Below are 60,948 nucleotides of genomic sequence, written 5' to 3'. Positions count from 1 at the left end.
AAGACTTCCTTTCTTCCCAGTGTTTGTTAGCAATTTAAGTTGTTTAAAAAATTAACTACAGGCTTTAAAGATCCTGATTAAAAGGCCCTTTCCCATCTCCCCTCAGCTTTTTCTCTCTTGCCTCCTGGGATGTCAGTTTCACTAGTTCTCCATGCACCATAAGGTGTTTCAGACTAGATGTGATCAGAAATTCTCATTTAAAAAACCAAACACATGTTCCTCTCAAGATTTCACAATGAAAGGAAAAAGGACACAGGCCCAATTCTTTTCTCCCTTTGCAGGTCACCTTTCAGTGTAAAGCCAGAGGTCCTGACCTGTTATTTTCCTCTGTCACTTTCCCCCCGAAAGGTTCAATACAGGGAGGATATGGGAGGAGACTCTGCTTTTGTCTTTATGATAACCAGCACCATGGCCAAGTTCAAGCAGAGATCAGACTGGGCAGAGACAGATCCTGGATGGGTTCAGTTGACCACCACCCTGTACTTGTGTTGTCAGTCATAGCAGAGTGTTGAATGCCACTGTTCTGAGGGTGCTGCGCTGGTGCAGGGAACATGGCCTGCACCCCCTGCTGGGGGAACACTGAGAGTTGATTCACCCATATGAGTATGCAACATCCTGGTCAAAGGTGAATCATAGAAAATTAGAGTTGGAAGGGACCTCAGGAGGTCATCTAGTCCAACCCCCTGCTCAAAGCAGGATCAGCCCCAAATAAATCATGTCAAGCTGGGCCTTAAAAACCTCTAAGGATGGAGATCCCACCACCTCCCTAGGTAATCCATTCTAGTGTTTCACCACCCTCCTAGCGAAAAAGCTTTTTCCTAATATCAGGCCCTGTTGCCAGGACAGTGAATACTGCTTTAGGGGGACAGGGCGGCCTCCTATATAGCACAGGGGAGGAGGACTGGGGAGACCTCGGATCTAGCCCCAGTCCTGCTGCTGCTGGGCGATGGTGCCTCAGTTTCCCCACCTCTAAAATGGGGGTAATGATCATGAGCTCCTGTGTAAGGTGCTGTGTGACCTACAAAGGACAAGTGCTAGCTAAGAGATGTGCCTTGTTATGTCTACCAGGGCTGTCTAAACCTTTTCCATTCAACGGGGCGGTTTTGGATCAAACCAGGGGGGGGCTGGGCTCTTCGGAGAATCCAGCCAGCCCAGCAGCTGCCGCTAGCACGACGCTGGCTCCCTTGCATCGCTCCCCGGCGCACGTGTGTGGCCCTTTGCAGGCTTAGCATGTTAGCAGCGCCCCTGTCACCCCCTCTCCGCCCTTCTCGGCCAGCAGGCGGCGGCTCTCGGCAAAGCAGCTAAAAAGGATGGAGCGTCCGAGAGGATGCAACCCGGGCCACCCCGGCGGGGCTCGGGGAGGCAGCGGAGGGAGGGATGCTGCCCGGGAGCTGGGGGAGGCCGGTGGGGAGAGGCCGGGAGCTCCAGCTCCCCCAGCCACACACCCAGAGCAGCCCCTGGCTGCCCCAGCAGCCCGCGGCGGGGAGAGGGAGGGAGGCAGCGCAGCGAGGACGAGTGGCGAGACCTCCTGACCCGCTTTTCCGGCCGGGCCGAGGAGGTAACTCTCGGTCACCGGCGGCTCGGCAACGTGCGAGGGGGCGGGCTCCAGCGAGGGCGCCCCCGGGCCGGGCCGGGCGGGACGCGCAGCAGCTGCAGCCCCAGCCGCCGGGCCCGGGACACACGCGCGCGGCGCGGCTGCGGTCCAACAGCGAGCGAGCGAGCGAACAGCAGATTGCGGGCAGCCAATGGCGAGGGCAGCCTTAGGTGGCACCAAATTTCCGCCAGCCAATAGGATCCCCGCTCACGGCAAGTCTAAAGGCAGCATCGTTAGCGTGTCTCCCGTCATCACCGGGCCAGTCCTCAGCAACGCAGCAGCAGCAGCAGCATCCTCATCCTTATCCTCATCCTCACCCTCACCCTCACCGCCGGCGCAGCGCCGGGCCAGCCCCAGCCGCAAACTAGAGCAGCAGCCCCGGGTCCGTGGCAAGCACCAGGCCCCGAGACCCGTAGATCCCCCGGCCCTGGCAGCGGAGGGGGCGTGGTGCGGCTCCCGGGCTCCCCAGCGCACAGCCAGCCTCGTCGCCTCCCGGGAGAGGAGGAGGGAGGTGGGACGACATCAGCACGTTACACACCGGCACCAGCAGAGGCGGTGCGTGCGCTGAAGAGCTGAGCAGATCTGCCCAGCAGCAGCGGCGCAGCACGCAGCAGATCTCCCTGAAGAGAGAGACCAGAGCTGATCGCCGCCGAGGAGGCTGCAGGCAACACACACACACACACACACACACGCAGGCGGACAGTGCCCAGATGCCAGCCAACGTACTTGGAGAGGAGGTAAGCGCTCCCGTCTCGGTGCATCGCAAGACCGAGCCTAGGCTCGTAACTCCTAGATACCTACGTCACTGCGTGCGGGGGGCGGCGGGGGGTAATTTTGGCTCTGCAGCATAAGATCCGCGATGTTTTAATGGTTTCTCTCTCTCTTTTTTTAAATGGGTGGTTAACTACGGCTGGTAAATTCTGTCGGTGTTAAAATCTCATTGTTTTTGTGCTGCTTTTAAGGCATTTAAACCAAAGCCATTTGATGCTAACCGGAGACACACTGAACCCCCAGAGGTGGGTGAAAGGAGCGAGATCTGAACTAGTTAAGTGTGCCTCTGAAATCTCCTGAAGGAAGTGGGGGGCGGGGGAGGGGCGAAGAGACAGAGCGAGAGGAGAGAATAATAAGCCTAGGGATAAACTGCAGGTTTTCTGGGGATTTTTTTTTAACGAAAAATCAGACCCATAGACACGGTTCCAGGAGAGTCTCTTTTGTGCAGATGGTCGATGGTTTTTATTAAAACTCCCAGCGGAAATATTTTCCTTTCTTTAAAGCCAGCTTTCTCCTGCAGTGTTTGTAACCTAAACATTGCAGCAGGGCTAGCCTAGGACAGACTCAAGGTGAAATTGACTAGAAACCAAAGTGAAATTGATTATGCTGAACTGTCACTGTCCACGCTGAGAAAAACGCATGAGTAAATGAGAGGTTGCAAATGCCTAATGTTCAGTCATCCGAAGCTCTTAGTAATAACTTCGGGTGGGGGAAAATTGGCCTATTAAAATGATTTTTCTTCTGGCAGTTTCCCTTCTACTTGGATGAGAAGATATTCAGCTGATTTCCCCCATCTCAGAACCTCCTGTCCACAGTCACATCTGTGCGAAGTGGGTGTGAAATGCTATCCGATCAGAATGGCAGGGTGTTCCAGCCCCTTTGTAGGGGTGGTGCAAAGTGCACAGCTGTAGAAAAGCCTGCCCTCTCGCAAGCAGAAATGGATGCTAGGGCTATTTTCATTTTGGTTTAATATTTTTTAGGGAAGAGATTTAAACTGACACAGCTCCTGCCTTCTTGCTTCATCTCAAGGTTGTGAATGACCCTGCGCGAGGTTGCTAATGGGGTGCTGACATATGCTAGCCTGAGATTATCTGACCAGGGCCTAGTTCTGAGTCCAGTGTGTGCTTCTCTATTGGGCACGTAAACCCTAGTAGGCTGTCTGCACTGGCTGAATACCAGGCTAACCTACTGGGTGCTTAATGGAGGCAGGGAGTGGGATGAAACAGCTGTTCTGCAGGTGGAAGCTCAGGGTCATTCAGGAATGACCAGGGCACTCATGTAAATGATCTAGCAGCTCCCCCGTCTCTGGAGCCTAAAGCAGCCCTATTCAATCCTATCCTTCTCTCAGGGCAGAGGCAATAGAAGACCATATAGCCCTTACAGGATAACTCCTCTCCTCTCTTTTCCCCACTCCCTTCATCTCCAGCCACATGAGTCCCCCGTCATATCTCCCAGATGAATTTTAGAGTGGGTTTTGGGCCATATGGCCTCTCTATGGCCTATGTGGGGAAGATGACCAGCATAGCTACGCAGGTATAATTATATCTATGTCAATAAAATTCCCCATGTGGACAATCTGGGATAAGAGCATCAACATGGGGAGTTTTACAGGTATAATTATACAGGCATAGCTATTATGCAGGTGATTTTTCCCATGTAGACAAGCCCTGAGCCTCCTGGGCCAACGTATCATTCAGCCAGAGAAGTATATACGATCTCCTGATGGGAGGTCAGATGGGTGTTTCTGACATTTGGGCTGGGCAGAGCCCTAACTGGCGTAATAGCTGGATTATAAGCCATTTCTCAGGCACTTTAAGGCTGTCTCCAAAACTTCTGGAAATTCAGATGGGTCATTTACCATGAAAATGACATTGACTAGAAGAGAGTTGTGAGGAGACAGAGCCTCCAAGTTGGGATGCAAAGACAACAGCTGTCCAGCAACAAAGCTGTCTGGCAGCATAGATTTGCTCAGGTTCTTCCTTTTAAATGGAAATGGGTTTGATTCCAAATGGCTGCAGGAGAATTTGTAAGATACATGGGGATCCTCTAAGCAGAATTTCTCAGCCTCTACCACAGTCAGTGTAAGAAGGTATTGCTGAGCATCTGGATTCTGCCCAGGGGAAGGGGAGGAAGCGGGTGGCCACATAAACTGCATAGACTGCTTTTAATGTTTCCCTCAATAAACTGGGTCATACTGGAGTCATGGCCCCAGAGGGTGCCCTACTGACAGGAAGAATGTGTGTGGCATCTGTGGTGACAGAGCATTACAAATAGCCCCGGAGATGCCGAACCACCTGGCCAGGCTTCCTCAATGTCCCCAGAGATATCAGGCCTGATTCTGCCATTCCGATTTGGGGCTGATTCTCAAGGGTCATGAAAGCCCACAAATGCTCAGCCCCTCTCCAAATCAAGCCCATCGTGTCCAGCTTTGGACCTCAGACGGGCACCCTGGCTCGCAGACATGCAGTGATCATGCCCGGCTGAGAGGAGGATCAATTATTCCAGATTTAATGAAAGGATTCTGCCTAGTGAGGTCACTCGTGCGTGATCCTTTCATCATGCATGGTTCATCATTGTGTCATGGTTGCATCACGGGAACTGTGAGCTGGGACTCCTCAGGTCTTTTCTTAGCTGTGCCACTGTGCCACTGACCTCTGTGCCTTGATCTCCCTCTCTCTGCATGTGGGAGATAATGATACTGACCAGTAGCCATGAGGTGCCTACTCTAAGGTCTAACTAGGAGCATTCAACACTATCCTTATCCCAGGGCTTAATTGATAATGAAAAAGGTGCTGTGGATCAAGCAATATTTTTTTACTTCCATAACTGACGCGGCAAGCCCAGAGGTGCTGGGGTCCAGCCCTGGCACAAATTAAGTATGGCCTTATCTTCATCACTTCTCATCCAGAGATCTCAAAGCCCTTGGCGAAGCATTGCTCTCCCCCCTGGACAGAGAAGGAAAGCAAAGCAGAGAGAGGTGAAAAGGGGGTGGTCCTACTTTGAGCAGGGGGTGGGACTAGCTGACCTCCTGAAGTCCTTTCCGATCCTCATCTTCTATGACAAGGACCACAAGGGGGTTGTGAGGCTTAACCCAGTAAGGTTTGAACTGCCGTGAGATCCTCCATTGGAAGGGGTTGTGGGGAAAGTTAAAGGGTTGTATCAGGCGCAGCCCCATGAATAAAATGTGAAACTCATTCCCCCTGTTGCTGCTTTGCAAGATGTAATTTATGGGTGACTGAAAGAAACAAGCCCAGCCCAAGCTCTTGGATGCCCTTGAGAGATCAATGTAAAACACCTATTGACAAAACCAAATGAGAGCGATTCCCTGCAGCCTGCAAATCACCCTGTGGCTGCTCGAACATAAGCATCAAAGGGATCGCTGCTGGTGGGGGAATGTGTGTCTTTAAATGCCTTCGCTCCCTCTCTCCATTCCCCCTGCCCCCCAAGGACCAGGGCTGAGATCCGCTCCCTGTGCAGGGTGACACGGATCCTGAGTGGTGCCTAGGAGTGAAGTGGCTCACACTCACCCGGTGTGAGGGTGGGTTGCACCACAGGAGAACAACATGCCATTGGCTGGGTGCTGCTGGGTCTAGCTGGAGCACTCCAGACCCAGTCCTGCTACCCCTCAGAGACTGCTTTAATTACCTGCTCTTCCCCCCCACCCCCTCAGGATATGATGTGGGGGGCTGTGATGGAGGCAGTGTCTGAGGGAGACACTCAGCCCTGGGTGCAGGAGACCTGCTCCTACTGCCCCTCCGCCATAGGAGATGGGCGTGGTTGTAGATCAGCTGCCCCAGAGCTAGCCCCTCTTGATCCTTATGGTGGGGACCAGATTCTAACCAACACGATGTTGCTTGTTTTTAATGTCCCCTCCAACGCCAGCTCTCCAAGGATCTCCCCTCCTCCACCAGCACTGCCACCATCAGGGTGATGAGGAATGGGGGAACAGGCATGGAGAAGGCCCTACCTAACAATGAGGACTTGGGAGGAGACCGGGGCATGACAGATGATATCTTTGACAAGAGCTACTCTGAGAAGGAAGGCCCCAAGCCCGCCAAGAGATACGTCTGGAGGAACATCGTCCTCATGAGCCTGCTGCATTTAGGGGGCTTATATGGGGTATGGCTGATACCTGCATCAAAGTCGGTCACCTTGGCATGGGGTAAGCGGAAGGAAATCTTCCTTGTATGAGTGTGAAACCACAGAGAACAGTTAGAGAGAAAGACAAATACAATCACTCAAAACGGGACTAGGTCAGTGACCCGGGGTAATAAAGAGTAGAAGTCGCAGAAACTTCTACAGGATTTTCCAGGAGCCCAAAGAGATCAGGGTTGCAGAGCTGGGTGTCTCATGTGAGTGAGGCCACAGGAATGATTATTCTGAAGAGATGAGGCAGAGTTAAAGCTGGAGCTAATTCTTGTATCCCTTCCCCAAACACACAGATAAACATTGAAACATTGTTAGACTTTCGGGCAGCCTTGTACCACTTCATTAGGCCCTTTCACACTCAGCCAGTTCCAGTCAAGGCTGCAACAGATGAGAGACAACTAGGGTGAAGCTGCTGTGGTCAGATATGCTCTCCCTGCTCAGACCCAATGGCCAATGTTAGAACCAAACTGATCTCCTGAAATGCACAGCTGAACTGCAGCTGGGCTCAGGATGGGCGGTGCTGGGTCTCACCAGAAACCCTGTCTTTTACAAAACCGTTTCTGACCCATTTTGAAGACTGCAGCCATTTGGTTAGTTCAGATAATGAGGTTTGGAGAAAAACGCCTGAATTTCTGACTGCTTCTTCAATCCCAGCCTCTGACTATTCCAGAAATGGAGCGTTTTAAACTAGAGCCACGGATCTCATTCATGCTTCATTTGCACTGCTGGGAATGAAAGTGGATGCAGAATCAGACTCTTCCGTTTAGTTTGTTACCTAGGGCACATCTGGCTGGAACTAGCTGGCAAACACAGTCCCTCGTGAGATCCGGCTGGGATCTTCCCTTGCTGTCCTTCTATGCCACTGCAAGGCATTAATTATTACCCCTTGGATTTCCAAGGCCAGCTGGCTTGACTCTCCCTTTCTGCTCCCCGTGACTCTAGCAAGGCAGTGGCTCGTGGGGCTGCCACAGGCACGGATCAAAGTCTGCCAAGAGGAGGTGGCTAAGGCACCTGTGTGTAGTCAGCCTCACTCAGAATCCTACCATGCACACAACAGTTCCTTTACAACAGTCTCTTTACAAAAGAATCCTGTTGGGCTTTTACCCTGTGAAACTGACATGCTCCAAGGACAGCATCTTCCCCCTCCATCCCCGATAATCTGGGAACTGCACACACTGTCCCAGGGGCTGGCCTCACTGGGGAGAATATGTAGCATCAGCATGTCCTTGGGGGAAGCTTTCAAGGCCCCTGGCACTGTTTCACACAGCAGAAAGCCTTGTTTCTTGGGCCCTGCTGCTTTCTGGTGTAGTGTTATCTGTTCTGAAAGCCCTGGGTCCATCCTCTCTCACAGAGTTCTGGGAGCCTCACAGAGCAGCTCCCACCGTGTGTCCGATTTCATCCTGGAGATGGGTGTGCGCATCAGCATTCAGCACTGCAGCCAGATGCCCTCAGAAGACAGGGTGGGGCGGGTAGGAAGGGGGTTGGCTTGGTGGGTTTCTTCCAGAGAAATGGGACAACCATGAGATTCAGAAATGGGATGAGCTGGGTCCGTGTGGGAGTTAAATGGTGTCTGTCAGTCTATCCTTCTTACCCTCCCTCCACCTAACAGCATTTCTGATGCATCCCTAAGCACATCTGCCCTCTCTGTTCTGATCCCATTTTGTTCCAGAATCCCCATGGCAACGCACAACCAGCAGCTGTGCGGGGCTGAGCTTCCTCACTGACACCATTCTGGAAGCAGAGTGGAGTCTCACCTCCACCTGGATAAGCTGGGACTCCCTTGAAACTTGTTCTCAAGGCATGAGATCTTACATACCTAGACACCCTGCACATTCAGAACCCAGCAGGGTCACCTTGGCTCTTCATCCTGCTGCTATAGATAAGCCTGTTCTACCCATCTTGCTTGGAAGGAGCCTTTCAATCAAGGCCCTAAATACCAAGCACTTGGCGCTGCTCAAAGTTTCACAGGAGCAGAAATTTGCCCAGGACTCCTTGGCTTAAAACCATCCTGTCCTGCTGACTGCTGTGTCGTATGTGAAGGGCTGGTTGTTAGCCCTCCTACCCTCTCAAGATGTGGTTGCATGATTCCTGTGTAGATATAGTTAAAGGCCACCAGGTCTACGCTAAAAAAAAAGTTAAGTTCACCCAGCTACGTTGCTCAGTGGTGTGAAAAATCCACACCCCTGAGCGATGGCGTGAAGCTAACCTAACCCCACTGTAGACAGCTCTAGGTCTATGGAAGAATCCTTCAGGAGGTGGATTAACTACAGCAGCAGGGGAATCATTCCAGTCACTGTAGTGAGTGGCTACCCTAAAGCACTACAGCTCTAGCAGTTTAAGTGTAGACATAGTCCAAGTGTTTTGGAGGGACAGATGCTGTAGGAACATAAGGTTCCTCAACTGGTGCAAATGCCTTTTGGAAATCAATTCAATAGATGAAGAGGGGAGCTGGCCATTCTATACGATCTTCTGTGTCGGCTCTTAGTGTGGATATCTGATCTACAGAGGAGCTCTTGGGCCTGAATCCACCCTGTTCATCTCGCTGCTGCTTCTATCCTATGCATCCCACTGCAGAAGGCTTTCCCTTCTGTAACCCTCTCCCGCTGTCAGTAAGATCACCCTTTCTGGGGATTCTGGTTTTGTCTGGTCAGGAGGGGTTGCTCTGTCTCAAATTTAAGGGAACGACTGCCCATTTCATTGCAACGGTGGCATCCAGAGCTTTTTAGCATTTCGGCTGTAATTTGATCATCTCCTGCCGCTTTGTTATTTTTTTGCAGCCTGTGCTTCTGAAATTGCTATTGGATGGATGTTAACATCAGGTTGATCAGGGTCACATGTTTCATCAAAATCTAGTGCTGAGGTGGGGCCTATTGAGGATTTGTTTGAAATGCTCTGCCCATCTGTTTTTCTCTTTTTTCTTGGCTGTAAGCATTTTTCTCTCTTTGCTTTTTATTGGCCCATGTCCTGTACTGTTGATTTTCTTTACTGGTTTCTGTTTACATTGATCTTTCTCTGTTTTAATTTCATTTTAGCAATGCAAAGATTGTGGGCACTGCTGACAGCTGCTGCTCAATATGCTCTAACACCACCTTGGACAGATGAGCATCCTTTTATTCAGAATATATACTAGAGTTGTGGCTCCAAACTGTCTATGCTCTACCACTCCTGTAAGCTACAGAGTCTGGGACCGATAGCCTGTTATATTTTTATAAGAAATTACTCACAGTTATACCATCCTAAACCATTCCTCTGTCTGCTTGTTGTTCACATCCCTCAGAGTCCTGTAGACTCTGTGGTTCTATCCCCTTTTAATTTCAATCTTGTCAAGCTCTACATACTAAGTTCTCTTTGTCTTTCAGCCCTTTGTTGAGGTTTGCCCGTCTCAGTTCCTGCCTCTATTAATTCACACAACCTCTTTCTGGTCCGGAGTTCCCCTGAACTACATAGTATTGCTGGTCAAGCAAGGTCCCTTGCCGCTGCAGCATCCAGAGATCGCTTTGGTCTCTTTCAGCATTGTTGCTTTCTGTGCATCTCCCCTGCCATGACTGTCCAGGGATTCTCTTTCCCCAGATGCACTAACTGCATTTGACAAGGCCAGTTCTGGTTTTCTTTCCCAACCGTGGCCCTCTGTTGTGGCCAAAACGCACAGAAGGGAAGTCAGGGAGAGTGGTATGCAAAAGTGCCCTGCCTTGTGCCGAGCACCAATCTACGCATACTGTCCTTCTTGCGCAATGGTGGAGCAGCCTGGGGGTTGCTTTGATTTACACTGGCCTGTGATGGCCATAAGGGGCTATACATGGCTCAGCATGGTGCAGGAGTGTTTTAACAGTGCCCCGTTTCCAGCAGTGCCAGCCATGGGGAAGACGTGGGGCATTTGCTCGGCAGTGCTGTGGGATCATCCTTGCGCTGTAGTGATGCCTCCCCAGCCAGTAAGGCAGACCTGGCAGCCAAAGAATGCCGGTGGCGCAGTACAAAACAGCTGTACTCCACCCAGGGATCTGTTCCATATTATCTAACCTCTCTACAGATGCTCCCTTGTTACTCTTCCCCCAAAACTGTTGGCAACACCTCCCCATTTAGTATCCTCTGCAGACGTAATTAATGTGCCACTTGCCTCTCCCTCCAGCTCAGAGAGGAGGTTAGGATATTTCTAGACAGAGCTGTCAGGCTTTAGCAACTGTATGCACAATTACTCCTTCTAAATTCTAGTTTTGAAAATGGTGCTGTAACAGGCCAGGTCCCCTGGTTTTTCTCCACAGAGTCCACTCCCCCTGACCCAAAGGACTCACCATGCCTTTTTTGGCTGCAGTCACCCGTGCACCTTTACTTACAGTGCATACAACTTAGTCTCACTTTCTGCCCGAGACACCCTAGGGGCTCAGAGGCTCAGGGTTCTGCTTCCCTCCTGGCCTGCAGACAGCCTGCCCTGCTTGGCCATGCTCCTTCTGGCACTGGCCTCTGACTCAGCCTAATCAAAGCCGCAGCTCTTAACTGTTCTGCCAGAGCCCCTTAGGCCCTGGCCAACAGAGGCAGGTGAGGGGTTTGCCAGCCTCTGCTCTGTTACAGGTGTAGACATGGTACACTTATTGCTGTTCCTGGGAGCCTGTTCCACGGAGGACTAAGACTCTCCTTCATCTTCAAGCAGCACAGGCCCCAGAGGTAGGGGAGTATTTCATTCCTAAGTTGTACAAAGAGTGGAGCCACAGAACTTTCGATCTCAATGCCACTGAAGTCAATGGAGTTTCTAGATTATAGATTTTTTTTTTTCAGGCCATTCTGATTATCTAGTCTGACCCGCTGTGTAACACAGGCCAGAGTTCCTCACCCACGTTCCCCTACATCCAGCCCATAATGTCTGTTTGATCTATAGTATATCTCTGAGGCATCCAGGCTTGAGCTGAAGACTTCAGGTATGGGTAATTCACCATCTCCCTAGAGGAGTTATTCCAATGGTTATTCATGGTGTAACTGAAATCTGAGTCTGGCTCGCAGAGAGGGGAAGGCTAATGCTTTCAAAAGTGGCCACTGAGTTTTGGGTGCCCCCCTTCAGGCTGGTTTTCAGAGGGCTGAATACCTGTTAGGTGTTGCATGCCCATGCGCACCTCTCCCTGCCTGCCCCCCAAAAGAGATGGTCCCTGCCCCGCAGAGCTCCAGTCTAAGGCTAAGATTAGCTACAGCAACCAGGCGGGGGGAAGCCCAGTTTTGACTGGCATAATAAGCAGCATCCTCCGCTCCAGCTCAAGTCTGAGTTCTGAAGGTGCTCACCCTCTATAAACGTCCGACCCTAGATGTCTCATCTTGGGCACCCAAAATCAGAGGCTGCTTATTAACATCTCATTCCAAGGTTCATGCCAAAGGCTGCATAGTGAGGCAGTGGCGGAGCTGGGATCACAAGCAGGGTTTGGGGCACCCAGCCCTGTTCTCTAACCCACTCCCCTCTGCAATAAAACCTACTTTCTTGTTCTACCTAAATTCTTTTAGTGCCTCGTCTCCCTTTCGTTCTGTGCCTCCCTGTATTTGTCCAGCACTCAGACAGCTCCCTGTCTGTTAACTCTCCCGTAGGAGGTGCTATAAGCCAGTCACATCCTGGCATTTGCCTGTCAAAGGGATAATGCCCTGTCTTTCCTTCTGCATAGCTGAGGTTCCTGAGGCCCCCCGTCATTTTGGTGGCCTTTTGCAGTACCTTAGCCAAGAAATAATGTGACCAAGACTGCAAGCACTGGCCAGATGCAGTGTCTCTAGACCCATGTTCAGGGCTACAAATAGGGCATCTAGTTCCCTAACCCATTGTTTTCTCTTTAATGCCATTAAAATTGGCTAAAGATTCTCCATGGACCTAGCTATGGATGTGCTGAATCTGTCCCTTGCATGTTGCCCTGCTACTGCCTTCAACCACTTGGTCTCTTGTAGAAAGCATATGGCTAGAGCACATGAGCTGGACTTCTGGGATTTAGTCACAGCTCTGCCATGGACAAGCCGTATGACCTTGGGCAAATCACTTTGCCCGCCTGTACCTCAGCCTGGCTGTCTGTACAATGGGTATAAAATCACACCACAGTTTCATGAGCTGATGTTAATAATGTGTTTCCATAGCGACTTATGTCTAGAGCGCACCACGGGTTCTGAAAAATTCCCCATCTCTGAGAAACCTCACTCTCCCCAACCCTTTCCTCTTGCTCCTTCATGTGCTTGTCACGAGGGTTCCAGCCCAAATCCTCACCCCAACCACTATGTGATCAGTTGAACCTTCTCACTATTTTTCCTGTTCCCGCATCTTCCTGATTCCAAAGCAGGCAGACATTTAGGTGTTTTTTCTGAAGCAAAACCAAGCTCCAAACCTTTTGATGCTCTCCTGTCATTAAATTGACTGAAAACCTCAGGCCCAAACCCTCCCCTTCTCCCTAGAGCCGTGGGGAAGGCCACTCAGATCTGTAGCCCAGGGCCATCTCTATCAACATTACACATCATCTCGTGTGCTCTTCACGGGATCCAGGCTTGCTCCTGTTGATGTCACTGGCTAAGCTCTCCCTGACTTCTGTGGTGCAGAGTCAAGCGCTCCATTCTTCACCTTTACTTTCCTTGCCCTCTTCCCTGCCCAGCCTACATGCTCCCCACATCACTTTCACCTGCCCTGTGAATCAGTCTCTCATCTGGTGCCCCCTTTGACCCGGGCAGATTTCAATGCCCCTGGGAGGAAGACCAAATTTGACACGGAAGGATCTGTAGGGATGGGCAGAGTTATGGAGAGCTTTGGTGGTGGTGGCCAGAGGCTTACTTTTGACATGATAGCGGATGGGGAGCCAGTGGGGGGGATTTGAAGAGAGGGATGATCTGATCTGCTCAGTAAACATGGAAGAGGACTCTAGCAGTTGCACGTTGTATGGTGTGGAGGGGAGGGGAACGAGTGGGCGCTTGAGAAGCTAGGGGAGGATGGTCATGACGGCCTGAGGAGAGATGTGGCTCGGAGGGTGGAAAGAAAGACCGATCTTGGAGCTTTGTAGAGGAAGAAGTGGCAGGAGATGAATAGGAGAGTAAGCATGGATCGGTTTGAACTAAGGAGCTGTTTGAAAAGCGAATGGGCACTCCTGGAAACTATGGTGACAAACAACAACCAAAGGCTTTGTTTTTAAAAACATATACACAGAGGATAACTGACACTTGTCAATCTTTATCCCAGCAGCCCCTGGCAGAACCCACATTACCTGGGTTCTAGGTGGAAGTGGGTGAAAGGCAATTAATTGGACACCGGGGTGTTGCCAAGTTTGCCTGTGATTCCTGCTTATATGCACAGGCTGAAATCACCGCAGATGAACCAAGGAAGGCATTTTCCCAGGTGATATTAGGAGGGGGATTTTGCTGTCCTCTAGGGCACTGAGCAAGAATCGACTGTTAGGTGCCTGTGGATGCATCATTATCAGTGGCCTGAGATCACAGGGAGGGAGGGGACAATGTTATGGTTTCTTCAGTCCTTCTGCCTGAGCTCTTGGCCCTTCCTTCTGATCCCATGTTTTGCTCTTCAGATGCATATGCAGGCTCCCAGTTCCCCTGATATTCAACCGCTCAGTGTGATGTTGGAAAAGTCCCACAGTACCTTAGCTCTCACTCAGCCCAGTAGCTATAACCCATTTTAAACTCTGATGTCCTTGGGAGAGTATGGGGACAGACCCATGGCCACGGAGACGGGAGTCACATGCTTGGAAGAAAGAACAGCACATGCTTTTTATCCAAACAGCCCTCCTCCCTTAAGGGATGGAACTCCACCTGAATGACTCATGAGAACACCATGGGGGAAGCAAGCAAAAATAGCCAACTTGACACTCTTCCAATCCACCAACAATTGCATGTGGCCCTGTGTATGAATTGGCCATGAATCAAGCAGCTGAGCAGAGAGGAGAACTGAGAAGTAGGGAGAGGAGTGGGGTGGGAAGGGAAGGGGGAGCTGAACAGTTTCCAGTCTGTGGTGGAGCTGAAGGTACGGGTAGGATCTGATGGGACGGCCACTTTCCCCAGCCCTTTGGGGTATTCAGAAGGGTGTGAGAGAGAAGATGACCCTGTGTGTATTTCACTTTCTGTAACATCTTAAAACACCTGCCAGATGGTGTTATGTCTAACACTGTCATGGGGGGAATTGCATATCTATAGGGAAATATGGGCTAAGGCTTAGCTGGGTCCTTCAATAACTGTGCAGGATAGCTATCTGGGCTTAAGCCATCTACCACGGAAGGGTGTAAATGCCACAGAAGTCTAGCTAGGAATAATGGGATGAAATTAACTAAGAAGAGGTGAATTTATCTGGACTATCAGGGGAAATGCCAGAAGAGTAAGATCTGCTGGAATTGTTGCCACACTGCTGTACTGGAAGCAGCAGTTTTATTCCTTGTTGAGTGTCCATTCCCATGTATCAAAGCACATCGCAGTAATGGCTTTAACCTCAGGATGGCCTTGCGAGGCCAGGGAAGGGTTGTTATCCCTGTTTTCCAGAGGGTGAACTGAAGTGAATTGCCCCATGTCTCCTGGGAAGCCTGCGGCAGAGAGGAGATTGGACCCAATGCAGAGCCGTAAGCCCAGACCTCCCTAGCTTAACTATTAGCATAGTTATTTAGAATCAGTGTGGAGGGCGACACAGGGAACAATTCTGCAGGCAGCCAAGCAATGGATCCAAGGGGCTCTCATGCCTTTTCGTGCCCTTAGGCCTAACACCCTGGACCTCAGCCAGTGTCTCTTTTGCTTGTGTGTCTTAGGAAGAAGGTCTGCTCTTGTGCTGAATCGATGGGAACTTTCCAACAGGACAACTTGCTCTCACTTAGCTGACTCATTGCCTTGTTCCCCTCTTCCCTCTGTCCAGGTCTCCTGTGTTTCCTGTTGAGTGCCCTGGGGGTTACGGCTGGAGCGCATCGCCTCTGGAGCCATCGGTCCTACAAAGCCAGCTTGCCCCTCAGGATCTTTCTGGCCATTGCCAACTCTATGGCTTTTCAGGTAGGAGCCCCTCTCACTGGTTGTCAGCTTTCCCATCTTTAGAGGGACACAGAGTCCCAAACCGCATCCACGCATCTAACGGGGAAGCAGTTTAAAATCACATCCCCTTCTCCAACAGCGTTCTGAGGGGAATGATGTATCTCCAAAGTTATGCTTGAGATCAGTTGTCTTCACCTTCCACACAAGGGGGAGACCCCTTGATTGATGCTGCTGCTAGGATGGGGGAAGGTCATTGGGAGTAGGAGAATGGCTCAGGAAATACACCAATAGGAAATCACTCCAAACCAGGTGAATTTCACTCTCCTTTCAGGGTCTCTTCTCCTCTCGATGGTGTGTCTGATTCCCAGGAAGGACTCTAGAATTATAAAGTGCTGTCTCATGGCCCTAATTTTCCTCTTGCTTAGAAAGTTGCTAAAAAGAACTGCTTTCACCCAGAGTGTAATTGGGCCGTGAAACAAAGTGTCCCAGGAAGTCATTGAGGCAGAGAACTTACCAAGTTTCAAAAAGGGACTGGACATTTATATGGATAACAAGAATATCCAGAACGATCATCATAATTAATGACAACAAGCTTTTTGGCAGAGCTATTAAACCGCTCGCTTAAGGGCTTAAGCCAGTCGTTAACTATTAGAAACCAGGCTGAGACCCAACAGGGGGCAGATTCTCCCACGTCTGCGTCTGCACACCTTCCTCTGAAGCAGCTGGTGCTGGGCACTGCCAGACACCAAACGGGACTTGGGTCTGCTCCAGTCTGGCAGTTCCTTGCAGGCCGACTTGCTGTGTCTTCTACTCTCCAGAACCTTCCCCTTATCTTGAAAATGGATCATCTGCTCCTGGGCACGGCCCTTCCCTGCCAGGAGCCCTCGGCAAACACAGTGGGATCATGAGTGAAGCTCTTTAGGAGCATCTGTCCACTGCTCTGATGGCACGCATGCTGGCTAGCAGCCGTCAGAGGTAACTAGGTCAACAGGTGCTTAAAGAATAGGCTGCGGGGCATCCATCACTGCTAAGAGTTTGGGGTTAGAAGTGGAAGCAGGAGAACCTACTGCAGCCTTGCTCAGCCTCTCCCAGGAGGTCTAGGTACAGGGCATGCCTAGTGCATTTCTAGCACTGGCACGGTACATGTTCCGGTACTGCTTGTCTGGGGAGGAAGGCTCTGCCACCACTGGAGAGCCTGCTCTCCCAAGGTACTGAGTGCCTCAAGCTCCAGCTGACTTCTGGGGGAGCAGAGGGTACTCGGCGCGTTGCAAGATTGGGCTCTAAGGGCAGCTGGATGGCCCAGTGGCTGGAACTAGGAATCGAGGCCTGGCACCCATATCCATCTCTACCACTAATGTGTTGGGGGACCCATCGGTAAATCACTTCCTCTCAGTGCAAGGAGGATGGTCTTGTAGCTAAGGCAGTAGACGGGAATGCAGGAGGTCTGCATTCAGGTTTTGGTCCGTTCACTTGGGCCCAGATTTTTAAAGGCATGTAGGAGTTGCAACGCCTAACTGATTTAGGGGCCTAAACCTCATTTCAAAAGTGATTTAGGCACAGTCGATGAGATTTAGGCTCCTAAATCAGTTAGGATCTGCAACCCCTAAATTCGCTTACAAATCAGGTCCTTAGTCGCTGCAGGCCTCACCCTGGGAATCTGTACAGTAGAGATGAGAGTGACACTTTCCCACCTCGAAGAGTGTTGCAGAGAAATCCTGCAGGCTGATGGGATGTAGGAGGAGATCTGATACTTAAGCGACAGGTGCCCACTCACCACCTGAGCCCACTCATGGCTGGGCATGGCAGCGCTTGCCTGCTGATGGATGCCCCAGCCCTGAGATGGCCTGCCTCTTCATGGCATTCACCACGTCACGGCTCTCCCCTTCCAGTATAACAGAAAGTCCAACAAATAGTTTCAAGGCTTCGTGTGAGGTCTCCAGCCCCTGAGCCTGGGGGCTCTTACAGCCCTCTCGCCGGGCTCTGATTTCATAGAATCATAGAGTTGGAAGGGACCTCAGGAGGTCATCTAGTCCAACCCCTGCTCAAAGCAGGACTAACCTCAGCTAAATAATCCCAGCCAGGGTTTTGTCAAGCCGCAGCTTAAAAACCTCTAAAGATGGAGATTCCACCACCTCCCTAGGTAACCCATTCCAGTGCTTCACCACCCTCCTAGGGAAAAACTTTTTCCTAATGTCCAACCTAGACCTCCCCCACTGCAACTTGAGACCGTTGCTTCTTGGCAACCAGGGCACACTGCTGACTCATATCCTGCTTCTTATCCACGGTTACCCCCAGGTCCTTTTCTGCAGAACTGCTGCCTAGCTCGTCGGTCCCCAGTCTATAGCTGTGCATGGGATTCTTCCATCCTAAGTGCAGGACTCTGCACTTGTCCTTGTTGAACCTCATCAGATTTCTTTTGGCCCAATCCTCCAGTTTGTTTAGGTCCTTCTGTATCCTATCCCTACCTTCCAGGGTATCTACCACTCCCCCAGCTTAGTGTCATCCGCAAACTTGCTGAGGGTGCAATCCACCCCATCCTCCAGATCATTAATGAAGATGTTGACCAAAACCAGCCCTAGGACCGACCCTTGGGGCACTCTGCTTGTGACCAGCTGCCAACTAGACATGGAGCCATTGATCACTACCTGTTGAGCCCGATGATCTAGCCAGTTCTCTATCCATTTTATAGTCCATTCATCCAACCCATACTTCTTTACCTTGCTGATAAGAATACTGTGAGAGACCATATCAAAAGTTTTGCTAAAGTCAAGGTATATCACGTCCACCGCTTTCCCTACAGCCACAGAGCCAGTCACCTCTTCATAGAAAGCAATCAGGTTGGTCAGGCATGACTTTCCCTTGGTGAATCCATGTTGACTGTTTCTGATCACCTTCCTCTCTTCCAAGTGCCTTAAAATGGATTCCTTGAGGACCTGCTCCATGATTTTTCCAGGGATTGAGGTGAGGCTGACCGGTCTGTAGTTCCCTGGATCCTCTTTCCTTCCTTTCTTGAAGATGGGCACTATATTTGCTTTTTTCCAGTCATCAGGGACCTCCCCCAATTGCCATGAGCTTTCAAAGATAATAGCCAATGGCTCTGAAATCACATCAGGCAACTCCCTCAGCACCCTCGGGTGCATTGCATCTGGCCCCATGGACTTGTGTATGTCCAATCTTTCTAAATAGTCTTGGACCTGTTCCTTCAGCACTGCGGGATGTTCACCTCCTTCCCCTTCTGTGCTGCCCAGTGCAGTAGTCTGGGAGCTGACCTTGTCTGTGAAGACAGAGGCAAAAAAGGCATTGAGTACCTCAGCTTTCTCCACATCCTCTGTCACTAGGTTGCCTCCCCCATTCTGTAAGGGGCCCACACTTTCCCTAATCTTCCTCTTGTTGGTAACATACCTGTAGAAACCCTTCTTGTTCCTCTTCACGTCCCTTGCGAGCTGCAATTCTAATTGTGCTTTGGCCTTCCTGATTTCATTCCTGCATGTTCGAGCAGTATTTTTATACTCCTCCCTAGTCATCTGACCAAGCTTCCACTTCTTTCTTCACATCAGGGGCTTCACGCCACCTTCCCAGTGGGTGGGAGGGGAACCCAGGCCCCCCCTCTGCACTGGGTCCCAGTCCAGGGATCTGAGGACGAGCAACCAAGGTCTGTTCTGTCACACCCCTTGCCACTGCCTCCTGGGACCCCTTCCTCCCACTAGTCTTTCCTCAGCCCCTTCCTGGGCTCTCTGTAAGGACCAGCATCTCCCAGGGTTTCTCCTCTGAGGTTTGGTTTCTGCTCTCCGGGCAGGACCAGCCACCGCAGCTTGCTCCAGGCCTGTCTCTTCCAGAGATGTCTGCTTCCTAGCGCCCAAAGAGTCCTTCCCTCGGTCCCTGCAGCCCTTCGGACTCCTCCAAACACCTCTTCGGTTTCCCTGCCTCCAGCTTCCTCCCAGCTCAAGGCAACCCACCTCCGGCCCCAGGCTTCCTTCTGCCTTTAGTCTGGGAAACTCCCAGCTACCTGGTTCCTGGACCTGCCCCTTGGCCTTCTTTTCTTACTGCCCCCATGCACCCTCCTTTATGAAGACCCACTTCCTTCCCAGCCTAATGGGGCTCAGAGTTCTGTTAACCTCTGGTTAACCAGTGTTGGGGTTTATACATCCTATCAGTGCCACAAATGTGCCCGGATAGTGCCTCAGTTTCCCAGCTGTAGGACCGAATGATATTTACCCAGCTTCTCAAAAGTGCCTAAAGATCTCCACCTAAGACAGAGAATGCAAATGCAAACTAGTTTTATTATAGCTGGTCAAAATGAACTTTTTAAATAAAATCATGAACATTTCAATATTTTCAAATTTGGGTTCATTCCAGGTTTTGAAATGGACTGATCTTTTGGCTTTAAAAAAAGTCAACCGAACATTCTTTAAATGATTTTTTTTGGGGGGGAGGAGGGAATGTTTGCAAAATGATTTTTTTTTCCATTTCAAAATGGGAAAAATTCATTTTTTGAGAATGTCCAGTTTGAGAGGGGTGGGGGGAACTCACCCTGGGGCTAACCTGACCAATCAGTATTGGCAAAGCAGCAGAGGCAGGGCAAACCAAATCGCCCAAATGATCAATTAAAAAAAAAGTTAATTAACAAACAATAGACGCTTGTGAGGAAAACCAAAATGTTCTGAGGAAAAATTTCTGGTTTTGGGAAAAAAATGGCCGAATTTTTTCAAAACAAAACAAAAATCACATACAAAATATGGACTTAGAGTGTCAGTGAGATTTAGGTACCTAAACTGGTTAAGGCACTTCTGTAAATTCCACTAAGGGCCTTTTTGTTTCTTTAGGCACCTGACTAAATTGTATATATAGCCCTTGCTCTAATCCTGCCTGATCTGCTGAGTCACCCAGCCATGTTCATTTCAGAATGACATCTACGAGTGGGCCCGAGATCACCGCGTCCACCACAAGTTCTCTGAGACTGACGCAGACCCTCATAACGCCAAGCGGGGCTTTTTCTTCTCCCACATTGGCTGGCTGCTGGTGCGCAAACACCCTGACGTCATTGAGAAGGGCCAGAAGCTGGACCTGTCTGACCTGAAGGCCGACAAAGTGGTGATGTTCCAGAGGAGGTGAGCTGGGTGTGTCTGGGGAGGGGGATTGTGGTGGGAGGTGGAAGGGCAGGTGTTGTGAGCAATGTATCCCTGGGGAACCAAAAGGGCTCTGCGGCATTGCATCCGGCATCAGGAATCTCCAGAGCAAAACTAACCCTCGTGGGGGCTGGCTAGAGAGTGGGGGCCCGGATCCTTTCTGCAGGCGACTGGCCCCAAATGAAGTCAATGGGACGACTCAGGTGCTGCAAGTTAAGCTTGTGCTGAGTGTTTGGAGCATCGGGGCTGTGGTTTGCGACCCTGGGCAGAAATCCCTGAGGAACAAGTTCCGTCCAGCGCAGCAATGGAGTAGATTACACAGTGTCATTTTTTTGTGGGAAAGGAGGAAGGGGGAAAGTGGGGTGAGAAAAGGCAGGCTCCAGCCTCGCTGGGAACGTTGCTGGCACAGAGGGCCCAGTGCCAGCTGGGTGCCACCCTCTTGTATAGAACAGGTCCCACTGTTGCTGCGGCCTGAGCTGGGGTAAAGCATGGGGCAGCCTGTAAGGAACCCCAGTTCCTAGGTAGGTGGGTGAGAGGAGAGGCTGCTCCCTGGATCTCGGGGCCTGCTGCTGGCACATGTCCCCCCGCCATGGAAATGGGAGAGGCACAAGATCCTCCCTCCACCCACACACCAGCTGCTCTTGGACTCCACCATCCTATTTCTCCTCCTATGCCATTTCTTACTTGCTGGGATTGGGTTTCCCTCCTTCAGTCCCACTCCCTGCCGAACACACCCATGGGTCCCGTTCCCCAGGGCAACCAAGCGTCGTGCCTCCCTCAGCATGAGTTACAGGTTCCCTGAAGGATGGAGGATAGGAGTCTGCTGCAGCCTCCATGCACTGAGCTCTGGGGGTCCCCGGTGTAATCCCAGGTGTGCCAGCCAAGATGGCAGCTGTCCAGCTACCCCCAGTACAAATGTGACATGCCAGCAATAATGATAAATGGAGCCCCAGGACACCCGGCAGCTCTGTTTCCTGGCATCTGTACTCCACTCCATTCCCATCTCATCCGCTGGGTCCTTCTTATCACCCCCTCCTGCTAGCGGGTGCGTGGCTCTCTTATTCTTGTGCCCCACCGAGCCCTTTGATTTTTCTGTGCCACATTTTTGCTACCCTTGTTTTCCTTTTTCTCCAGGGGGTAAATCCAGGGGCTGAGGCAGGCTAGTTGTGTGCAGTTTTCTTTGTACAGTTAAAATTAGCACCTCTCCCCGGCCTGGAAACTCAGCCGGAGTAGATGACATGAACTGCCTTTGCCTCTCAATGCTCCTGCATTGAATTCTCCTGCCCACTAATGCTCTCCCCTGATCTCTTTCCTGGCAGGTTTTACAAGTGCTCCGTGGTGGTCATGTGCTTCCTGTTCCCCACCATAGTGCCCTGGTACTTCTGGGGGGAATCTTTCTGCAACAGCTTCTTCCTGCCTGCCATCCTGCGCTACGTGCTGGTGCTCAACGCCAGCTGGCTCGTGAACAGCGCCGCACATATGTTTGGCAATCGGCCCTATGATCGAAACATCAACCCCCGGGAGAATCACTTGGTCACATTTGGAGCCTTAGGTATGTTGGTGGCGCCTTTTAGTTCCAAGCCTCTCAACAAACGGTGAATGAGACAGGTTGGGATCATGGCACCTGCCACTGAAGTACAGCTGTGTCTGGGGAGGAATGCAGCAGCTGTGCCGTGGTGCACAGCAACACTGCACAAGAGTTTGGGAGAGAAGGGAAGAGGACTACCACAGCCATTTATAAAACTATGGTGGGGGGGGAGATTTTAAGTGGATAATTACATAAAATGGACCACATCCTCAGCTGCTGTAAATCTGCATAGCTTTGAAGTCCATACAGCTCTCCTGATTTACAGCACCTATGGTTCTGACCCTAGGAATTTAGGCAGGCCACTGGGGTTAACTCCCCAATGTTCCTGCACTCGCTACATGCTTTTGGCTTTCCCATAGGACTCCAGCTGGGGGGATCTCGCCCATGCACCTGCAGAGCTGTGCATTCACTGGAGCGTCTCATGCTCTAGTCAATGGGTGCTTTAGGGCAGTAGGACTATCTACACTGTGGATAGACAGAGTCCTGCATTTATCACCTCCTTATCTTGCCAGTGGTATTTATTTACCCTGCCTGAAGGTCTCACCACCTGCTTGTTATGATGACAGTTGCGCTTCGCTCTCTCTTTACACCTCTGGGAAGTGATGTTTCTGAAATAGCTGGACACATGCAGCCAGAAGTGGCCAGTGGTTTCTGTGTGCTGGAATTGAGACACCCACGATGGCCTGATTTTCAGAGGTGCTGAGGACCTGGGAAAACTGAGCCCAGAATCTCAATTTGCTTTTTACTGCTTTCCTGAGGCCAGGTTCTCAACTCGTGTGTATCGTAGCTCTCTGGACTTCAGTTAAGCTCCACTGATTTACATAAACAGGGGATCTGGCCCCGGATTTTCACTAGCGATGAGCCTGAGCTGCACAGTCCCCATCTGGATCTGTGCTTCTCAGACGCTGGGTGTGGGAGATGGATGGATGGATGGATCCTCCAAGAGGGGCCAGGACTCACTTCAGGTCTTGCCAGTAGCTCAGCCAAAGCTAGAAGGCTTCTCTCAGAGAGGAAGAAGGACTAAGAACCCCCCCCCCCCATGAGTGTCTTTAGGCTCCCCGAGGGAGCCCATTGGAAGGGCTTTAATAAGGGGATGCGTATTGGAGTCCCAGGCACAAGCAGAGGTGCCAGAAATAGCCTGAGTTTTCTCACCCCATTTGGAAACCTCAAGAGGGTCAGGTAAACAGCCGACTGACCCCTGGCCTGACCCTTGCTGAGGTTCAATCACCACCAACCGGTCACTTGTTCTCCCCTCCAGACTGCCTGGCCTCCTCACATGCCCCGTAATAACGTTAGCACCGGTGTTGGACTCGGTGCAGAGGAGATGGGGCTGGAGGGTGAGGCTACACATTGGCAGGGGCGGCTGAGGGAGTCTGAACTGCTGTAACTTGCACACCACGTGTTGGAAGAGGGCTGAGTAGCAGGGCAGCCACCCAACAGGGGCTGCTAAGCCTGCTGCTCCCCTGGCTTTCCCAAGCCCACTCAGCATGCTGCGTGGCTGGTGACACCCACCTCTGAGGGCTGCCTCCTTTGTGACTGGCCATTTCCAGGGGGATCCCACTGACACAGCAGCATCTGTGCCAATATTTTCTGACCTTCTCCCCGCTTTGGTCTCTCACCAGTGCATCGTCACCAGCCTAGCAACATGGCCAGCGTGCCCATCACCACCTTGTCTGACCCTGCTCAGAGCAGGGTCAATGGCACAGTGCTAACGGTGCTTGAGGTCACGCCATACTGGCACTTCCACTGATGGAGCTGCACCAGGGATAGACCAAAGTTGGGAGACTTTCTAGAGACCCTTCATGTAGACAAGGCCTGGGCCAACTCCCAGTGACGTCCATGGGCAGCAGTGGGAGGCGGATCAGGCTGGCTGTGGGAGACACAGTCCCAGTCCCAAGGAGAGCACGGTCCCTGGTGGTCCATTTTGGGGACATGGTGCCTGAGCCTGGTAAAGGGGCTTTTAGAGCCTGATGGTTTTGAAGACAGGGGCTAGGAGGCTGTTGATGTGTTGCTGCCTTTGCAATGTCTTGTCCCTGCTCTTCCGTTCCAGGTGAAGGCTTCCACAATTACCATCACACCTTCCCCTACGATTATTCCACCAGCGAGTTTGGCTGGCACTACAACTTCACCACGGCCTTCATTGATCTCATGTGCCTCCTGGGGCTGGCCAGCGACTGCAAGAAGGTGTCCAAGGAGATCATCCTGGCTCGGAAAATTCGAACTGGCGATGGGAGCCACAAAAGTGGCTGAGAGCCCATTTCTCCCCTCCCACCCCTTCATTCCCCCTAAGCGAGCTGGGCAAAGGTTTGATGTTCTTTTACTAACTACTGAGGTTGCTTCAGATGATGATGATTTTAACCCCCTCCCACACAGTGTATTTTAAATGATGTATTAAAAACCTATACCTTTGCCTTTCTAATGCTAGGTAGCCCTCTCCCTCTTTCCTCTCTTCTTTTTGTTCTTCTTTTCTCTCTCTGGCAAGATCTCTCTCTTCTCCTTTCCCTCTAACCTCTCCATGCTTTCATTTTCTCCTTGTCTCTGCCTCTCCTTGGCATGGAGCTGGTCAAAAGCCCCTCTAGGGCAGATTGTGCCAGCTGGCTGGACAGTGGAAGTTGAGAGGAGTCTGCACCAGCTGGCTGAAGAGTTAAGCCAAAGTTGGGGACTTTCTTTCCCTAGAAATCCTCCTCTCCTGCCTTTGGTTCTCCTGCCCTCCCAGGGCTGCTGACTGGCTCTCTCAAACAACAGCAGTATTCCCAGATGGAATAGCAGCCCTTTCCCCTTCCTGGCTATCAATGAGAGAGCACCGGGTTGTCTCCTTGGTGCTGGGCCTCCTTTGGTTCCCGTAGGCCGAAGGAAGGTGATGCTGGGGCTGGGGAGGATGGGGAGAGGCCACTCCCAAAAGTCTCTTCTGGAGGAGTCCATGCAAGTGTAGCATTAGCTGCAAACATAGTTTCAGCTGCCCATGCCAGTGTGGGGCATGTCAGCTGCCCTGTCACTTCGCTGGAGTGTTGTGATCGCTCCTCTCACCGCCGTGCAGAGCCTTGGGGCTAGACTTGCCTGGAACAACAGATGCCTGTGTGGGGAGATGAGGGGACAGGCCGCTTGATGCCATTGAAATACACTGGCTTGGGTCGGCAAGGAGCGGAGCTAGGGGCAGCATTTCCCAGGTAGAGGGACTCTTTCTGAAGGATGAAGCAGAGCAAGCCAGAAGCAGGTGACACAAAGCCCTGTCTCTGGGTTAAGCTGCTTTATGTGTCGGAGAATGAGGTCCTAGTGTGTGTCTGCGTCATATGGATTCTCCTTACTGGACACAGTTGAAATGGGGAGATGACAGGGCAGCTGCTGTGGCCGACCAAGTGAACGGATCCCGTGCATGGCCAGCTAGACAGTGGGGACGACGCTATGTCTGAGACCCAGGAGAGGTTGCGTCTGTGCAGATGGGTCTCCTGCCGCCAGTTAACAAGTACCTGATAGAAACTGGCATGAGAAAGTTACAGGATCCCTGTCCCTTGCTCAGTGTGACCCCTTCCTAGCACAGCCCCCCTGAAGACAGGAGGTGGAGCCATGTCTACTGGGCAGAACCAGGCTGTAGATGGGACTGAATTGGTTCCTGCCATTAGGGGGCTTGTGATAGGCTCCCCACCCCCTCCCAAAGCAAATCAGAGATGGTGGCTGCCTGTTGCTCCTTGTGGCCCTTCCCTCTGCTACCGGAGAGGACACAACTCCAGTGGGAAGTGCTGGTGCAGCCGTTGCCGGCACTTCAGGTTATTTGCTAAAGCCTCTTGTCATTTCTAGCTGCTACATTGCGTTCCAGTAATATACGGTGCTAGAGCGGAGTGCTGGCTACTGGGCTGTGCGTAATTCATCCCCTGCAGACAGGGCCTTCCCATCCGGTGAGGCGTGTCCATTGCACAATGCCTGGGCATGGAAGGTGCCTCTCTCATTCTTTGGCAGCACTTGACAAGCTGGCCAGGCTGACTGGGCTGTCTGAAGCACTGAGACGTTTGGGGAAGCAGGTTTAAAATCTTCGTGCATTGCACCCCGTAGCACGTGCAGATCCTGCGGACAGGCGTGGCGGGATGAGGCCCCATTCCCATCGACCACTCACCAGACTGGGCTTTCTTAAAACACTCTTTCTGCTTCAAAGGGACAGTGCTGCAGAGCTGAGTGACAGAAGGCGAGGTGCCAGTGGCTGCTGGCAATAGGGACCCAAGGGCCACTCACGTTCATTCGCAGAGCTGTGAAAGGCCAGGCTGGTGTGGAGGAATGATGCTGAGATGCCTCCTTCCCCCACCCCAGCCATGCCGTGTATCATCAAGGGCAGTTCCCAGCCTTCCCATGCAGGCCAAGGGGAGCACGGCCCTGCTGGTGTCCTGCTGAGGTCACAAAGCTTTTGTCGTCCAGGAAGTTGTCCCTGGCCTTGTTCCTGTGCATTGCCGTGACCACCTTTGCAGCACAGTGGGGGACCCCTGCCCTCGGATGGGTTAGTGAGATGAACAGTTCAGGAGTGGGGCATCAGCAGATAAACCAACCATTAAGCTTTTAATTCCTGGGCTCTAAAACTGGAAAGGGGGGTGGCTGGATGGAGATTCCCCATGCCTGAGATGTGTAACTGCTCAAAGGCCAGCTGGGGGCAAGCTGGCAGTGTGTTATCCAACTGGATACAAAGATACCTGCATCATAACCCTGGGCCAGATCCATCCCTGGTCCAAACCCCAGTGACTGGAGTCTACACCATGGGTGAATTTGGCCTTCCTCAATAGTTCTTCCCTCACCTCATGATCATGCCATGTTGTGTGTTGCAACCTACTGTTCAGGCACGTGACACGACATGCTACGACATCCACCATCCTCTGAGGAGACAAGCAGGGGGTTGATTTGGGCGTTAACTTTAAATTCCAAGAGCATTGATCAGATCCAGAAATCCTGACGCAGTGGGGAAGCACCAAACAGCGCCGGTGTTTGCCCAGTCACTTGACCGGTAGACTGGCATACATCTCTGGGTGCCTTACATCTTTCTATAACACACATAGGAGTATTGACAGCTATTGGCAGGATGTTTTTTGATTTCTGTGATGAATTGTGGAAATTTGATTTTAATTATGAATTAATTATTTAATTGCCATCATCACTTGTGGGTGCCGGTGATTTTGAATGTATTGAGTTAGCATTTGTTAGATTAAGGAACAGTTGCATCACGTTAAATAGAAACTTGTTTGCTTTGTATTTTTTTCTTTGGAGGCATGTTTGTATCCTAGATGCGTTCTCTGTGCGTTTAGTTAAAGTGAGTCAGAGTGAGAGGTGGACGTAGACAAAGCACCAGCGTGTCCAGTGGCTAGAGCAGCAGGAGTCCTGAGCTCTCTTCCCAGCTTTGCCACTCATTTCCTGTGAGATCTAGGGCCAATCAGCTAACCTCTCCATGCCTCAGTTTTCCTATCTGTATAATGGGGATAGCACCCTACCTCACAGGGGTGTTGTGAGGTGTAATTAATATGTGTAAAGCACTGTGAGATCAGGGTGTGGAAGGCCCAATATACACGCTAGAGGTGGCGGTGGTGGTAAATGACTTGATTGCAAACAGTGTTCTCAGCCCTATTGTATCCTGGAGACGGGACATGTGAGTGTTGGATAAGTAGTGAAGGATTGGAAAGTTGAATCTGTGCATTGTCTAAGCTCTGTTGCTATTGAAATGTGAGTGGGATACAATTTTCCTGAGGTCGGGTTTTCTGCATTGTAGGATCTCCATGTTTTGTGTACTGAAAAACTTTTTGAAATAATTTCTACTAATCTGGAATCAGACGGCTGGTGGTGCTGATCTGAACTTGTATTTGTTCATAATAAAAGTTTACTTTAAAACTCGACTGGCTGAGTACAAAGGGCTGGGCTGGCTGGAGCTTTCAACTGCTGCTTTTTCTGCAGAGATTTCCTCCTATAGGGGTGGGAAAGGGACAGCCTGTCCTGTTAAATGTGGTGGTGAATGAGCTGGTTTCAGCAGCTTTCACTCCCAACCACGTGTGCTGTGCAATCACACCCCTGTAAGGAGGAGGCTAGCAGTCCCTCCTACCAGGGGTTACTGCAGTTTAAATTCCACACAGGGCCTCTTGCCAAAACACTGTGGCTGTCCAATATACATGCAGCAAAACACGTAATGCTAGCGGCTTGGCTCTGGGCAAGGCTGAGCGTGGCTCAGGACTTCAATAACCTAATGCTGCAGGGGGAGAGAAGAGGTATTTTCCTTCTGTAACACAGCATCACTGGAGAGTGGACCTATCTCCTCTCCTACCGCAGCTGAGCAGAAACTGATCAGAGCAGGGACAGCCCCATTTAATACAGTTCTATAAACTCCACTTCCCCCCATCACCGTGCAGGTGCCTTGGAAGCTGTAGTGGGGGGAGAGGGCCATCAGACAGCACTATCCCACTTCTTTAGAAAGGATCTCTGCCGTCGTTCTTGTGGCCACTTCTCATTTCTGGGGTTCACATTGTTCTCCCCCAGCACATGACAACCAGACCCATGTGCCACAACGCTGCTCTGAGTTAGAAGAGGGCTTTAGTTCTTCAGCCACGGAGCTATGCAAGCCAGCCCCCAAACAAGCTTTGAAGTGGAAGAGATATGGCAACGCCTCTCTGATAATCCAACAGTTTGGTAATAACACTCACCCTGTGTGGACTCGTCAGCGTGTTGAGCTCCTGATTACCAGCTCTCCCTCTGGGTTAAGGTTCTTATTATATTCCCTGTCCAAAATTCTTTACCACACAATAGAATCCCTTCCCACAGTGCCGAATCAGCAGCTACCCCTCTCTCCCGACACTGGGGCCTGCGTTATTACTGCTAGAGTGCTTGAAAATGTTGCTACAGGGGAGATTTTCAAAAGGTACAAATGGGACTTAGTGCCCCGATTCCTGTGCGCCTAGCTGCCCTTCGTCCATCTGAAATCTCACCTATGATTCCCTCCCACTAGGGAAAGGAATATTTAAGCTACAGGACACAGGTGCATTTGAAAGAAGATGCTAGTGAAACGCACACATGGTTCTTAAAGGTTCTGCCTGGACATCCTTCAGGCAAGGCACCGGCTGTGAAAACCGGCCCCGATGTAATCCAAGCAGAGTCAGGTTAATGGCGTTGTCACATAAATGAGTGCTGGACAAAATGCATGGGAGGTGCCAAGGAATCCACAGCGGAAATTCAGTCTCCAGATGAGACTCTACCTACTGAGGCAAGTATAGGGCACACCAGAGTAACTCCACAGATTTCACTGGGACTGGAGTAACCTGCAGGGCGTCACCTTACCCTGGTGCCTTATGACGAGCACAGGACAGTGAGGGCAGAATCCAGAACCCTCCTCATAAATCTGGGCTAAGTAGACACATTGCATTTGCTGCCTTTATGGTGATAGAGGACGCTGGCTGTTTGAACTTGGTGGAGGGCAGGGGGGCTCCCACCACAGAAGTGCCAATGGCCCTCCCATCAGGAGAGGGGAATGGCCATGAAGAAGCCAGGGCCAGCTGATTACTGGGGGGCAAATTGAAAGTGCAAGGCCATGGTTGGAGTTCAGGGGGATAATAGCAGGGAACCAGGAGTAGATAGTGCTGGTCTCTGATCTCCAGTGGGGTCCATGTGAGATTTGGGTCCTTCCCTTTCCTGTGGCGGCAGCCAAAGAGACCAGCTCACCACATCATGGAAGGCTCAGGGCGGGGTGGCTGGAGTCGGCGCATGTCACAACGGCACGGGTGCTGGATTCCAGAGAGAAAACAAAGCAGAACTGGCACAGCCTGAGCAGGGAACCAGGAGTAGATAGTGCTGGTCTCTGATCTCCAGTGGGGTCCATGTGAGATTTGGGTCCTTCCCTTTCCTGTGGCGGCAGCCAAAGAGACCAGCTCACCACATCATGGAAGGCTCAGGGCGGGGTGGCTGGAGTCGGCGCATGTCACAACGGCACGGGTGCTGGATTCCAGAGAGAAAACAAAGCAGAACTGGCACAGCCTGAGATGAGCTTGTCAATGAGCATCAGCCCTGCCCCACAGGGTCTTCCTCCAGTTGGTGATAGAGCCAGTTGTCCTCCACCGCCCATGTCACTCGCTTTGGCTGGTGGTGCTCATTGCAACATAGCCCTGTCATCTAGGAAGTGGGCTGAAGCCACCGACTCGTGCACGGAGAGACCAGCGGGCAGTAAAAGGGGAACAACTATTACTGTGAGGGGGCCGAGCTAACCCATACTCACCTCTCCAGCAGCAACCCCACCATGTATCCCATAAGTACAGCTCCCAGTGCTGCCTCCATACAGACAAACCTGGGCATTGATGTCACGGGGAGGAAGGGGGCAGTGACTCCAGCCCCAGCCCAGCTGCCCAACGCGGCAGGAACTGCAGGTAGCTGGGGAGGATCCACGATGCTTGCGGAGGCAGGAGTTGGCAGCAGTTTCTGCAGAGGCAAAGGCTGGAAAGTGTTCAGTGGGTTTAGGGGATTAGGTGGCCTATTGGCAATGGGAGTTGGGTGCCTAACTCCTCCCGGCTCTTTTAGGAATCCCAGCCAAAGACGTTTAACAGTGACACGGGCTCTAGCATCCCACCCTTCACAGGTGCCTCCCCTGCACATGCCAGCGCGCTGTGCACCTCAGAACCCCCCCCCCCCACTCCACGAGTGGGCGGACCAGGCCTGTCTATGCCCCCCCCCCCCCCCACTGCAGCAGCACCTGGCGCCCCGACAGGTGGAGGATCTGGCAGCACTCATCGTTTCCCCTAAGGAGCGCACGGAGCGGAGCTGCCAGTCCACCTGCTCCTCGGGCCGGTGGGGCGACATTGCACAACACGGCCTGGCCCCGCGGCGGAGGCCCAGCTGCGCAGCACGCACTGTGCATGCACGCGCACGGCGGGTGGGGGGGGGGGGGGGGGAGGTTACTGCCGGTCATCATCGGCAGACAGCGCATGGCCAGCACCAACACAACAGCCAACAGCGCCTGACCGCGCCGCGGCCAATCAGCAGCCCGCCTTGTCTCAGCGCGCTCCGCCAATCAGGGCCCGGGGCGGGGCTGCCCACCCCTCCGGCGAATGATGTCACAGGGCGTTGCGAGCTGCGGCGGACGGCTTAACCCTTGCAGCGCTGGCGGGACATGCGTGCGCCTAGGGGAGTGGGGCGCCTACAGCTCCGCGCTTATAGTCACTGCCGCGCCATGCCCCTGCCTGCGCAGCCGAGTCCCTACTAGTCCAGGGGCTTTATCCGGCGCGGGCCGGTCCCTGGGCCAGGGAGAGACATGCGAGCCCCGTGGACAGGGCCCCCGCTGAGTGGGGGGGGGGGGCCGTGCCCAGCCCCCACCCATTTATCCAGCGTGCATCAGCCCCCCGCCCCCTCATACCGAATGTCCCAGAACTCCCTGGCGCAGCACCCTCCTCCCGAGGGACGGCAGAGCCCCGTTCATTCCCCCCCACACACGCGGGGGGGGGGGGGGATTTAACCCCCATCCCAGGCAATTAGATGGGGGGGGGCCCAGACTTGGAATGGGCCGCAGGCCTATCAGCAGCCCCCAAGCATGCCTACACGGGCACTGCACACGAATGCCCAGCTTTGCCCAGGTTGTGAATTGCTTGGCTCCAAGAGAGCCCTGGAGCAGCCTGGGTGGAAACAAAAGGCCCAGGACAGCGAGATGGGACTTCTGTGAGCAGTGAAACCGAATTGCCCTTTCCCTGGAGATGCCCCTTCCAGCTGGGCTTTGCTCGATCTCCCATGAAGGACTCAAATCAGTTGCAATTGCAAGCATAAATATTTAATGTATTTGAATCATTGATGGGCTGAGTTAGCGGAGCTTCTTGTGCCGGCTTTGTTCCCTTCATGGATTCTCATCAGCATGTGCTGGGCTAACAACACAGCAGGGCCTTGTTAGGCATCGCCTGGACCACAGGCACTGCTCAGTGATCCTGGCCATTGATTAGTATTCTGTTAGCAGGTGTATTGCTGCTCCCTCCTTCCCCTCCCCCTCCCCTGTTGCACTGCATAGGGCAAGGATTGCCCATTGCCTGGTATGTCTGGACCAGCTGTTTTGACTCAGCTGACTTTCCTCTGCCCCTTTGGATCAGCATTTCCAACTCTCAAGATTTTTATCGTAGGTCTCATGATATTAGGTGTTTTTCTTAAACTCCCAGCTCCTGGAGCCAGGTGAATAGGAGAGAATCTCAGCTTGGGGTTTTTTTCACCAAAGTCTCTGGCCCTTGTGATTGCATTGAAAAGCTTGAAAATGTGACCTCTAAAGACTCAAAACTCCACAAGGTAAAAAACAACAAACCCAACACTTGTTATTTGTTACACTCACAATTTTTAAGCCAACCTCATGTTTGCAGGGGGTCAGACTCAGGAGTTTTGAACACTTGGGCTTGGCCGTACTGTTGGCTATATCCCCCTAAGTGGTTTCTTTCCAAAATTAATACACAGACAACTTATAAAACCATACAAATTGAGGGCCTGATCCTGAAGATAGTAACAAACATATCCCCGTTACTGTGTTTAACCAATGGAACTGCTTGTGGTAAATATTTGCATATTATTTTGCATAACATTTCTCCTGGAACTCCTATGTCACCATGCTTTAGGGAGTTAAATTCTGACATTACAGAGATCAAATGCAAATAACTCTCAAGAAGGAGAGAGAAGTTCAGAGGCATGGGTGAAAGTATGCTTTCCGATTAAATGGAGGCGGTGGGGAGCTGCAGGCTGGCTGCTCCAGATGGCAGGAGCTGCAGGGGAGAAGACTTCGGTACTAGCACTGGGGATGTTGTGTGGAGGGACCCGACTCTGCTACAGAATGAAGTGCACGCAATACAAACTACAAAACAGATATGTGCATAGCTTATCTTGTGCCCTATAACTGCACTAAGGTGCCTTTCCGGGTTCATTTGTAGCTGCAGTATATCTGGTGTCCTTAAGCTATAACTGTGACAGACACAGCGATGTTCTGTAATATCCTGGACAGACCTTACTGAATTACGTTAAATATCATGGGAGATCATTGTATTAAAAATGCGAGTGCTTATGTGTTATTGTGGGATTGTATGTAATGGCTCTAGGGGGGAGACATGACTAATGTAAACCCTGGGAAAAGTTGTGAGCTTCAAAGGACTCTTTGAAACAATGTGCCAGACAAGAATGAATTTGTAAAGTTGTGGATTTCCCCAGAAGTCTCTGGGGGAGGTGTATGCAAATAGACCCCCCCCCCCCACCCCTCTGGTTATGCAAGAACTCGGCTTTTTGAAGCTTCGCCTTGAGGAGGGGACCTTTATCTGCTGGTCACCTGTTACAAGAGGACAAGGTAAGAGGCGCGTGCTATATAAAGGGACTCATAGATTCACGGAGGTGCTTGTTCTCAGCCACAGCAATTATGAACTTGTAATCACAGGAGAACCCTATGTAGGGTTTAAAGGACCAGTCACCTGCCACGGCCCTTGTTGGAGTTAGGGTGAGCCTCTCGTGTACTTATTAGAGTGGATATAGTTACTTTTATGGTTGTTAATATGGTTTCTCTGTAATGCTTTCACCTTAAGAATAAATGTGCTTGCTTAGGAAAAGTTGTGTGGTAATTTATAACTGAGGGCAATAACGCTGAGGAGACGGCAAAGCAGGCCTGTTTAGGCAGTCTGCCCCTGCTCGGGAATTCACAGTGTGGGCAGGGAACCATGCAGCCTAGAAATGCCCTGGTAAGGAGGGGGATTGATGCATGTCTGCCCAACAGAGGTGATGGCTAGGGAGATGGAAGCCTGAGAGGGAATATAGGTGCAGTTGCCCTGAACTGTAACAATGCTGTGCTATTTATATCAAGACACCCAGGTCCGATCCTGCAGTCTGTACTCAGGCTAATAATCCCCTTGACTTCAATGGGCCTTCTCGCCCCAGGAAGGGCTGAAGGATCAGGCCCCTCTATGGATGATATAATCCCAGTGTAACTATAGAGTGGAACACAAACATCGACATGGGTTGGATGGTGGCTGAGAGCAAGAGGACATATGCCAGGGGTAGAAGGATGGGCTAGTGGTTCACCAGAGACTCGGGAGACCTGAGTTAAGTTCCTGGCTCAGCCACAGACTACATGTGGGACCTTGAGCTTGTCGCTTAATCTACCCTGTGCCTCGATTCCTCCTCTGTAAATCAGGGATGACAAATCCCTGCTTTCCAGGGTAGCTGTGCAGATAAATCCAGTGGATGGTTGCGAAGGGGCCCACCTACTGCAGTCATGAGGGTAGATAAATGGAAGCAGTGTTGTTAGAACCTGAGTGGGTGTGAAATTAGGCAAAATGCACTCAGTGATTTCTAATGAAAGTGTTCAGAACCACTGGGCCAGATCTGCAGCTGGTGTAGAGCACCATAACTCTCTAGAAGTCAAAGGGGCAGCCCAGATTTACCCCAGTTGAGGAACTAGCCCCTTTGGCTTGGTTTTGGGAAAGGCTTTTCCTTGCATTTTTGTATCTTTTCAGTTTGCTTCTAGGGGGAGTTGGTGTGAAACTACACTGTGTTCCCACAGCACCAAGCAGGAGCCAACCTCCCTCCAGTGGAGAAGCTGTAGCTCCTCCCCAGCCTTGGGGCAGGTTGGTCATCCAATGGATGAGCTAGTACTTGCTGAGAAGGTTACTTATAGGTGCCTGGCTCCTACAAGAGCAGAAATGGGGCTGGAGTGCATTCCAGATGAGGGCCTGGCTTGGAACCTAAAAACACAAGTGCCACACGTGATGGCGTGTTATTGCATTGACATCACTGGATACGGGGACAGGTGCTTGGCCCCCTCCACTCCCATTTAAACCACGAGCAGCCAAGGTCTGGCAGCAGGCAGTTGCATGAGGTTCCCAGTACATGGGTTTGCAGCCAGGAGTTCTATAACCATAGCACACTGTTGGCTTCGCAAAGTAATTCACCTCACTCAGCTGACTGGTGACGGATCTCCATTCTTTATATCCACCTCCCCTTGAACTTTTTAAAGCTCCTGGTTATTTATGATCTTGCTACATGAGCCACAAACCCCATCCTTTTGAGTTCTTTAGGCAATCAGGACTTTAAACGCCTTCCTCAACACAATGGCAAAACCGTATTCATGCCACAGGAAGGGACAACATTAAGGGTAAATGGGTCACATTAACTGCCACCCGGGCGCCTGTGCTCTTTAGCTGCATCCTCACATCCCAGTTTGCAAAAAAGGCAACATAATATCACCATTCCTTCCTCCCACCCCCCACACACGGTTGTGTTTGGATTCACATCCACCCTTCACCGTTACCCCCAAGCCTGTGTGAGGCACATAACTGTTCTCCATGCCGGTTCCTCTGCAGATCATACCTCTTAACTTTAGGTGATTACCAGGTATGCACTCAAATTCTTCTTCCTCCCATGGGGGTGTAATCTAGAGCAAACTATGGTCAGCGGAGCCCTTGCTGGTTGCCCTGGGAGTTGCTTGATCACATGGCGTTGGCTCTCCTCCCTCATTTCAAGCTGCTACATGGCATTAAAAATCAGCTATAAATACACAGGCTCTTTCCTAATAGCTGTGGCTGCCACAGAGACATTGTGCAATGGCATGGGATGGACTGTATAAAGGCCAATGGGAGGGGAGATGTTCCACAGGACAACCTCTCCATAAGATGTGGTGCATGCTATGAAAGTGTCCCATTGTCCATCCCTCCCCCTGATTCCTTTGGTCACTCAGGAGCCACTCCACAATTGCCCTATGGGGATCAGACTCCTAGGATTTTAGGAGACAGGGCTGGAATGCAAAGGGGCAGCTGTTCACACCACCCTCCCCTTCCTAGCTAGTGAACATCCAAGCAGCTATCTGCAACTACGTTAATGCTGCTTGCTTGGACAGGCTTAAAGCAGACTCTGGGCCTGCAGCCCCACCACGGCAGAGACCTCCATGGAGCCTCTTGGTGCAATCAGAAAGATGCCTCCTTTACTGCAGCAGAGAAGCCGAACGTCCCCAGAGGTGAGGCAAGAAAAGCCAACCTTGGGCCATCTTAGCAAGAGCCAGATCAACCCAACAGTGCTGTCCAATGGGGTTAATATGCGGAGATCAGAGCAGCCAGGCTAGTTGAGACCTGTCAGGGGTGGAGGGAGGCAGATCAGTTGGGTAACTGAGTTTACTGTCCATGTACCAGCCCGTAAGTAACCCAACACCATAACCCCTGGAGGAAGGGAGGATGGCATGAACTCTGGCTGGGATTTGAAGCCTTGGGATTTCCAGATCTATGGAGGCTCCCTCCTATAGCAGAGACTAGTGCTTGCTGCCTCCTGTGTTGAATTATCGCACCGTATTTGCAGTGCCCACCATGGCCCTTCTGAAACCCAAGGTCTGGGAGTAAAACTGTTAGTTAGCACCAGCCAGCCTGAGTATCTGCAGCCTGCCAGAGGGGCTTCCAGGGAAAGGTCCTTGCTCTGCACAGGGGCTTGCAGGCCACCAGTGCCCCGTACAGACACCCTTCTGGGGTGCTCACCCCATCTCCAGGCGGGGCTTGCTCCCTGTGTTGCAGGGAGGAGATTAATGCCCTCCCCAGAGTAGCGCTGCAGCTGGGAACGGCCCTTAGCGCCCACCTGGGGGCTTCAGCTTGGGAAGGGAATTACAGCTCCAGACGGGGGGAAGCAGAGGCCAGAGCAATGACTGCAGAACAGGAGCCTCTGAGCAGCGGGTGAGTGGGCCGGGCTGATGAGAGGAGATTCAGAGACGCCCTTTGTTGGTTCTGAAACCCAGCAGAATCCCCAAACCACGGATGGGATGGACTAAGTCAACGGAGAAGAATCCATGGACACAAAGGTGATGTGGGCGTGAGTTTGGAATGATGGAGCCAGGGGAGAGCCATGCATGCATATCCTCAACAAACACGGATTGAAACCCTTCCCCCCCACACCCATGCACCATGTTCAGGCCACATAATCCAAAGGGAAGTCTGTCAGGCAAATGATCTAACATCTTCGGGGCTAATTCTGGTCTGTCTCTAAACCAGATCCTGATTGGCATTAGCCCAACAGGACAGGGCTCCGCTGGAGAGAAACAACTACATTTAAAGCACCTCTAAAAATGACCTGAAAGATTACCCACCAGTCCATTTCCTTGCCAGTGCAGGAAAGAGCCTCCGGCACTGGAACAACTGCTGCGCTACAGCAGGTGTAACCAAGAACATCATACAGTGGCTCCTTCGAGAGGAAAGATGGCCCAGTGGTTCGGGGGTTAGCCTGGGACCTGAGCTGGACTCTGTTGTGTCCTAGGCATTCTGTATAACCTTGGGCAAGACACAGTCTCTCTGGTCTTCAGTTCCCTATCTGTACAATGGAGTTAATAGCACTGCTCTGCCTTCCAGGGGCGTTGGGAGGGTAAATGCATTCAAGACAGGTGCTCAGGTACTATGTAATGGGGGCATATACAGAGTGTCAGTACAAAACAGCGTCACTACAGAACAGCTTCTTCAGCCAAACGGGTCATGGGCTCATGGAACAGTCTGTCCAAAACCAAATGAAATCCTGGATGCTCTGGCACTGCCCCAGTTGTACTGAATGTGCTTCTATGTCTATGTCTGAAGCTTGCCTGCAGGCACCCGTGGCTCTCTCTCCATGCAACAGGCCAAATTCCGCCCTCAGCTTCATCAGGAGTTGCATGTCCATATCTGAGGGCAGAGTCTGGCTGGAAGCAACTAGATTTCTAAAGGAAAGTGCAACAGCTTGGACTCCGATTCAATGGCAAAGCACATTACCTTGGCACTCAGCTTAGAAACTCCTGGAAATGGTGTCTTCTCAGCCTGCTTCAGCAGCTTCAGCAGGGGCCTGGGAGACAGGAGATCTGAGATCCTTCCCCAACTCTGTCACTGACTCCCTGTGAGCTGGAGCTAGTCACTTGGGCCCACATTTTCAAACTAAGACAACAACAACAACATTGCCCAGCCCTAGTCTAGCACTTTTCATCGGTGGGCCTCAAAAGTGCCTTTACAAAGCAGATCAGTATTGTTATTAAAAGCGATCACTCATTCTGAGGGGTGTCAGCATGAAATGGCTCAGGCTCTGACTGACTGCTGAAATAGCTGCAGGTGCTCAGCACCCCTAAGAAAAATCAGCTGACAGGTGGCTCACACTGACCAACCCAAAATTAAGGTACCTGGAATTAAGGAGCACATTTTAATATGGAGGCCTCCATCTCTCTCTGCCTCACGTTGTTCTGCCTGCCCATCTTTCTAGGGCACATGTCACTACAGCAGCTGAGTGTACGAATTGTATGATAATAGGGATAACAACTAACCCACCTTTGAAAAGCCTGCTGAGGTCTTTGGATAAAAGATGTGTGGCAGGGTGTGCCTGTCCCGCCCTGTGGATCCTGCGCTTCAGCGGCTATGCCAGTGGTGCGGCGGGGAGGGAAGTGCAGGGGGGGACCCGTTCCTTCCCTCTTCCCGGGCCCCCGACCCAGGGACCCTGCGAGGAGTGGTCTCACCCTGCTTAGTCCTGGAGACCTACTACCTTCCCTGGGTCGCCTGTCCGTGGCCCCCCCGGCCTGTAGACTGCTCCCTCGTACCAGCGTGAAGGGCTGTGGTGTCTTCCCTGGCTAGAGCCTCTCTGCCTCAGTATGGTAGCGGCAGTGGATGATAGTCCCAAGCCCTGCAGCTACAGTGGCGGCAGGGCAGCTCCTCTCTTCTCCGCTCCACTTTGCTTCACTTCGCTCTGCATTGCTCGCTTTGCTCTGCGTCTTCTCCTCTGGCTGTCAACTCCCTTTCAGCCTCCTTGGCCTATCTGAAATGGAGGCTTTTAACTGCTGGGGCAGCTTCTTTGATAGGCTCCAGGTGGCCTAATTGGCCCAACTGTCTTCATTTAGCCCCAGCTGGGTTACCCAGGGAAGAGAGCTTTATGGAGCCTGGGGCTAATATACATGCCTTCCAGTACCCTTTCATAGCCCTGCGGTCTGGCCCTGTCACAGATGTAATATCAGAACTGAGTGTCACCATAGTAAAAATAAACAGGATCCTGTGCATAATAAGACGGCTCCTACCTCAAGGAGTTTACAGTCTAAACAGACAAAGGAAGTATTATAAACTCCCTTGTGTACACAGGGAAACTGAGATGCAGAAAGATAACATGATTAGCAAGAGGCCTTACTGAGAGTCTATGGAAAAGCTGGGAATTCAACACAGATCTCCTGAGTCCCCTGTATAGAGCTGTAATCACAAGGTCATCGCTCCAGAGCATATCAGAACCAATTCCAATGTTTTTAAAACCTAAGGAAACTCCCAGACAAAAAACGTTGACAGTTGCAGCTTAACTCTCAATTACTAGGGTTTTCTTTCTATTCATTGAAAATTATGTATAAACATTTTTCTTGTAAGGATTTTGTGCCTTAAGTTACTGATTTACACTCTCAGCGAAGTTTTTCCTCCGTGAAAGTATTTATCATCACATGCTAGAGCTCTTATGACCACAGTAAACAGGTACTATAAAGTAATGTATAATGTAGATTTCAAGTAGCTTTTCCCACAGATTAATCCGTAGGGCCTGAATTTGAAAGCACCCTCTGTTTATTCTCAAGGAACTGCTGGGTGCCAATGTTAGCATTTAGACAGATTTCTATCTGATTTCACCTGCCATTTAGGCAGATACTAAAGTGCAAGCATTTGTGTCACACAGATAAGTAGGGGTACAGAGTTAAGATCCCCATTCTAAGAGTTCATAAACCCACATTTGCTCTGAACTGGAGAAAAAAGTGAGCCCCAACTGTGTTTTATCATGACTATTTCATGTTCTTTTACTAGTTACTACAGCAAAACTCTATAAGAGTTAACTATTTAACTTTTCCTAACTTGTATTGTCCAGACATGTGAAATGGTTTTTGATGCGATTAGAATGTTTGATGGTGAAGGACAAACATTTCTGAAAAGATTATTTACCTTCCACTAGTTCAGCTTTACTAAAACCTAAAGGCAACCAGGGTTTGGATGCCAATAGGTTTAAGCTGACTGATTCCTTTATAATGTTCTGTTGAAACACCAGTGTTATCCAATCCTCATGCTTCAGGGCAAAAGCTGATCACCTTCTGGATCAGGAAGTAATTCATTTCTTCCCCACCTCAGCATTGCACAAGTGAGTAGGTGCTTTAGGAAGCTGATTTACAGTGAGTCCTGTAAAGCATCAGGTGTTGGCTGCTACAAGAGAAGCGATAATGGAGTGGATGGACTAATGGTCTGATCTGGTCTGGTGATGTCTAAGAAGCCACAAGGTATTCTTAGAAAGTTGTCTGCGGCCACATCACTGAACATGGCCCCCAGCAGCTGGCAGGTATTGGGACAGTAAAGCCCATTGCTGTGTTGGTTAAATTAAATGCAGCATAAACAGAATGAAGATAAAAACGAGTTTGAATCAGGTAACTAAAGGCCAAACCCATGTGGAGCCATGTGCTTTGGCATCTCAGAACCCAAGTGGTTATATTGTCAGGAGGGACCAATGGCAAGCAGCTCCCACGGACCTCCATGGGAGCTGTTAGATGCTCTTTCGAAAGTCTGGCCCCTTCCAGGTGACTGCATGTGGCTATAGCCATTTTGAGAATGGTGATCCCAATCCATTCATCACCTCAATGCCATTAAGGGCTGCACGCTGCTGGGAGTGGCTCACCAGCCTGGGCAGCAAAGAGCATCTAACAGCTCCCATGGAGGTCCGTGTTCTGCACAGATGGGTTTCTTTCTCAATGCTGCAACAGTCCAGCATTAAACAGATAACTCAGTCAGGGCCACTCCCCTGAGCAGGGGCCTCCTGCAGGAGCCTGTCTGCTCTTGGAATGGTCTCCCCTCACCCCCAGGCAGCTTGCTGGCTTTTCATTGGAGGACCAGCTGATCTGCAGGCTATCACCTGATCTCTGCCCCCAAACCTACAACCTGGGAGGCAACTAATCGGGGAGGGGGGGGGGGAAGAGCTAAGCCCACTGCCCTTAGACAAGGCTCATCAAAGAGATGTTCATGGTGATGATCTCAGGCTGGAGGTGGGGCACCTTGCAAATAATTCCATTAGTTTTAATAACCCCCTGGTGACAGCCAAACTCCTCCCCCGGAAACCTGAGCACACCCGCAGGCCAGTGCTTGCAGCTCCCGAGATCCTCAGATGTTCCGGCAGGGCAGTCTTTCCTTCCCTTGGCAGAAATCCTATCACCCAAAAAGTTTATTGAACTCATGTTTCCAAGGCAGGCTACAGTTCAGCAACTCCCTGCCCTTGGCACCCACATGCTCCAGGCAGACAGAGCCTCCGCTCCCTCATCAGCACCAGCTGGGTCCCAACTGTGTTGGCAGCTAAAGGTTTGATCAGCAAACAGTGATCAGAGCTGCAACAGCAAATCCAATGTTTCTAACTGCCCACACGAGACAGACACTTCCTCAACAGCCCGAGGGTAGATATCCTAGGGAAGGAGAGCTCCGGATCCCTGATTCTTTGTAGCTGCTGCAAGCTAGACAGTGGAGATCCTTCTCTCCTTTCCACCACACTGGCCTCTCTCTGAAACAAGTCGTTCCCACACATCCTCCTGGGTGAAAATGAACTCACTGCCTTCATCCAAGGATCCCCCAGCTTGCCCTGGGATCTCAGCAGCCAGGCCCTTCTAAACAGATCCTCCAGGGTTTCCGGGAACAACAGACCCCCAAATCGCTTTCCCCTTGGGCGGGTGTCCCTGGTATACTGTGATTTGTATGGCTGGAGCACCACAAGGCCCCCAACCAAGCTCGAAGCCCCATTGCTCAAGGCCCCGTACACACACACAGAGTAGGAGACAGACCTTGCCCCAAAGAGTTTACAGCCTAAATAGACAAAGACTGTTGGGAGAAACAGAGAGGGAAAGCGACTTATGGGATGGCACACAGAACAGCCAGGATTAGAATCCAGATCTACCCAACCACATTGTCCAGTCAGTCTGTCTGACTGTCTGCCACACACAGCGGGGTGCAGGGGAGTAAGAACAGGACAGAATTCCTGGGAGGCAGGGTAAGCAGTGGAGGCCTCTGTAATACATAGGCACAATGTGGCTCTGTGAGGGAGGGCATGGAAATGCCAGGCATTCAGGGGATGGACTGTCATCCGAGGACCAGCCGACATGCAGACTAACAAGCACCTTGTTTAGACAGACCCCTGCAGCGATCAGGGAGGGATTGGTCCCCTCCCCCCTCTTGCTCAGGGGAACGGACCTGCTTTGCCTGTTCAGTGTTGGACTTCTTTGGTTTTGAGAAATAAACCCATCTGTGCATGAAGGGAAAGAAATTCTGCTGCTATTGGGAGCTTTGTAAAATTGTTGCCCTAGCCGGTGAGGTGCTGCCAGCAGCTTACAGCCCGTAGTGGTGTTGTTGCTACCAATGGACAGATGGGGACCACAGTTTTCAGAACCAGGAGGCAAAAAAAAACAAACAAAAAAAAACCAACCCAAAATGAAAAAGTCACCTGGAAGGGCCAAGATTTTCTGAGTGCCAGCACCAGTCACGCTTGACAGTGCAGCCACTTGGGTCCTGAGCCAGCAGAGCACATGGCTAAGCGTTTGCAAAATCCAGGCCTAAGAGTGGTTTTTGAAGCGTAATGTAGGCTCCTAATTTAAGAGCCCAAAGGCCTCTGAATACCACCTACAGCCCTTCCCATTACCCCATCGCTGTATAACAACATGGCCAAAGTAACCAAGCAAACCCTGAGTGAAATAAAAATAAACAGCACCCTCCAAAAATAACCTATCCTCCCAACAGTAATAAAGTCAATTGTAAGAGGGGCTCCTCATATCTGGTGCCAGACCCAGCTGGTGCCTCAGTTTCCCCATTCTCTATCAAGGAAACTGCCACTTTCTAATTGCTCTACCCTTCTGAGAGCTGATTATTAACATCACCAATTTAAACACAAAGGTTGGAACCCCCCCAGCCTTTTTCTCCAGGCTCAGCAGTCCGTTCATGGTTTTGCACCTGTCCTTTGCAGGTCCATTGCAGTTGGACCTCTCCCTCTGGCTCTTAGAGAGAGATTTCCCCTTATTCCTCCCTACCTAACCCAGAGGCACATCTGACTCCTCTGCAGATGCCTTTCTGGTGCTGGGCCCACTCTGGGCTACTACTGATGTTTCTCCTGTCTTTCTTTCCTTCTTTTTCTCTTTTTTTTAAGGTGAAGTTGACTTGATTGAATAGTCTAGAGCTGTCACCAACTATAATTCCTCAATGCTCAGCAGTTTATATTCTCTTGCTCTACCCTGTATTTCCCTGACGATTTTACTAAATAACAATGGAATTTTTGTTGGCTTAAGACGTCAGAATTCCTCAGCGAGCTTTTCCTTCTCTTTATCAAAGCCCTTACATACCCATAAAGGGTGATCAATTGTTTCTTCCACTTTACTGAGTGCACATCATCCATCTTTGTGTCTGTTTGGAAAATATTTTTATTTAAGCCACAATGGGCAGCTACTGCTCAAAACAAAAGCACTTCATTAGTCAGGCATAGAAGTATGTTGTTATCCTCAACTATAGGCCACAATTAAAAAAATCTTCCCTTTTTTCCATTAATCCAATTTTTTTTTTTTTTTTTTTGGCCATTCCTCTTTTACGTTTTCCTGTACTAGGCTTTTGAATTCCTGTTTACTCAAGGGTATTTCTATGTCCTTCCATTTCTTAGTGTTTCTAGCTGCTTTGTCTGCCATTTTGTTCCCTGTTATCCCAAAATGCATTGGGATTCAAGCTAATGCCACATGTATCCCCTTACCTAACTCTGTTGTTAGAAATATAACTTCACTGAGTACAATCACTCCTGCATACAGACACACCCTTTTTTATTGCCATAAGGCCTGAGATTGCATCTGAAAAAATGGCTGCTGCTGGGTGTACATCTCAGATCCAAGTTAATGCTAGCATTATTGCTGCTAGTTTGGCTGTCATGACAGCTACATAGTCAGATATTCTTTTAGATGTACTCATTCCCAATTTTGGTATACAAGATGCTGTCTCTACTCTTCCTGTTTTTTCTTTTTTGGACCCATCTGTACATATTTGACAAAATCATCGCCACTTTTCATCTATATAGAGGTATACTTCTTTGAATACCTACTGTCTCTTTTTTACCCTTAAGTTTATAAAATAAATCTAAATCCACATTTGAACATGTGGTGTGCATACAGGTGTTGTACAAATGCACTGCATGCAATTCGTAGTGCCCGGTCTTGTATTAAATCTAACCTTTTAAGTTCTGATTTTGATGCTGACCCAAAGGCTTGGCAGCCCTGGGCAGAAACTGGTCTGTTTAAGGCTCTGTTTGCCATCAGCAGCATTTTCTTACCAGCCCTCCCTCTCTATCCCCTTTTAGTCCCAGCCAGACTTTTAACCAGGTTAGCCCTTCCTGTATGTGTGTATATCTATAACAGTCTATATGATCTTTCCCAAGTAATTTAGTATCAAATGTCACCCCTAGGAATTTGAACCTTTTAACTAGATCTCTGTTTTCTGTACAGATACAGTTCACATTCCTTTTTGTGAAGATCAGTTCTTTGACTTTGGCAATGGTGAACTTGAAACCCCAGGCATTTCCCCAGTCAAAGGTCTCTCACAAGGCTTTGTGGAGTCTCTTTTCTGCCATCTCAGTATTCCTGCTGCTAGCCCACAGAGCACAATCATCTGTGAATAGCGTGACACCTGCCCCAGCACTTATTTGTTTTGGGAGATCGTGTCTCATAATATCAAATAAGATTGGCCTGATACTTCCCTGTGGTGTACCATTTTAATATTATAGATATACATATTCAGCATCACTTTCACCTATGATCTGCATGGTCCTTTTACTCAAAAATTGTCCCTTGTAGTACACCTATTTTGTACAATAAGCCCTCCCCCTCCATAGCCTGTCAAATGCCTTTTCAATATCTAGAAAGGCAGCTGTCATGAAACCTGTGTGTCTCATCCTTTTTTGTATTTCAATTTCTAATTTACCAATGTGATGATCAGTGGCACACGTCTTCCTCTCCTAAAACCACTCTGCACCTTATCTGTAATGCCACTGTTTTCCAGATTGGTTGCCTATCTTTCCTTCACCATTCTCACTGTCATTTTACCCACATAGCAAATAAGGGCAATTGGTCTAAAGGCATCCACTTTTGTGGGTGGTTTGCCTGGTTTTCATAGTGGAATTATTACTGCATGTTTCCACCCTACCCGTATCACTCCTTTTTTCCATATAGTGTTAAATAATTGCAAGAGAACCCTCAAACTGCTTTCAGAGAGAGATTTAAACATTTTGTTACATATATTATCTTTATCCGGGGATGTACTCTTGCCGATAGCTATAGCTTTCCCAAATCCCATATACAAACCCTATTCATTCCGTATAATTTCTTCATCTCTATCCCAACTACATAATAGATCATGACTTTCTTCAATGAATTGTCTTTTAATCTGGTGGAAAACTTCACTTTGATTTTCATCATTTTCATTTTGATTACTCACCCCTCAGAAAGTTTCTGCTAAAACTTCTCTCTCATTATCAGAATTTCTAACAACATTGTCAGTCCTAATAAGACCTGGGATGTGGCTGCTCTTAGTCTGAATTCCATTCATTCTTCTAATGTCTTGGTATCTTTATCTACTCACAGCATTTCCTCCAACTCTCTTGGTGCTATTGCCTTACTTCTTCTGTATTTCGTTAGATCTTGACTATTCCTTGTATTTTTATAGGCTTTGTTTCCTTCTCTAACTGCCCTTTTGCACTCCGCATTCCACCATGGAAGTTGGTGTTAAGTTTTGTGGTACTTCAATATTCTAGGTATGGCTACAGTAGCTGCTGCTATTATCCCCTTTATTACATCATTGTTGAATCAGTCACACAATGATTATTCACAAATTCACTATATTTACTTGTAAATAGCTCCCAATTAGCTTTCTTAAATTTCAGGTGGGTAATTTTCCATTACCTTCAACCTTACTTTACCCTACCCTGAAAAGCAATAAGTACAGGGCAATGATCACGCCCCATTCCTTCGTCCTTATATATTTCCCAGCTGCATTTACTTGCAATATTTACTATTGTAATTCCCAGGTCCAGGCAGGAAAACCTACCATCTGCTGCATTAAATCTGGATGGGGTTCCACCATTTACTACTACTAAGTTGTTTTCATCAATAAACTTTTCAAAGCATGGACATTTTTATCAGTTGTCTTACTTTTCCACAATGTATTACGACTGTTTTGGTCACCGCATCCCAGTTTGTGATGTACATTTGATCGCTTCTATTGTAAATGCAATACACCTCTCTTTTTTCACTACTAGTATATCACTGTCTATTCCTTCTGCAATGTGTCTCATATTATTTATAGAATGAGGCTGCCTGCAGTTCCCCCTTTCCTATACTGATTGTCTCTTTCTGATGATTTGAGAGTCTCCTTACAGCTTCCTCATAAGATCTGTTAATAATTTTAGTCTTTCCTATCTCTTTAGCCTGCCTTGCTAGCTCTAATATACCCTCTATAGGCTGGACTGTCATTATCACCGCCATTACTATATTTGACCTCTGTCCCTTCTATACAATTTTCACAGGAATGTTCTCCCTCACACTTACCACATCTTGTTTTCCCTTTACACACAGCTGCTGCACACCCATACAATTGGCACTTATAACACCTTAGAGGAAGGGGGGTCTATGGCTTGGTTCTGAATTTCTGAAACCCTAGTGTTACTTTCACACATAGAGCCCCTCCCTTAAATGTAGTCAGTACAGCTGTGGATAGCTTGCTTTCTCCTCCTGGTTTACTAATTAATCTGTTAACCTAAAATAGTATCTCCTCATTGGTCAGCTCTGATGGCACTCCATCTATTACCCCCTTTATTTCAGTCAAACACTGTGGTAGCTGGCAACTTATTTTAACTTTCCCTAGCAGTTTGGTTTTTAAGCAGTTTATCAGCTTGCTCTTTATTTTTACATTAAACTAAAAAGTCACCATCTCACAGCCTCCTGGCTCTTACGATAGTCCCTGTGCTTTTTTTTTTTTTCAAATCCAGTCAGCTACTTTCACAGGATTAACTAACATCACTTAATTTTATTTCTTTAACTAGGGAGCGTCAATTACAACATTTTGGTTTATTTCCCCCTCATTTTTGTTTTTTGTGTGTGCTGATATAGTATCATTATTTTCTACTTCTCCTCTTTGTTTCTCTCCATCCTCTTTTGTATCCACTCCCCCTCTCTAATAGACTTTTCAACAGGGGGTAGCAGAATACCCTACAGCCCTCTTCCTGGGGCAGCAGGCTCCCTCTTATAGGAAGCCCAGGCTGCAATCACCTGATATTTGGTCACCTGACCCAACCAACGTGCCTGTGGGAGAGGCCCAAATCCATCACCTGGGACATAGGTGACTAGGCACAGGTGGGGCTGAGCCCAGCTCACCTTAAAGAGACAGCCCACCCTGTGACAGCCCCACTAAAGTCAATGGCAAAACTTCCATTGATTTCACTGCAAGCAGAGCCATAGTCCTATGAAGACTAGATGGAAACAAAAGACAATTCTCTCTCTAGCCTGAAGGGAACTTTATGACGTGCTTAGGTGGCTGTCAAGGGAGATGCACATTCTAACACCATTGGTCCTTGATGGACTAGGCCCTGGCCAGGATTATCAACAGCCACCAGTGATTTTGGGTGCCCCGCTGGAGAGAGCACAAAGGGGCCCCATTTTCAGAGGGTGGGTGCTCCATAGTTTCTGCTTTCTTGAGGTGTTTCAAGTTGGGTACCCAGAAAGCGAGGCCCCCAAATCACTTGGCACTTGAAAATCTTGGCCCCTGGCTTTTGTCCTCTCAAATTTGCACAGCAGGATGGGGAGCAGTTCCACCCCTGCAAGGTCCTGTATGATCAGTGAAACTGGAGAGAGAGGGCCCACATTCCCTGGAGGGATAGTGATTAGTTAACAGGACACCAGGGGAAGTGGGCGGGCGAGGCTGGAGGCAGCACAGCTACATTTACAGAGCAGTGCACAGGGTTTAATAAAGTTCCACTTGTTCAACTTAACCAGCATTCAACCTCATTCTTTGCTCATGAAGCTGGGGCTTTCCTCTTGGTCATCTGGGTAAAGTTGCTGGGGTGGGCGGGACTCAGCTGAACTTCTCTCCGGCCATCATTATTCCAGTGAGTCTGAATCTGATGGATGTGCAGAGAAAATCCTGGACAGATACTTTGGAGTCATCTACTTGGAGAGGGCCAGGCTTCGAGCCAAGCTGAATGAAGAAAGCACAAGTTACTTAGCCAGTCATTTTTGGTATCCCTATTGCTATTAATTATTGCAAACTGGCCAGCCTTCAGCCTGGCCCTTGAAATAGTGCCACCTAATACATTCAGCAAGGGGCTGGAGAAAAACTTGCTGGGTAAAAATAGCATGGTCTGGGTTAGAAACTGGCAGGCAAACAGAGGTTCACCATCTCTTCAGGCAAGGCCAGCTGGGAGAAGGATGACTGAGTGCTGCTGAGACTATGTACAGGGAGCTCAGCAGGTCATGAGACCAGGCTTTACATATGAGTCCCTCCCAGTGGACGCTCACTGGGAAATGAATCCAGCTCTCTTCTTGGATGGGTGGAGAGGCAGAGGATGTATTAAACTAGGAGGGAAGAGGGCCCACCTCAATACCTCTGGAGGGATTGTATCGGGGATAAACTACGTGCATTTCTGCTCCCCAAGGCTTAACAAAGCTGTAATAAGGGAATTGCAAAGCTGGGCTGTGCAACTGGAACCTATGACACACACATAAGGATTCTGTAGCACTTTAAAGACTAACAAATTTAATTTCAGTAGGCATAAGCTTTCGTGGCTTGCACCATGAAAGCTTATGCCTACTGAAATTAAATTTGTTAGTCTTTAAAGTGCTACAGAACTCTCGTTGTTTTTGCCATATACAGACTAACACGGCTACCCCTCTGGAACACATAAGGGTTAATTCTTACAAGGATTGGCTGGCCAAGTTCAGGCAGCAGCACTCTCCCGCCCTCAGGTGGGATCAGCCAATCAGAGGTTGCTCTGATGATGTAACACTTGTATCTCGATGGAGGAGCGGTGGTGGGCGGAGTTGCTATGGAACTCTGGGCTAGACTGCAAACCCCTTATTCACTTGGGTGTCCTCAATGTCCCTCCCAACCCTCCTAAACTAGGGGCGGGTGGGTGAGACGGCTCCATCCGTGGGACCGTTCCTCTGAGTTACAGCTCTCCGGTGGGAGTAAGGGGTGTGCGATCTAGCCTGGAAACACCAATATTGCACAACAGAAACACCAAGGTTAGAGGGAATCTCCCTGGCCCCTGTACCTAAAGGGGGCTATCGGAGCAGATACAAGGACCACCTTTGTTCTGGGTTTGTATGGCACCTAGAACAATAATAATACCTAGCGATCCCCTAGCGCTTTTCATTGGTATATCTCAAAGCGCTTTACAAGAGAGCTCAGTATCATCATTCTCATTTTGCAGATTGGGAAACTGAGGCACAGAATGGGAAACTGATTTGCCTGAGGTCACGCAGCAGAGCAGTAGCAGAGCTGGGAATAGTCCTGCAGTCTCCTGAGTCCCAGGCCTGGGCCATGCTACAGCAATACAAAGAGTGAATAATAATAACGCAAAGCAAAGCAGCTCCAATGCTCCTGTGCTGGAGGGTAGAATATGAGAATGGCAGCAGAAGGAACATTATCGAAAAGCAGAGACATTCAGAAGGGCAGAAAAATGGACTGTTTAGAAGAAATGTGCAAAAAAAAATGTAAATGAAATCAGGAAACCTCAAAAATAAACTCATTCTTTTTTTCACATTTTAAATCAACGTCTCCTTAACAGCTGGGTATCGGGTAAGGTTGTATCTTTGAGCAACAAGTAGTGTCTGAAGGCACATTGTCAAGCAGAGTGTCTGAACAGCCCCCTACGAATTCCCCCAACAGAATTCTGGGGCAGTTTGCTCTCCGAATGAGGTATACACCCCATCAGTGGGGGGATTATTTCCTGGTTTTGCTATTGCTGACTGAGATGAACATGTAATCTACTGGCTTTGGGAGTATGAGGGATATTGGCCTCTCATGGCAGGCCCACATACTGGACCCAGGATCTGCTATAACCACTACTTGGAAGAGGTTTTCTTCAGCTCTGGCAATGCCTGTGGTTTTGGAGCTGGAGGAGCAAGATTCGAGTTTTGTACCTGCGATTTATCTAGCAATGGTGTCTGATGTCTACAGAGAGGCTTCAGCACAGATAGGTGCTGTTTGCAGCACATGGAGTTACAGGAAGTGATGTGGTACCTTGTTGCCCCCAATTCTATTTCCAGCTGGGATGCGTAGGGGAGCAGAGGAATGTGAGTTGTATGTCTCCAGCCCTTCTGAGTTCTGTCCACCATAGACATGATTCAGCTGGCGTCTGTATGTGCCCGTATGCAATAAAGGGGTGCCCAGCCACAAGTTTAGATCTGGATCCAGAGTTGAACTCCTCCAAAGTTTGGGGGTGGTCAGGCCAGTCTTTATTTATTGTTATTAAGTTAGCAGCTAGAAGCCCCCACCCAGCTCCTGGCCCCATTGTGCAGATGCTGTACAAATACATAGTAACAGACACGCCCTGCCCTGAAGAGTTTAGTCTAAATAGACAAGACAGGTGATTGGTGGGAAGGGAAATAGAGGCACAGAAATGATTGGTCCAAGGTCAGTGTCACAACTGGGCCTAGAACCCAAGTCCCTAGTGCACTGAGCCACCCAGCCACGCTGATGCTGATTGTCGGCAGGCAGCTGTCAGTCCCTTAGAAGGCTAAAAAGCTTTTGCACAGTCTCAGTGCGTAGCTTAGCTGCAGCAGAGTCCAAGGCAGGTGGAGAACAGCAGCAGATGGAATCCCAACTGTGTGATGGTTTTATTGTTGCTGCTGGCCAATTTATCTCCGCGCTTTCCAACACTTACCATTTGGGGTCTGAGATTTTGTTAGTCAATATGTCAAACCTTTGAAAGGTGGATGGCTCCCTCCCTGTATCTGTGCTGATATCAGAGCTGAAAGGAGAAAATCTGTGAGCTATGGAGTGTCTTCTGAAGCAATCTCAGTATTATCTGTGCATGGATTTCCCACCCTCCTAGGAGCTCTCCTGCTGGGCTCTATATCTGCAAGTAGCAAAGATCCTGCTGTGCTGCTCTGTTTTGTAGAACTTGCCTGCAGAATCCATTTCAGAACATCATTCTCCCGTACAAGTGTCCTCTGAAAATGCTCCATTTACAGTGGGATAATATTTAACATTGGCCCTTTGTAATGCTATGGTGGTTTTGGGTCTTTTTGCTTTTTATTGTGTATTTTTAGAGATTCCTAGATTCCAGGACCAGAAGGGACCACTGTGATCATCTAGTCTGACCTCCGGTATAACACTGGCCAGAGAACTTCTCCAAAATAATTCCTAGGGCAGGTCTTTCAGACAAACATCCGATCTTGATTTTAAAATTGCCAGCGATGGACAAATATATACCTTATTTCCAGTCTGAATTTGTCTAGCTTCACTTTCCAGCCATTGGATCGTGTTCTACCTTTATCTGCTAGATTACAGAGCCCATTATTACATGTTTGTTCCCCATGTCAGTAATTATAGACTGTGATCAAGTCACCCCTTAACCTTCTCTTTGTTAAGCTAAATAGATCGAGCTACTTGAGTCTATCACTGTAAGGCAGGTTTTCTAATCCTCTAATCATTCTTGTGGCTCTTCTCTGAACCCTCTCCAATTGATCAACATCCTTTTTTAATTGTGGGTACCAGAACTGAACACAGCATTCCAGCAGCAGTCACACCAGTGCTAAATAGAGAGGTACAATCACCTCTCTGCTCCTACTCAAGAGTCCCCTATTTATGCATCCCAGAACGGCTCACATTAGTCCTTTTGGCCACAGCATCACATTGGATGCTCATGTTCAGCTGATTATCCCCCAGAACCCCCAAATCATTTTCAGAGTCACTGCTTCCCAGGATAGAGCCCCCCAGCCTGTAATTAGGGCTGACATCCGTTGTTCCCAGATGTGCAGATTTACACTTAACCATATTAAAATGCATAGTTTGCTTGAGCCTGGTTTACCAAGCGATCCAGATTGCACTGAATCAGTGACTTGTCCTCTTCATTATTTCCCGCTCCCCCAATTTTTGGGTCATCTGCAACATTTATCAGTGATGGCTCTATGTTTTCTTTCAGTGATAAAGATGTTAAATTTGAGTAGGAGAGGACTGGACCGTGTACAGTGTGCTTTGCTACATTTTCTAAATACAGAGCTTGATTCCCCTTTTGCTCCCTCTGATATAAAGCCAGTATAACTCAACTACTGATTGACACCAGTGGAATGGAGACCAGAATCAGCCCCACAATTAACCCACTGTCACAGAAGAGCTCACTTAATGGAGGATCCTACATAATGGAAACGTTTCCCATTCAAAGTGTTCTGCCCTAGTTCAGTAGGTGTGACCCTAAGAGCTTCCCAGTGCCAGAGGACAAGGGGACCACAGAGAACAGATAAAGAGGTCCTGCTGGCCTGACCCAGTACAGTGCACCCCAGCTCACTGTGGTTATAATTTGCATTTAAAACATGTCATGTAAGATAGCATTGGAAAATTAACAACTCACTGATCCTTGGTATTCTTGCATGATCTATGTGCAGGGTGTGTACCACAAATTATGAATATGCACTAGAATTATATGCTTAAAATGTGTTTGGCAAGCAATGCATAAGCACATTCTGCATTAGACAAAGTAATGTGAATTTGGTTTTCTGGTCAACCTGATCTTCAGGTAAAGACAATGAAGGTCCACTTTTATATATTTAGGTAAACTCACCTAACGAGTGGGGAAGGAGAAAGCATGGGAACCACACCCAGAGAGGCCGGGTCTGGGATTTACTTTTCACAGAACACACTGCAAAGATGGACTGATCTATAAAGACTGGGGGGGAGGGGTTGAACCTCAAGTGCTGAGCAATTGAACCAGCTGATTGTGTGCTCGATTACTGTATTAGGAAAGTGAACAGAGGGAGGTCTCTTCAGAAAGCTAATGACACACTGGTGATCAGTATCATTGTGAAGTGTCTGAACACTGTAAGAGGATGGGTATCTAATGACATTGTGCTTTAATGTCTGTCACCAGACAGGGAGAAACAGCTTCCCTCCCAAACAGGTGAAGACCCCCTGTGATTAGAGCTCTAGACTGTCAGGATCCTGACAAGAGCAGTCAGGACCAGTGGTCAGAGCAGGCTCAGCCCTGAGGCTGAGTAGCAGAGGCGTTCAGAGCCAAGTTGCAAGTTGGGATCGATATGGAGGATCAGAGCCACGCTGGGTTGCAAGGCCCAGCACAGGAAGCAAGGTCTAAGGCAAGCCAAGGTCAAAGCGGCAATAATGGCAGCTACAGGAGGCCCACGCTGCTGCCTGAACACTGCCTGGAATGCCCCTTGAGTTTACATAGGGTGGGGAGCCAAGCAAGAGCCATGAGGTTACTGCCTGCCAGACCCCCTGAGACGGGACGTCCGGCGGTCTGTGTCCACATCGGGTCACGGCTAGTGGTGCACGAGTGGACTGCTACGGATGGGTGGTAGTGTGGTGGTGTTACCACCTCACAGCTCTGCAGGCCTGGTTCAAGATGTGCTGGCCCATCCGTAGACTAAGACTGGGGGGGCCTGGACTGAATGCCTGTCCCAATCACAGACTATCTGAAGGACCCTAAACATTTCACCTGTAAAGTGGTGATAATGCTTCCCTACCTCTGAGTGGCAGGGGCTAAAACCCATTAGGAACGGGGAGATGCTGAGGTGATAATGGCTGGATGCAAAGAGCTTCGTCAAGCTGACGCTGACATGAAGCAAGCTTGATGGTGGTGGTTACTACTAATGACCCTAAATGTATAAGCCCGGTTGTCATCCATTAACTCCTTTAGCAGCATCCCAACCTGGGCAAAGCCCTCTCCCCCACTGCAGGTGTGCTTCATGACACCGTGTGGTGAAAGGCTATGTGTATATACGCTGGGGGGTGCCCCTCTCTACTAGGGCCAAATCCAATCCTGAGTGGTTTTGGATCAGGCCAGTAGAGCATTCCCACTCTCAGAGCTTCCTGTTCACCTCTGACTGACTGACGGACTGTAGGGCAGTTTCTTCTGTCCTGGAAAACACCCCTCCCGAGAGTGTTACCCCTCAGTAAGGCCCTCCCTGGCACCCAACAACAGGCCTAGGCCAATCTTGCTTATTGGTCAGAGAACAACAGCTTCCCTGGGCTATGAGTACAGCTCGCCAGGTGGGCAAGGGTGCGAAGACACAGAGCCCGCTCAGGATGTTCCACAGCAGCTGTCATTTCTGGCACTCGCTCAGGATTTTGGAGGGGATCTGCCAGCACTGCTGTTTGCAGGGTGTGTTGCATAATGAAAGTTCACTTTGGCTGCACTGCTGCCGTGTCTTCATCTCACCCTCTGACCCAGACGCCAGTCAAAGTCCTGCCCAGCGGGGTTTGCTGGCGATTACTGGACTCGACATTTTGGCAGAAGAGACCGACTGACTCATCAGTCCCAGCTGGCGTGAATGACAGCGGTGAGCGCTTGAGCTTCAGTTCTCGTTAGCAGCAGCACACAAAGCTGACTCCCGTATTAACAGAAGCTCTGCTGCGTGGAGTTACCTGCACAGTGTTAGCAGGGTCACCACTGCCATTTTGCTGGACAAAATGCAGGCTGCTCAAGCACGTATCATATGCACTATACTGGCTGCAGTTAGCACAGATTCTCCTTTAGGTTAGGTAATTGAGGCCAGTGCTTTTAGAACAGGAGGAGACGAGTAAGAGTCCCATTGTTGTCATGAAGTTCGAGAGGCCAAGGGGTGACGCAGGGTGGTTGTCTGGGTGACTGTGGATTTTCTTAGGGTAGCTATATCACACTCGCTTCATTCCAGTGGATCCCAAAGCCCTTCCCAGGCTATAGTCTGCTGCACATGACAGAAACGCAGCCACTCACTCCCTCAATGAAGCAACTAAAAGAACACATTCATGGGGGAGAGGAGATTTAAGCCAACAACAGCAGGGCAAAGGCCTAGTCCTTCAGGGAGTGCCAGAGGACCTTTCGAATCCATGCAGAGCAGCCAGGATCACTGGGCAGCAAGCGCCATGGAACTCAGTGGGCTCCACTGTCTTTGCATTGTCTTGTGATGTTATTGTGAGTCCCGTGGCTTTTGGTGTTTCTCCCAAAGTTCCAGCTCCTCGAATCCTGGGATCAGGTGGGAATCTCAGCTTTCATTTTAAAAAGTCAGATTCTAACCCTCCCGGTTGCAGAAAAAAGCCTGAAAATGGGACCTGAGCGCCTCTTAGAGACTCAGAAACCAAAAGACATGAGAATGTAAAAACCATGATTTTTTAAATGTCATTATTTTTGTTAAGCTCGGATGCACCCCAGAACAGCAAACCAAAAACATAAGGAAATGGAAGCAAGACACGCAGGTAGGTGGTCAATCAAACCATGTCATAACCATGAACCAGCTAAGTCAGCAGCAGTCTGAACAAAACGTAACAGTCCAAATGGCAGGTACGTTGCAGCAGGCCTGGGGCAGCTGCGGACAGCTGACGCTACATACACACTCACCCAGGCATAGGAACTGGAACACTGAGTTCAGGCAGCAGGGACCAGGAAACAAACAGGAACAGGGAGCAGAAAGCAATAAGCAGAAAGGCAACACACACAAACACACACCAGTCATCAGCTTCATTTAAAAGAGTCGATTCCAGCCCTCCTGGCTGCAGAGGAAAAGCCTGAAAATGGGATCTGAGTTCATCCTAGAGACTTAGACACAAAGGACACAAGAATGGGAAAATTATTATTTCTAAAACATAATGAATTTCAAGCCAGTCTACTGATTGTGGGACCTGGGATGTGAATGCTTCAGGCTGGCCCGGCTCCTCATCCCTGAGAGGGGGAAATCAGTAAGATCTGCACTGACATTTCATCAGTGCAAGTGGCAAAGGTGGCCTGAGTATATCAACTGTGTGTGGATGGAGGGCTGAGACTTTGATCTGCTTGTCTGGGAAACCCAAACCCTTAGGAGAGCTCTGTGTAAGCTCAAAAGCTTGTCTCTCTCACCAACAGAAGTTGGTCCAATAGAAATTATTCCCTCACCCAACCTGTTTGTCTGGAAAACTGCAATCCGTGCAGGAAATGTGATCTTGAAGGGACAGTGACTGTGTTCCCAGTCCTCTCCTGCAACCTACTTGGCACATGACCATCTCTTCGGTCCTCAGTAATGTTTGGGGATTCTCCCAATTTGAGCCCATAGAAACAAGTGTTCAGGAGCGCAGACTTTCTGCCCTCAGGGCAAGACCCACCTTGGTTCGCCAAGGCTGTCGCAGGCTCATCACCCCATCGGCCACCCCCAGAAGGGCCCGAGCACCACCCTGCACCAGTGCAGGTTCCAGCTGCTAATTCCAAGCGCCTCTGCTGGGGGCCCACCTGGCCACAAACCTGGTCTCAGGAGCCCTGAGCTCCTGCAGTAGCCAGGGCCTTCAGCTGGAGCTGGGGTGCAGCCGGCCCTGAAAGCCAGGCCCAGTACCCCTCAACTAGAGCCCCAGGCAGAAATCAGAGGGGAAGGGGGGGAAACAGCTGAGCACCAGAGAGTATCTGGCAGCTGGGAGCAGCACAGGCCAGGGGCGCCCTCTGGTGGCTGCAATGGTGATCAGCGTGATGGCAATGGATGACATCCCTGCAAAGGGCAGCGCCTATAGAAATATGAGTGTTAGCCACAGGGATCTCTAGTCACGGGCTGTCGGGCAAACGCGGCCCCCCAATGACATGCTGCCCTTCTGGGGTACAAACCTTGCCCCTGCCAAACAGCGCCTACCTGCACGACAGCTCCTGCCTCCGCTGACCCTGGGCCCCAATTGCCCCTTCCTGCCTGGTGCCTGGACGCCGCCCAGACCCTTCACCCTTCCCTTGCTGGGCCCCAGGTCCCGCCAGCAAGTGCAGCAGGAAGGGATCAGAGCTGGGCTCTTCTCGGTCAGCCCCAGACCCAGCGTGCAGAGTCCTCTCGGGTCCCACCTGGGGAACAGGCCCCATTGAAGGCCTAGGAGGGGTCATTCAGCCCAGGTCCCAGGGCAGGGTTGTGCCCTGCTGGATATTCCCCCATCAGGGTTAAAATGTCCCAAGCACGCCTGCCATGCCCCTAAGAGACATTTCCATCTTCCGGTACATCCAGCCATCTCCACGGCAGGATTTCCTGCTCAACGGCCTAGAACGTGCCTGGCTTCAAAGCAGGACTGGACACGTTCATGGAGGATAGGTCCAGGCCTGGCTATTAGACAAGATGGTCAGGGACATAACCCCACGCTCAGGGCGACCCTAAACCATCTGACAGCCAGAAGCTGGGAGTGGAAGATGGGGTGGATCACTCCACAATCGCCCTGTTCTGTGTGCTCCCCCTGAAGCTCTGGTATGGGCCACGGTTGGAGATGGGATACTGGGCAAGACAGACCACAGTCTGACCCAGTCTGGCAGCTCTATTTCAGCCTTCCCTCATCAACCAGTGCTGCCAGGCACATAACGATAGAGAGCTACTTTCCTTTGCCATGACTCTTCACCAGGGGCCGAGCGCAGCAAGGGACTGACACCAAAGCAGTTCCCCTCTCCCCTGAGCGCCTTTCATTTCTTTCCCTTTCTCCCTCGCTGGTCTCCATGCTCTGCTGTCTCAGCCTGGCCTCTCAGCCTCCTCCACAAGGTTTTCACACAACACACCGTTAGCCTGTGGAATTCATTGCCACTAGGTATCATCAAGGTCAAGAGCTCAGCAGGGATTTAACATTTATCGGGATAACAGGAACATCCACAGTGATGATAGTAAGGCTTAAAAACAGCCGAGAGTTGGGGCAGGGATCTAAACCCTCTGGCTTCAGGGCAGGAGCTGACCTGGAAAGGAAAATTTGCCTGGGGGCAGGTTAACCAACAAGTTGCCCCTGCAGGGGGGGCTTGCAACTTCCTCTGCAGCAGCTGATCCTGGCCATTGTCGGTGACAGGCTATTCACATAGCAGAGCCTAGTGGGTAGGGCAACGGGTTTGGGATCCGGGAGACTGCAGTCCTATTCCCAGGTCTGCCCTGTGCCTCAGTTTCCACAGCTGTCGGAGGGTGACGCTTACCCCTTTTATGCAGTGTGTTGAGCTCTGCAGATGAAAAGAGCTAGGGGTGGGCAGCAAGAACCCAGTGTGGCAGGGCCCACGTTCCTGCCCTCCTGCACTAAGCTCACGTGCTCAGTCTCAGCTCCACCGCGCTAGCTTTTCTCCACATGCCCCGTCAGCAGCTGAAACACTAGTTACAAGTTTGACCCTCCCGCCTTCCACAAAGACCCACAGCAAGCAGGCAGCATCGCAGTACCCATGCAATCCATGACAAACGGCAAGAACCAGCCTTCGCCACGGAGCGCGGAGCCCTGCCCTGCCCTGCCCTGCCCATTAAAATCCAAACCCTGGAAGCGGTTACTATCTGACAGCTCTAGATGAAATCCATTTCCTACCAGGCAGGTATCCACGTCACAGCTAGCACCCTTGCTGGCCTCCCAGAGACGCCAAAGACTGAATGGGCTGGGAAGCCTAGAGCACCCCTCATCTTTAGAGGTGACTTCTTCCGTGTCAGAGCCAAGACGCGTCAACCTGTGCTGCTGCAGCCTGCTTTGTCCCTGGTAAGCTAGGGATCTAGTGTAGAGCACATCATAACAGATCCAGAGGTTCCAAGGCCCGAAGGGATCGCTGTGATCCTCTAAGCTGACCTCCTGGATAGCACAAGCCAGAGAACTGCACCACAATAATTCCTGGAGCAGATCTGTTACAGAGACTGTTTTGTGGAGAACTCCCCTCCCATTTCCAATTTTCTGGACCCTGCTCACCCCTGGGGGGAGGAAGGAGTGAGATAAGGGACATCAGACCACCATCCTGGGGCACTGAGCAATTGCTCTCATGGGGCCAGAGTAGGAGAGAACTGGATGCCTTTGAAGCGTCTTTTGCTGTGATTTGGCAACTGGAAACCAGGAGGAGGGGGAGCAACTAGTTCCCAGCTCCCCCCAGCAAGTGCTCTGCAGAATAGTGAATAATGGTGAAACAGAAAGGGCCAGGTCCTGTAAGGGTGGAAATCAGCCTATCCCCAGGATCTGGCCCAGCCACAGACGAATTCATCTGCACCAAAATTTTACTATGAAGTTTTAAAAGTTTAACTTGCAGGGGAGGCGGGGGAGATAAAATATTAAAGCTGGACTGAGTTTAAGGCAAAGCAATTGATAACAAGGGGCTCCAGAAGGGTCAGATGGGACTAGAGAGCTGCACTGTCAGGACTCTGGTGCGTATTTGGGGAAAGATATAACCCACCTCCCAACCCAAGCAGCTGGGCTATGGGAACTGCCTTTCACAAGCCCTGAATGGCCCTGGGAGAAAGGGCACAAAAAGGCAGCTAGAAAACCAATGACAGAGAGCAGTCAGATCTATCTAGCTTAAGGTTTTATATCAGCACCGTAGCATCTGAGCACCTGCCATATCAAAATTGCTAGCAATAGCAACGTCCCTGGTGGGCTTTGCAGAATCTCTGGCTGGCACGTCTCTCTTTTGGGGTCAATGACTCTGCTTTTTGCTTTGTTTCTTTTGGTTTAGATTGGCCGATTGATTTCCTTGTTTCAGGTGTTTTGGGACTGCGGGGTACTGAGGGAGATGGACATGTCAGTGTTGCGAGTGCCATCCTTGCTCTGAAAGAAAGGAGTTTTTGCCGGAAGGAGAAAACTTTGAAAAGTTCTCTCCTCTATACAGTGGTCAGCCTTCAAAATTCAGTTTGTTTGACTTGTTTGGCTCTCTAGGATGTCCCCTAACTACTAGAGGATCTACAGGAAATACTGAGGTGGTGTTGACTAGCTCAGACCAAGGGGAAGTTTTTAAGGGTGGCTGGCACGCGTGTTTATTACACACACACAAAAACGGTGTTAAAGAATACTAAGGTTGCAAAGCCAACCCCCTGAAAGTAAGAAATGCCACAACTGAGATCATGCAGGCAACTTTAATTCTGCCTCTTGCATGGGGGACAGCGTATCACCCCCTTCTGTCTTTTTTTGCTAGACACAAACAGCCCAGAGACCGCCCTGTGCACTTTATTCACAGCACTCTACACCCACCTTTATAAACAGGTGCCCCTGTGTATGGACAAGCATACAGCCCGGAGCTCGCCCAGCCAGGGAATGGGGAGACAGAGGGCATCTTCCCCCTGAAAGACCCCTTCTGAATCTTGCTCTCAAAAGCCTGCCAGCCTCTCTCTTCCCTCTGAGCCTGTCCTTCCTGCACCTTTCTACTTTCTGGACTAATGGATTATTAGCTTTGTGGCTCTCTCCCCCCCCATCCCGAAGCTATTGGTCAGGCCCGGCGTTGCCCCTCAGGTTTATTCTGGGGCAATCTGACTGATGATCCCCGATCAATGTGCTGGTACAGCTGCTGCTGCCCAGTGCTCTGTCACAGCGTGCATGCACTGAAACAGTCTTCCATCACATGATCGCATTTTTTCCATGGGACCCCTGCCTCATTCAGTGCACAAGAGGGCGGGCGCTCTCTGTGCCAGTGTTTTGTCTTATCCTTGCTGTTCGGTGGGTGGCCCCATGCCGTATTCACTAAACACAAGGTATTTGTTGCTAGTCTTATTCTCAGAAATGGCTGAACCATTTTAGCTGAAACTTTCCAACAGAATTCAGCCTGAGGCAGACACTTGGCGTGGAAAATTTCAGCCCACGCAGTTTAAGTTTGACAAAGTTGTAAGCAACTGGAAACAGGGTCTTATAATGGGAAATGTTGGGCAACTTTAAGTATAG

General features: G+C 50.1%; 1 protein-coding gene across 2 annotated transcripts; it reads left to right on the top strand.

Moving 5' to 3' along the window:
* The first annotated feature begins 2,275 nt into the window (after positions 1–2,275).
* On the top strand, positions 2,276–28,044 carry SCD (stearoyl-CoA desaturase). Of its 2 annotated transcripts, none has more exons than XM_067537414.1 (6): positions 2,276–2,331; positions 6,248–6,527; positions 15,360–15,490; positions 20,372–20,577; positions 21,915–22,147; positions 24,234–28,044. In XM_067537414.1, exons 1-6 carry the CDS (start codon positions 2,305–2,307, stop codon positions 24,431–24,433), a joined length of 1,077 nt encoding a protein of 358 aa, XP_067393515.1. In that variant the 5' UTR covers positions 2,276–2,304; the 3' UTR covers positions 24,434–28,044. The 2 variants fall into 2 exon arrangements, with proteins under 2 accessions (XP_067393515.1, XP_067393521.1); XM_067537420.1 differs by lacking the exon at positions 2,276–2,331 and adding an exon at positions 2,569–2,610.
* The last annotated feature ends 32,904 nt before the right edge of the window (positions 28,045–60,948 follow it).

Source organism: Emydura macquarii, unplaced genomic scaffold (assembly GCF_026122565.2).
Source record: "Emydura macquarii macquarii isolate MOO-44397 ecotype Brisbane River unplaced genomic scaffold, CSIRO-AGI_Emac_v2 contig_67, whole genome shotgun sequence".
Lineage (NCBI taxonomy): Eukaryota > Metazoa > Chordata > Testudines > Chelidae > Emydura > Emydura macquarii.
This window is presented reverse-complemented; position numbering and strand designations above follow the sequence as displayed.

Bases quoted from the DNA above. Each gene is read 5' to 3' on its own strand.
- SCD (XM_067537414.1), top strand. From the start codon at position 2,305: ATGCCAGCCAACGTACTTGGAGAGGAG. The intron at 15,491-20,371 runs GTAGGAGCCCCT...TGTTCATTTCAG, and splicing joins CCAACTCTATGGCTTTTCAG to AATGACATCTACGAGTGGGC. The intron at 22,148-24,233 runs GTATGTTGGTGG...CTTCCGTTCCAG, and splicing joins GGTCACATTTGGAGCCTTAG to GTGAAGGCTTCCACAATTAC.